Source organism: Mobula hypostoma, chromosome 6, assembly GCF_963921235.1.
Source record: "Mobula hypostoma chromosome 6, sMobHyp1.1, whole genome shotgun sequence".
In the NCBI taxonomy this organism is placed as follows: Eukaryota; Metazoa; Chordata; class Chondrichthyes; order Myliobatiformes; family Myliobatidae; genus Mobula; species Mobula hypostoma.
In genome coordinates this window covers 111,155,448-111,227,536 of record NC_086102.1, presented here as the reverse complement: position 1 = coordinate 111,227,536, position 72,089 = coordinate 111,155,448, and the positions used below count along the sequence as shown (strand labels likewise).

At 47.7% G+C, this 72,089-nt stretch overlaps 1 long non-coding RNA gene across 2 annotated transcripts; it reads left to right on the top strand.

The window, feature by feature from the left end:
• The first annotated feature begins 47,561 nt into the window (after positions 1-47,561).
• LOC134348303 (uncharacterized) lies at positions 47,562-68,162 on the top strand. Of its 2 annotated transcripts, none has more exons than XR_010018388.1 (3): positions 47,562-48,908; positions 59,373-59,728; positions 59,901-68,162. It is a non-coding gene; the product is annotated as an uncharacterized LOC134348303 (long non-coding RNA). The 2 variants fall into 2 exon arrangements; XR_010018389.1 differs by having other exon boundaries at positions 59,373-67,097; positions 67,230-68,162.
• The last annotated feature ends 3,927 nt before the right edge of the window (positions 68,163-72,089 follow it).

Sequence of the window (72,089 nt, the reverse complement as noted above, 5' to 3'; positions counted from 1 at the left end):
GTGACTGTACACCATCTCCTGTGACTATACACCATTCCATGTCCTGTACACCATCCCATGTGACGGTACACCATCTCCTGTGACTATACACCATCCCATGTCCTGTACACCATCCCATGTGTCTGTACACCGTCCCATGTGACTGTACACCATCCCCTGTGACTATACATCCCATATCCTGTACACCATCCCATGTGTCCTGTACACTATCCCGTGTTCTGTACACCATCCCATGTGACTGTACACCATCCCATGTGTCCTGTACACCATCCCATGTGACTGTACATGATCCCATGTGTCCTGTACACTATCCCATGTGACTGTACACCATCCCGCGTGTCCTGTACACCATCCCATGTGACTGTACACCATCCCCTGTGATTATACACCATCCCATGTCCTGTACACCATACCATGTGACTGTACACCATCCCCGTGTCCTGTACACCATCCCATGCAACTGTACACCATCCCATGTGTCCTGTACACCATCCCATGTCCAGTACACCATCATATGTGACTGTACACCATCCTATGTGACTGTACACCATCCCACGTGACTGTCCAGCATTTCCTGTGACTGTACACCATCCCATGTGACTGTACACCATCCCACGTGTCCTGTATACCATTCCATGTGACTGTACACCATCTCCTGTGACTATACACCATCCCATGTCCTGTACACCATCCCATGTGTCTGTACACCGTCCCATGTGACTATACGCCATCCCATGTAACTGTACACCATCCTCTGTGTCCTGTACACCATCCCATGTGACTGTACACCATCCCATGTGCTGTACACCATTGCTTGTGACTGTACACCATCCACTGTCCTGTACACCATCCCATGTGACTGTACACCATCCCCTGTCCTGTACACCATCCCATGTGACTGTACACCATCCCCTGTGACTATACACCATCCCATATCCTGTACACCATCCCATGTGTCCTATACACCATCCCATGTGACTGTACATGATCCCATGTGTCCTGTACAGCATCCCCTGTGACTATACACCATCCCGTGTCTTGTACACCATCCTATGTGACTGTACACCATCCCATGCGACTGTACAACATCCCATGTGACTGTACACCATCCCCTGTGACTATACACCATCCCGTGTCCTGTACACCATCCCATGTGACTGTATACCATCCCGAATCCTGTACACCATCCTATGTGACTGTACACCATCCCATGTGTCTGTACACCATCCCCTGTGTCCTGTACACCATCCTGTGTGACTGTACACCATCCCCTGTGTCCTGTACACCATCCCGTGTGACTGTACACCATCCCCTGTGTCCTGTACACCATTCCATGTGTCCCGTACACCATCCCACGTGCAGATGGTGTACAGATGGAGGGGATGGTGTGCAGTCGCAGGAGACGGTGTACAGGACACAGGGGATGGGGTCCTTAGTGTCCTGTATACTGTCTCCTGTGTCGGCACATCATCCCCTCCATCTGAACACCACCCCATGTCTATACACTGTCCCCTGCGCTCTGTGCACTGTGTCCTGTACTCTGTTCCTCTGTCCGGGGTGCCCAGTGCAGGGACTGCGATAACCGACCCGCTCTGGTAAAATTCGAGGCTGGTATAGACTTTTGGAAGTCTGACTGGCCTCGTGATGCCCAGTGACAGCTGGAAGGAGTCGAACGTTCTGGCCCCATTCCTGTGCAGTGGAGCGGAGGGGATGTTGTTCCATGTTATGGTGCTCAGGAGGAAATTTTGGAATGAGCTCTGCAACATGTACGAGCCCTACCTTGCCAAGAGCTGGGTGCGTGGACAGAGACCGAAATATAAACAACTGTTCCTCACTTTGCAGATAACTTTCCCACGGCTGTGCATCGTCAGGGAGGGTGGGGCCCCTGAGGTTTCTTCGCTGTACTTTTCCCAGCTAGAGGGTGACTTGCTGAGAGTTCAGCAGCCTGCCCAAGTCACAGGCCCTCAGCCATCACCCTGCCTCCCCTGAGACTCGGGACAGGAACCCGCCAAACCACAGCATTGTCCAGCAGGGTTCCTGCAAGCTTCCTACACCCCACTCAGCTCCTACCAACCCATCACCAAACCAGGAGAGAGAAAAGAGCTCTCCACTCTGACGCACTCTCTCACTCACATCAGATTTAATCTATTGCAACACTCAAAGCTGAACTCACCCAGAGTCAGACGCAGAGTGAAGCTCTATCTGCACCGTCCCGTCACCCACTCCCTGGTCAGGCACAGGGAGAATCCCCCTCTACACCATCCCATCACAGAATACCAGGGTCAGATACACGGAGAATCTCCCTCTACACCATCCCATCACACTCCCAGGGTCAAACACAGAATGAAGCTCCCTCTACACTGTCTCATCACACCTCCGGGGCCAGACATAGAGTGCAACTTCCTCTACACTGTCCCATCACACACTCCTGGGATCAGAAACAGAGAGAAACTCCCTCTGCACCATCCCATCACACACTCCCGGGTCAGATGTAGGGAGAATCTCCCTCTATACTCTCCCATCATACAATACCAGGGTCAGACACAGAGTGAAGTACCCTCTACAACATCCCATCACAGAATACCAGGGTCAGACACAGGGAGAATCTCCCTCTACACCATCCCATCACACAATACCAGTGTCAGATACAGGGATAATCTCTCTCTACACTGTCCCATCACATACTCCCGGGGTCAGACACAGGGAGAATCTCTCTCTACACTGTCCCATCACACAATACCAGGGTCAGATACAGGGATAATCACTCTCTACACTGTCCCATCACACACTCCCAGGGTCAGACACAGAGTGAAGCTCCCTCTACACTGTCCCATCACACACTCCTGGGGTCAGACACAGAGTGAAGCTCCCTCTACACTGTCCGATCACACACTCCCAGGGTCAGACACAGAGTGAAGCTCCCTCTACACTGTCTCATCAAACACTCCTGGGGTCAGACACAGAGTGAAGCTCCCTCTACACTGTCCCATCACACAATACCAGGGTCAGACACAGAGTGAATCTCCCTCTACACTGTCTCATCAAACACTCCTGGGGTCAGACACAGAGTGAAGCTCCCTCTACACTGTCCCATCACACAATACCAGGGTCAGACACAGAGTGAATCTCCCTCTACACTGTCCCATCACACACTGCCAGGATCAGATACAGGGAGAATCTCCCTCTACACTGTCCCATCCCACAGAATACCAGGGTCAGACACAGGGAGAATCGCCCTCTACACTGTCCCATCACACACTCCCAGGGTCAGACACAGAGTGAATCTCCCTCTGCACTTTCTCATCACACACTCCCAGGGTCAGACACAGAGTGAAGCTCCCTCTACACAGTCCCATCACCACTCCCAGGATCAGACACAGACTGAAGCTCCCTCTACACTGTCCCATCACACACTCCTGGGGTCAGATACAGAGTGAAGCTCCCTCTACACTGTCCCATCCCACAATACCAGGGTCAGACACAGAGTGAATCTCCCTCTACACTGTCCCATCACAGAATACCAGGGTCAGACACAGGGAGAATATTCCTCTACACCGTCCCATCACACACTCCCAGGATCAGACACAGACTGAAGCTCCCTCTACACTGTCCCATCACATACTCCTGGGGTCAGATACAGAGTGAAGCTCCCTCTACACTGTCCCATCACACACTCCCAGGGTCAGACACAGAGTGAATCTCCCTCTACACTGTCCCATCACACAATACCAGGGTCAGACACAGAGTGAATCTCCCTCTACACTGTCCCATCACACACTCCCAGGGTCAGACACAGGGAGAATCTCCCTCTACACTGTCCCATCACAGAATACCAGGGTCAGACACAGAGTGAAGCTCCCTCTACACTGTCCCATCACACACTCCCAGGATCAGACACAGACTGAAGCTCCCTCTACACTGTCCCATCACATACTCCTGGGGTCAGATACAGAGTGAAGCTCCCTCTACACTGTCCCATCACACACTCCCAGGGTCAGACACAGAGTGAATCTCCCTCTACACTGTCCCATCACACAATACCAGGGTCAGACACAGAGTGAATCTCCCTCTACACTGTCCCATCACACACTCCCAGGGTCAGACACAGGGAGAATCTCCCTCTACACTGTCCCATCACAGAATACCAGGGTCAGACACAGAGTGAAGCTCCCTCTACACTGTCCCATCACACACTCCCAGGGTCAGACACAGAGTGAATCTCCCTCTACACTGTCCCATCACACACTCCCAGGGTCAGACACAGGGAGAATCTCCCTCTACACTGTCCCATCACAGAATACCAGGGTCAGACACAGAGTGAAGCTCCCTCTACACTGTCCCATCACACACGCTCCCAGGGTCAGACACAGGGAGAATCTCCCTCTACACTGTCCCATCACAGAATACCAGGGTCAGACACAGGGAGAATCTCCCTCTGCACCGTCCCATCACAGAATACCAGGGTCAGACACAGGGAGAATATCCCTCTACACCGTCCCATCACACACTCCCAGGATCAGACACAGGGAGAATCTCCCTCTACACTGTCCCATCCCACAGAATACCAGGGTCAGACACAGGGAGAATCGCCCTCTACACTGTCCCATCACACACTCCCAGGGTGAGACACAGAGTGAATCTCCCTCTACACTGTCTCATTACACACTCCCAGGGTCAGACACAGAGTGAAGCTCCCTCTACACTGTCCCATCACCACTCCCAGGATCAGACACAGACTGAAGCTCCCTCTACACTGTCCCATCACACACTCCTGGGGTCAGATACAGAGTGAAGCTCCCTCTACACTGTCCCATCCCACAATACCAGGGTCAGACACAGAGTGAATCTCCCTCTACACTGTCCCATCACACACTCCCAGGGTCAGACACAGGGAGAATCTCCCTCTACACTGTCCCATCACAGAATACCAGGGTCAGACACAGAGTGAAGCTCCCTCTACACTGTCCCATCACACACGCTCCCAGGGTCAGACACAGGGAGAATCTCCCTCTACACTGTCCCATCACAGAATACCAGGGTCAGACACAGGGAGAATCTCCCTCTGCACCGTCCCATCACAGAATACCAGGGTCAGACACAGGGAGAATATCCCTCTACACCGTCCCATCACACACTCCCAGGATCAGACACAGGGAGAATCTCCCTCTGCACTGTCCCATCACACACTCCCAGGGTGAGACACAGAGTGAATTTCCCTCTACACTGTCTCATTACACACTCCCAGGGTCAGACACAGAGTGAAGCTCCCTCTACACTGTCCCATCACCACTCCCAGGATCAGACACAGACTGAAGCTCCCTCTACACTGTCCCATCACACACTCCTGGGGTCAGATACAGAGTGAAGCTCCCTATACACTGTCCCATCCCACAATACCAGGGTCAGACACAGAGTGAATCTCCCTCTACACTGTCCCATCACACACTCCCAGGGTCAGACACAGGGAGAATCTCCCTCTACACTGTCCCATCACAGAATACCAGGGTCAGACACAGGGAGAATATCCCTCTATACCGTCCCATCACACACTCCCAGGGTCAGACACAGGGAGAATATCCCTCTGCACCGTCCCATCACACACTCCCAGGGTCAGACACAGAGTGAATCTCCCTCTACACTGTCTCATTACACACTCCCAGGGTCAGACACAGAGTGAAGCTCCCTCTACACTGTCCCATCACCACTCCCAGGATCAGACACAGACTGAAGCTCCCTCTACACTGTCCCATCACACACTCCTGGGGTCAGATACAGAGTGAAGCTCCCTCTACACTGTCCCATCCCACAATACCAGGGTCAGACACAGAGTGAATCTCCCTCTACACTGTCCCATCACACACTCCCAGGGTCAGACACAGGGAGAATCTCCCTCTACACTGTCCCATCACAGAATACCAGGGTCAGACACAGGGAGAATATCCCTCTATACCGTCCCATCACACACTCCCAGGGTCAGACACAGGGAGAATATCCCTCTGCACCGTCCCATCACACACTCCCAGGGTCAGACACAGAGTGAAGCTCCCTCTACACTGTCCCATCACAGAATACCAGGGTCAGCCACAGGAAGAATCTCCCTCTACACTGTCCCATCACAGAATACCAGGGTCAGACACAGGGAGAATATCCCTCTGCACCGTCCCATCACACACTCCCAGGGTCAGACACAGAGTGAATCTCCCTCTACACTGTCCTATCACACAATACCAGGGTCAGACACAGAGTGAATCTCCCTCTGCACTGTCCCATCACACACTCCCAGGGTCAGACACAGGGAGAATCTCCCTCTACACTGTCCCATCACACAATACCAGGGTCAGACACAGAGTGAATCTCCCTCTACACTGTCCCATCACAGAATACCAGGGTCAGACACAGGGAGAATATTCCTCTACACCGTCCCATCACACACTCCCAGGATCAGACACAGACTGAAGCTCCCTCTACACTGTCCCATCACATACTCCTGGGGTCAGATACAGAGTGAAGCTCCCTCTACACTGTCCCATCACACACTCCCAGGGTCAGACACAGGGAGAATCTCCCTCTACACTGTCCCATCACACAATACCAGGGTCAGACACAGAGTGAATCTCCCTCTACACTGTCCCATCACAGAATACCAGGGTCAGACACAGGGAGAATCTCCCTCTACACCGTCCCATCACACACTCCCAGGGTCAGACACAGAGTGAAGCTCCCTCTACACAGTCCCATCACCACTCCCAGGATCAGACACAGACTGAAGCTCCCTCTACACTGTCCCATCACACACTCCTGGGGTCAGATACAGAGTGAAGCTCCCTCTACACTGTCCCATCCCACAATACCAGGGTCAGACACAGAGTGAATCTCCCTCTACACTGTCCCATCACACACTCCCAGGGTCAGACACAGGGAGAATCTCCCTCTACACTGTCCCATCACAGAATACCAGGGTCAGACACAGGGAGAATATTCCTCTACACCGTCCCATCACACACTCCCAGGATCAGACACAGACTGAAGCTCCCTCTACACTGTCCCATCACATACTCCTGGGGTCAGATACAGAGTGAAGCTCCCTCTACACTGTCCCATCACACACTCCCAGGGTCAGACACAGAGTGAATCTCCCTCTACACTGTCCCATCACACAATACCAGGGTCAGACACAGAGTGAATCTCCCTCTACACTGTCCCATCACACACTCCCAGGGTCAGACACAGGGAGAATCTCCCTCTACACTGTCCCATCACAGAATACCAGGGTCAGACACAGAGTGAAGCTCCCTCTACACTGTCCCATCACACACTCCCAGGGTCAGACACAGAGTGAATCTCCCTCTGCACTGTCCCATCACATACTCCCAGGGTCAGACACAGGGAGAATCTCCCTCTACACTGTCCCATCACAGAATACCAGGGTCAGACACAGAGTGAAGCTCCCTCTACACTGTCCCATCACACACGCTCCCAGGGTCAGACACAGGGAGAATCTCCTTCTACACTGTCCCATCACAGAATACCAGGGTCAGACACAGGGAGAATCTCCCTCTGCACCGTCCCATCACAGAATACCAGGGTCAGACACAGGGAGAATCGCCCTCTACACTGTCCCATCACACACTCCCAGGGTGAGACACAGAGTGAAGCTCCCTCTACACTGTCCCATCACCACTCCCAGGATCAGACACAGACTGAAGCTCCCTCTACACTGTCCCATCACACACTCCTGGGGTCAGATACAGAGTGAAGCTCCCTATACACTGTCCCATCCCACAATACCAGGGTCAGACACAGAGTGAATCTCCCTCTACACTGTCCCATCACACACTCCCAGGGTCAGACACAGGGAGAATCTCCCTCTACACTGTCCCATCACAGAATACCAGGGTCAGACACAGGGAGAATATCCCTCTATACCGTCCCATCACACACTCCCAGGGTCAGACACAGGGAGAATATCCCTCTGCACCGTCCCATCACACACTCCCAGGGTCAGACACAGAGTGAATCTCCCTCTACACTGTCTCATTACACACTCCCAGGGTCAGACACAGAGTGAAGCTCCCTCTACACTGTCCCATCACCACTCCCAGGATCAGACACAGACTGAAGCTCCCTCTACACTGTCCCATCCCACAATACCAGGATCAGACACAGAGTGAATCTCCCTCTACACTGTCCCATCACACACTCCCAGGGTCAGACACAGGGAGAATCTCCCTCTACACTGTCCCATCACAGAATACCAGGGTCAGACACAGGGAGAATATCCCTCTATACCGTCCCATCACACACTCCCAGGGTCAGACACAGGGAGAATATCCCTCTGCACCGTCCCATCACACACTCCCAGGGTCAGACACAGAGTGAAGCTCCCTCTACACTGTCCCATCACAGAATACCAGGGTCAGCCACAGGAAGAATCTCCCTCTACACTGTCCCATCACAGAATACCAGGGTCAGACACAGGGAGAATATCCCTCTGCACTGTCCCATCACACACTCCCAGGGTCAGACACAGAGTGAATCTCCCTCTACACTGTCCTATCACACAATACCAGGGTCAGACACAGAGTGAATCTCCCTCTGCACTGTCCCATCACACACTCCCAGGGTCAGACACAGGGAGAATCTCCCTCTACACTGTCCCATCACACAATACCAGGGTCAGACACAGAGTGAATCTCCCTCTACACTGTCCCATCACACACTCCCAGGGTCAGACACAGGGAGAATATTCCTCTACACCGTCCCATCACACACTCCCAGGATCAGACACAGACTGAAGCTCCCTCTACACTGTCCCATCACATACTCCTGGGGTCAGATACAGAGTGAAGCTCCCTCTACACTGTCCCATCACACACTCCCAGGGTCAGACACAGGGAGAATCTCCCTCTACACTGTCCCATCACACAATACCAGGGTCAGACACAGAGTGAATCTCCCTCTACACTGTCCCATCACAGAATACCAGGGTCAGACACAGGGAGAATCTCCCTCTACACCGTCCCATCACACACTCCCAGGGTCAGACACAGAGTGAAGCTCCCTCTACACCGTCCCATCACACACTCCCAGAGTCAGACACAGAGTGAATCTCCCTCTACACTGTCCTATCACACAATACCAGGGTCAGACACAGAGTGAATCTCCCTCTGCACTGTCCCATCACACACTCCCAGGGTCAGACACAGGGAGAATCTCCCTCTACACTGTCCTATCACAGAATACCAGGGTCAGACACAGAGGAAGCTCCCTATACACTGTCCCATCACCACTCCTGGTACTGGAGCAGGCAGGCTGGATTTCCTGTTGCCACAGCCCATTTAACCAGATTGTGATATTTGGCACTCACATCACTCTGTGTCTGACCCCAGGAACGCATGATCGCATGATAGGAACTGTGTGATGGAACGGTGTCGACCATGATACATGAGAGCAGAATAAGGCCATTTGGCCCATCAAGTTCAAATCTATGATGCACAGATTTATTGTGAGAAGCAAAGCTTTATCAGGTTCTTGAGAGGTAAGTATTTCACTCAGACAATGGTGAGAGTATGGAATGAGCTGTCAGAGGAAGTGGTTGAGGCTTTTACGATAGTAGTATTTAAGAGTAGCACACACAAAATGCCTGAGGAATCAGCAGGTCAGATAACATTCATGGAGAGAAGTAAAGAGTCTACATTTCGGGCTGGGACCCTTCATCGGGACTGGAAGGGAAGGTGGAAGACGCCATCATTTCATGCTCCTTACCTTACCTTTCCCCTCACTTTGTTTCACCCAACAATTCCTTCCCCTCACCCTGCCTTCTTCCCCAAATTAAATTTCATGCTTTTATATCATTGTACGTCCCTGCTTCCAGTCCTCTTAAAATGAATGCATTATATTTGTCTCCCTTGCCACATTGATTCAACAAACAAATTAACCTTTAGGAAATCCTGCACCGGATCTCTGAGTCTCTTTTTATTTCTGAGTTTTCTCCCCATTTAGCAAACAGTGTACACCTTTATTCCTTCGACCAGAGTACATGACCATACACTTCCCTGCACTGCATTCCATCTGCTGTTCTTTGCCCATTCTCATAATCTGTCCAAGTTCTTCTGCAGACTCCCTGCTTCCTCAGCTCTGTCTGCCGCACACCTGTCTTGTTATCACCCACAGACTTGGCCACAAAGCCGTCGTGGGCAGACAGGCTGAGGGTGCAAAATAGTACCTTCCTGTTCTCCTCTCTTCTTGCACTGTTTATTGATACATTTCATATATTCTTATTGTGATTTATAGTCATCTTTATGTCTTGCACTCTACTAAAGTCATGGAGTCACAGAGCAGTACAGCCCAGAAACAGACCTTTTGGCCCGTCTAGTCTGTGCAGAACTATTAAACTGCCTACTCCCACCAGCCTGCACCAGGAGCATAGCTCTCGATACCCCTACCGTCCACGTACAGTGCTATGCTGATGTCTTAGGCACCCAAGATTTTTCATATAAATGTTGATTTAGCTATTTTTTTGTGTTTTCTGCATTACTGTGTCAGTATAATAAAGCAGATTGTAGATTTCCAAACATTCATTTTTCAAAAAAATTACATTACAGAATTTTTTTTGTATTTCATTAAAGAAAGTAACATATTAAGTTATAGAGTATCTTTGAAATAAAAACTTGATCACTCTGTAGGTTATATAGCTCAGTGCATAACTTGTTTTAAAGTGTATGATTAAACAAAGTGCTAATGATCAATGAGATAATGGGTTGGATGAAGTCAGCTGATTAACTGAAACAGAAACAGGTAGAAGGAATCAAACTGGAAGGACAACCAAGCTAAAATGCGAGGATCTGGCTGATGTGACACTTTAACCTTTAAATCATCAATTTTTACACCACGGCAAGAGTGAGCAGGGCAACAAGACACACCGAGGTTATCCTGCATCAGCAACGTCTCTCCCAGGCAGAATTTCCTGGCAGACAGCAGTTTCAAGATGCTCTGTCCAAGACCTTCTGAAGAAGCACAAAGAAATACGCAAGGCTGAGGACCAGAAAAGCAGTGATTGGCCACAGAATCTGAGTGTAGCAGACAAGGAATATATCCTCTGATGTCCCTTCTAAATTGGAAGGAGTTCAGCACTTCTATCAGCTCTGAACTCACAGAAAACACTGGAACCCAAGTACAGCCCTCTACAGTCCAGAGAAGTCTTGTCAGAAGTTGTCTTCATGGAAGAGTTACTGCTAAAAAACATTCCTCGGAAGTGGAAGCAAAGCAGAGAGACTCGGCTATGCACAAAAGCACACAGACGGGCGTGCTGAGCAATGGCAGCAAGTACTTGGAACTGACAAATCCAAGTGTGTCCATAGATAAGCTTCAGAGCACTATATGATCGAGCGTCTGCAGCCAACAGTGAAGAACTGTGGAGGTTCCCCTGCAGGTTTGGGACTGCATTTCTTCAAATGGAGTTGGTGATCTGTCCAGAATTAATGGAAGCTTCAATACTGAGAAATACAAGCAGATTCTTGTCCATCACGCAATACCATCAGGGAGGCGCCTGATCGGTTCCAACTTCATGCTGCGGCAGGACGGTGACCCCAAACACACAGCCAAAGTCATGAAGAAATATCTTCAGTGAAATGTAGAACAAGGAGTTCTGCCTCCACAAAGCTCTGATTTCAACATCATCGAGCCCGTATGCGATTACCTGGAATGACAGAAGCACGCACGACAGCCAAAGTCTGCAGATCTATGGCAAGTTCTCCAAGATACTTGGAACAACCTACCAGAGATGATTTTCTAATAAAACTACACAACAGTGTACCTAAAAGGATTGATGCAGTTTTAAAGGCAAAGTGTGGTCACATCACACCAAATATTGATCTGATTTAGTTTTTTACTGGTTACTGCTCTTCATAGTCAATTTTTTTTTGATACTTAGAAACTTTTCATTTCATTATTTTTGGAAGCATCTTTGCTTTACAGAATTTTTTTTACATGTGCTTAAGACTTTTGCACAGTACCGCACATATCCAAACTTCTCTTAAATGTTGGAATCAAACCCAAATCCACCACGTTCAGTGCAAAGTGTACTGAACGTCGCAAAACAACAAAATTCAAGACATAAAAATAAAAGATTCTGCAAATGCTGGAAACCCAGAGCATCTGGCTTCACCTATCACCTGCCAGCTTATACTCTTTTCTCTCCCTCCACCTTCTCATTCTGGCTTCTGCCCTCTCTTCATCTTCAGTCCTGATGAAGGGTCTCAGCCCAAAACATCAACTGTTCATTCCTCTCCATAGATTTTGTGACATGATTAGCTGATTAGGGAGTTATATTAACAAGCAGGTGTACAGATGTACCTAATAAAGTGGCCACAGAGTGCAAGTTATGGATTTAAAGAGCTGTAGAGATTGGATCTTTCACATTTCTCTCAGAGTGATGATCATCTCCTGTATTCACACTCCAGATGATATTATCAGTGCGATGTAGTCGAGTGAGCCCGAGATGTTTTACCTTGTCCTGCTAGCTTCTGTCACCAGATAGGCTGGAAAGAAATGTTAAAAGTCTGCAGGATCCCAGACAGCGTGCCAAATTGGATCCCATCTTGTCTGGGTGAAAGTTCATTCCCTGAGGCAGTCCACCGGGATCTGGATGTGGTCACTTACTATGACTTAAATTGATGATGCAAGTTTCAGATGTTACAAAAATTGTAAGGAGGAGAGCTTTAGACCACAACGAGGTATTGATGGTTGTGTTAATGGGCAGGACAGGTAGTGAGTAGAGTTTAATTCAGTGAAAATAAGTTAAGAGGTAAGAGATGAAAGATTAAAAGGGAATTTTTCACACAGAGGGTGGTGAGTATATGGAATGAGGTGTCAAAGGAAGTGGTAGAGGTGGGCAAAATTAGATTTAAAAGACATTTAAGATCAACGATCAAGGATCATCTTAATTCACCACACACAATTACACGTATTGTATTAGGAATTTGCTGTGGTGCATTGGTCAGGACACAACATGCAACAAAAAACAACAGCATTCAACAATTATAAAGAGTTACATAAAATGTAAAGAATTGTAGATGATAAATGCTTATAAACTTAGACCCATACAATTAGGCATTCATGGATGGGATGGGTATGGAGAACTGTGGTACAGGTAGATGGAACTAGGCAGAAGATAAGGTTAGCACAGACTAGATGGGCCAAAGGGCCTTTTTCTTTCCTACAGGACTCTATGGCTCTATACATGGATAAGATTTAGCATCATAAAGTCATAGAGCACTATAGCTCAGAAAGAGGCCCTTCAGCCCATCTACTTGGTACTAAACTGTCATTTTGCCTCACAAACAGGAGTAAATCTGCAGATGCTGGACATTCAAAGAAACACAGACAAAGTGCTGGAGGAACTCGGCAGGCCAGGCAGCACCTGTGGAAAAGAGTAAACAGTTGACATTTTGAGTGGGACCCCTCACCAGGACTGGAGAAAAAAGATGAGAAGTCAGAGTAAGAAGGTGGGGGGAGAGGAGGAAGAAATACAAGGTGGTAGGTGATAGGTGAAACCAAGAGAAGTGGGGCGTGAAGTAAAGAGATGAGAAGTCGATTGGTGAAAGAAATAAAGGTCTGGAGAAGGAGGAATCTGATAGGAGAGGACAAAAGGCCATGGAAGAAAGGGAAGGAGGAGGAGCAACAGAGGGAAGTGATGGGCAGGTAAGTAGGTGAGGTGAGAGAGGAACATAGGAATGGGGAATGGCGAAAGAGGGGGTGGGGAGCCATTACTGGAAGTTTGAGAAATTGATGTTCATGCCAACAGGTCGGAGACTGCCCAGACAGAATACAAGGTGCTACTCCTCCAACCTGAGTGTGGCCTCATGGTGGCAGTAGAGGAGGCCGTGGACTGACATGTCGGAGTGGGAACGGGAAGTGGAATTGAAATGGGTGGCCTCTGGGTGATCCTGCTTCTTCTGGCAGACGGAGGAGAGGTGCTGGGCGAAGCCATCTTCCAATCTATTTCAGGTCTCACCAGTATACAGGAGGCCATACCAGGAGCACCGGCCACAGTATATGGCCCCAGCAGACTCACAGGTGAAGTGTCACCCTACTGGGAAGGACTAAATGGTAGTGAGGAGGGGGTAGAGGGGCAGGTGCAGCCCGTGTTCCGCTTGCAAGGGTAATACCGGGAGGGAGATCCGGGGAGGGATGAATGGACAAGGAAGTCATGCAGGGAGCGATCCCCACCGGAAGCTGAGAGGGGGGTGTGGGGGAGGAGGGAAGGACGTGCTTGGTGGTGGGCTCCCGTTGGAGCTGGTGGAAGTTACAGAGAATTATGTGCTGGACACAGAGGCTGGTGGGGTGGTAGATTATTCTACCTAGTCCCATCGACCGTCATCTAGAGCACAGTCCTCCACATGCTCCCATCCATTCCATCTTGCTTTAAATATTGCAACTGAGCCCATATCCGCCACTTCCTCTGGCAGCTTGTTGTGAGGGATATAGTGGAATGTGAATAACTTAATCAGTCAGCATGCTTGGGCTGGGCCGAAGAGCCTGTTTTCCTGCTGTATAACTGTTCTATAAACCTGGAAACTCTTGGTGGGTCAGGCAGCACTAGGGGTGTGGGGACCAGTGGATTAGGCAGCACCAGGGGGGTGGGGAACAGACTGATGAGCTTTCACACATAAAAGTTGCTGGTGAACGCAGCAGGCCAGGCAGCATCTCTAGGAAGAGGTACAGTCGACGTTTCAGGCCGAGACCCTTTGTCAGGACTAACTGAAGGAAGAGCTAGTAAGAGATTTGAAAGTGGGAGGGGGAGGGGGAGATCCAAAATGATAGGAGAAGACAGGAGGGGGAGGGATGGAGCCAAGAGCTGGACAGGTGATTGCTAGTAAGAGATTTGAAAGTGGGAAGGCTGACGAAGGGTCTTGGCCCAAAACGTCCTTTCAGTTAGTCCTGACGAAGGGTCTCGGCCTGAAATGTCGACTGTACCTCTTCCTAGAGATGCTGCCTGGCCTGCTGCATTCACCAGCAACTTTATGTGTGTTGCTTGAAATTCCAGCACCTGCAGATTTCCTCGTGATGAGCTTTCAGTTGGGTCATGATGCAGTGTGTTCAGCACAGAGGTGTAGCAGTTGCCGCAATGCCATCACAGAGCTGGCGTTCACGACATTGGGGCTCAATTCCTGCCACTGGCTGTACGGTCTCCCTGTGACCGCCTGGCTTTCCTCCGGGTGCTAAGGTTTCCTCCCACAGTCCAAAGATGTGCAGTTAGTGGCTCTCGTGGGTCTGATTGGATGGTGCGTGCTCATTGGGCCTGGAGAACCTGTTACTGTGCCGTATCTCTAAATCTAAAAGATGCGAATCTGAAGCAGCATTCTCTGGATGAATAAGATCTCCTTGCCAATCCTCTCCTGATGATAGATGAGCTCTTGGGGCAGAGACAGTCTCCAGCACCCCTCCCGATGTGTTGACTTGCTCAGAGCATCTCACACATCTGACAAGGCCCGGTCATTTCCTGCTGTCTGCATGTGACAAGTCCTGTTCGGCTGCTGTCCAAACCACGTCTGACAGGCAAAACAAACGCATCCTTTGTTTGTCCAGGGGTTTTTGACTAGATCGGAAAGTTGGTTAGAGCTCTGGGGTTTTTTTTTTTGTTTAAATTCCCAGTGTGAAAGTGAGCTCATGATACTGTGGCTTCTCAAAGGTCAGGGTTTGGGAGGGGCGAGACACAATCATGGGTCAAGGAACAGGGCATTCAGCCCCTCCTGCCTGATAGCCCATTAAGTGAGATATTGTCTGACTTCATGATAACCATAGTGGTCTTTCACCCTCTCTGCTTATCAAACATGTAAGACCATAATACACAGGAGCAGAATTCAGCCATTCAGCCCATCGAGTCTGTTCTGTCATTCAATCATGGCCGATTTATTTTTCCTCTCAATCTCATGCCCCTGTTTTCTCTCTTTGATGCCTTTACTAATCAAGGACCTATTATCCTTCTCTTTAAATAGAACATAGAACAGTGCAGCACGGCACAGGCCCTTTGGCCCATAATTTTGTGCTAACCTTTTAAACTACTCTTAAAATCAATCTAACCCTTACCTCTGACATAAACACTCCGTTTGTCTATCACACATGTGCCTATCTAAGAGTCTCTTAAATGTCTGTAATGTGTCTGCGTCCACTACAATCTCTGGCAGATCACTCCAGGCACCCACCACTCGCTGTGTAAAACAAGTTACCCCTCTCACTTTAAATGCATACCTTCTGGTTTTAGATATTCCAACCCTGGAGAAAAGATTCTGATGCCTCTAATAACCTTTATAAGCCTCACAGATCTCCCCTCCGTTTCCGTTGCTCCAGAGGAAGTATCCAAACTTGTCCAACCTCTCCCTGCAGTTCACGCCTTCCGATCCAGGCAGCTTCTGCACCCTGTCCAAAGCCCCCACACCCTTCCAGTAATGGGGCAAACAGACTTGCACACCGTACTCTTTTATGCGGCTGTAACATATGCCGGGGTTGTCGGGGGTCTCTGAATAGAGGTAGTACTGTACCTTTGATGCCTGACAGCCGGCACTCTACCTCGTAGGGTGGACGGGCATCGCTGGCCCTTGTCCAACTCCTAAATTGTCTCCCTTCTGGTGGCACACCCCGGTACACCACCTCAGCTGGCGGGCTAAACGACGTGACGGGGTGGTGTTAACACGGAACCACTGGGCGAAGGACCTCATCAGTGAAGTCACCGGCCGGGGCAGACAAGTTCCCCGAAGAACTACAATGGCCACATGTTCGAGACCAGGGTGGGCTGCCGAGGTGGAAGGCATCAGCTGCGGTCTGGCCTGGAGAGATATGGATGCCGCCAGGCCTCACCAACCCAAGAGTTTAGTAGAATGAGGTGGGCAATCAATATAACTGATCGAATATTGAAATGCCTAAGTAGGGTGGGTATGGGGAGGACTTTTTTCTATAGCGTGGTAGCCTAGGACCAGAGAGCACAGCCTCAGAATAGTACATCCCATTAGAACAGAGATGGGGAGGAATCTCTTTAGCCAGAGCATGGTGGCTCTGTGGAATTCATTGCCACAGGCAGCTGTGGAGGCCAAGCTATTGTGTGTATTTAAAATAGAGGAGGACTAGTAAGGGCGTCAAAGATTCTAGGAAGAAGGCGGGAGAATGGGGTTGAGAGGGATAATAAATCAGCCGTGATAGAATGATGGGGCCGGCTTGATGGCTGAATGGCCTAATTCTGCTCCTATGTACGATGTGGTGACTGGGATCGGCGCGACTGTGTGCTTCACTGCTATCTTACATATACCTTTGGGTCTTGTTCTGTGTGTGACAGTTGCTACTGTGTTTTGTACCCTGGCCCCAGAGGAACACTGTTTCGTTTGGCTGTATTCATGGGTATTCATGTATGGTTGAATGATAATTAAACCTGAACTTTAACGTGGAGAGATCAATATTGTCAGCAGGTTGACAAGCATCTACATCAAACTGTGCGTGTCAGAGGATAAAGGCTGTCCTCATTCTCTTCAGTTCACTTGACAGAGATTAGGTCTGCGTGTTGAGTGCTAACTTGCACACACAAAATCCATCAGAACTGCAGATAAGTACACCAAAGGGACAAGCCCAGAAAGGCAAGTGCACTCTAATAATTCCTGTTCATGTCAGGAAAATAAATGCATCACACGTACGATCGACACACTGAGATCTATAGCGCAGGGAGGGGCTCTAGTGACTTCACGCTAATCCCAGTTTTTCATCCTTAACACCGCAGGTCATGCCGAAACCTGGCACTCTGAGCCAAAGAGTCATAGGTCATAGGTCACCACAGTGCTGAAATACGCCCTTCGGCCCTTCCTTGGGAAACTGTTATTGTGCCTAGTCCTACTGACCTCACTCGGACCCACGTCCCTCCGTACCTGCACCCCCCCCCATAGATGCACTTATCCAAACTTCTCTTTCATTTTGAAATCGAATCCACAGCCACTTCTGCCGGCAGCTCGTCCCACCCTCTGAGTGAAGAAGTTCCCCCTCAGGTGACCATTACATGGAACATTTAACAAAGAACAGTATAGCAAAGGAACAGATCCCTCGGCCCACAATCTTGTGCCAAACCAATTAAATTAGTAATTATATGGCCAACTAAACTAATCTCTTCTGCCTACACAATGTCCATATCCTTCCATCTCCCTCACATTCATGTGCTTATTGTATCCAATCATCTCTTACAAGTCCCTAATGTTTCTGCCTCTTCCACCACCCCAGGCAGCTACCACTCTCTGTGTCAAAAAACTTGCCCCTCACATCTCCTCTGAAATTACCCCCTCTCACATAAATGCATGCCCTCTGGTACTGGACATTAAAACCATGGGGAAAAGATACTGTCTGTGCCTCTCATATTCTTATAAGCCTCTATCAGATTTCCCCTCAGCCTCCTCCCCTCCTGAGAAAACAACCCAAGTTTGTTCAACCTCTCATTATAGCACAACCTAGATAAATTCTTCTAAACCTCCCTGCACCCTCTCCAAAGTGTCGGTATCCTTCCTATAACGGGGTGGCCAGAAGTGTACTGTAGACAGATAGGTGAACAAATATTTAAACTTTCACCCTTAACCTCTGACCTCTAGTCCTAATCTCACCCATCCTCAGTGGAAAAAGTCTGCTTCCAATTACACTAACTATAACCTTCATAATTATGTATATCTCTATCAAATGTCCCCCTCATTCTCCTACGCTCCAGGGAATAAAGTTCCAACCTGTTCAATATTTCCCTATAATTCATGTCCTCAAATCCGATAACCTCCTTGTAAATTTTCTTTGCACTCCTTCAATCTTATTGACATCTTTCCTGTAGGTAGGTGACCAGGACTGCACACAGTACTCCAAATTTGACTTCACCAATGTCTAATACTTTATATTTCATACTTTATTGTCGCTAAACAATTGATACTAGAACGTACAATCATCACAGCGATATTTGATTCATAGTCATAGTCATACTTTATTGATCCCGGGGGAAATTGGTTTTCATTACAGTTGCACCATAAATAATAAATAGTAATAACACCATAAATAGTTAAATAGTAATATGTAAATTATGCCAGGATAATTATGTAAATTATTCTGCGCTTCCTGCTCCCTGGATTATAAATCGATAGTAAATATTAATAATTTAAATTATAAATCATAAATAGAAAATAGAAAAATGGAAAGTGAGGTAGCGCAAAAAAACTGAGAGGCAGGTCCGGATATTTGGAGGGTACAGCCCAGATCTGGGTCAGGATCCGTTCAGCAGTCTTATCACAGTGGGAAAGAAGCTGTTCCCAAATCTGGCCGTACGAGTCTTCAAGCTCCTGAGCCTTCTCCCGGGGGGAAGAGGGACGAAAAGTGTGTTGGCTGGGTGGGTCATGTCCTTGATTATCCTGGCAGCACTGCTCCGACAGCGTGCGGTGTAAAGTGAGTCCAAGGACGGAAGATTGGTTTGTGTGATGTGCTGCGCCGTGTTCACGATCTTCTGCAGCTTCTTCCGGTCTTGGACAGGACAACTTCCTTACCAGGTTGTGATGCACCCTAGAAGAATGCTTTCTATGGCGCATCTATAAAAATTAGGGAGGGTTTTAGGGGACAGGCCAAATTTCTTTAGTTTTCTCAGGAAGTAAAGGCGCTGGTGGGCCTTCTTGGCAGTGGACTCTGCTTGGTTGGACCAAGTCAGGTCATTTGTGATATTGACCCCGAGGAACTTAAAGCTTTTGACCTGTTCCACTTGTGCACCACCGATGTAAATTGGGTCGTGCGGTCCGCTACTCCTTCTGAAGTCAACAACCAATTCCTTTGTCTTGCTGACGTTGAGGGATATGTTATTGTCTTCGCACCATGCCACCAGGTTCTTAATTTCCTCTCTGTACTCAAACTCATCATTACCCGAGATACGGCCTACAATTGTTGTGTCATCAGCAAACTTATATATTGAGTTTGATGGAAACTTGGCTACACAATCATGGGTGTACAGTGAGTACAGCAGGGGGCTGAGTACACAGCCTTGTGGGGCACCGGTGCTCAGAATGATTGTAGAGGAGAGCTTGTCTCCTATTTTTACAGCCTGGGTCCTGTCTGTGAGGAAGTCGAAGATCCAGCTGCAGATCTGAGTGCTAAGGCCCAGGTTCCGGAGCGTAATACAACTTCAACATAACATCCCAACACCTGTACTCAATACTTTAATTTATGAAGGCCAATGTGCCAAAATCTCTCGTTATGCCCTACCTACCTGTGATGTCCCTTTCAAGGAATGACGGACCTGTATTCCCAGATCCCTCAGTCATACCACACTCCTCAGTGCCCTACCATTCACCGTGTAAGTCCTACACTGGTTGGTCTTCCCAAAGTGCAACACCTCGCACTTGTCTGCATTAAATTCCATCTATCATTTTTCAGCCCATTTTTCCAGCTGGTCCAGGTCCACTGCAAACATTGATATTCTCCATAGAAACTGCCTGACTTGCTGAGATTTTCCAGCAGTTTCTGGGTGTTACTCAGCTTTTCACTGTTCCTTGGTACTCATGACAGTAATAAACCAATTTATCAGTTTACTTCAGTTGATCCACCCTTCAGCTTCCTCTGTCCTAATGACACCTCAGCCGGAACAGTCTCCCCTCAGAATGAGAACTGTTGAGCCTGGGCAGCACCCTTGTAAATCGTCTCCACACCCTCGCTGGGCAGTCACATCCTTCCTGGAGACCAGATCCAGCCCTCATGACCGAAATTGTCCCTAACGAAAGGATCCACCCCAGCGACCTGGCCTGTCTCCAATGACCGAACCCATCCCCAGTGTGTAGAGATGTCCCCAATGGCCAGACCTGTCCCTGGTGACCAGATCCATCCCCAGTGGCCATACCCATTCCCGGTGTCCAGATCTGTCCCTGGTGACCAAGCCTACTCCTGGAGACCATGCCCATTTCCGGTGACCTCACTTATCCCTGGTGACTAGATTCATCCCTAGTGACCCGACCTGACCAGCACTGTCTCAAAGTTCTCGCTGGGGCCTCAGTGGTGTTGATGCAGATCCAGTCAGACTTCCTACTCTTGGCACAAGTCCTGTCCACCTCCCTCACCACTTCCTCTACCTGTCCTGCTGTCCTCAGGGATGCATCAAGGTCAAGGGCATCATTGGTGGCGCCAATGCACAGGGTCAGAAAAAGCTGCAGATGCTTGTAGACTCAGCCATCTTCATCAAGGGCATTTGTCTCCCAGTCATCAAGGACATCTTTGAAAGGTGTGATAATTCAAGAAGTTGGCACCATTGTGCAGGGCCCTCACCATCCAGGACATGCCCTCTTCTCATTGCTACCATCAGGGAAGAGGTACAGGAGCCTGAAGACACACACTCAACATTTTATGAAAAACTTCTTCCCTTCCACCATTATATTTCTGAATGGTCCAGGAACACTATCTCACTCTCTTTTTGCATTATTTTTTGAATTATTATATATTTCTTATTGTAATTTATAGTATATTTTATGTACTGCACTGTACTGCTGTCACAAAACAACAAATTTCACAATGTATGTCAGTGATAATGATCTCTATTTTGATTCTGATTCTGATCTGTAAATCAAGTCCTGTGCTGCAGTATTCCACTGTAAATCTTTTTGTTTTTACTGTTTTTGAGCCATTTTATGGCCAAATGTTATGTGGAGAAAGAAGGAGAGTGGGGTTGAGGGAGAAAATAAATCAGCCATGATGGAATGGTGGAGCAGACTCGATGGGCCAAATGGCTTAATTCTGCTGCACTGTCTTTTGGTCTTATGGTCTATGGACCTGCTCACTAATCTGCCTCTGCTCCCATCGCCACCCTCCCAACCACCACCCCTGCGCTTCTCTATAGCCCATCGTTCCCCTCGTATGACTTCACTTTAACTCTCCTCCCCAAACACATCACATCGCAAGTCCGTTCTGCATCCATTCTGTCACTTCCCCTCTGACCACACCCACCACCAGCTCCCTGCAGCCGAGTAGAACCGGTCTTCATGTCGTCCTCCCTGACAGACACACGGATAAATTTGAGATTATCAGCTGCTGCTTAATGTGGTTCTTGTGTTTGTCCACTGGTAGTAATTGAACTAGGTTATTGTCATGTACACTATGTTTGAATAAAGCCCACACTGTGCGTAGTGATAATGAATACAACAGTACACGGTGTAGAGAGCACGATGGGTCGAGACATTGTGTTGCCGTTGTATAGGGTTGCTGGTGAGGCCGCACGTCGAGTAATGTGTACAGTTCTGATCATCCTGTTACAGGACTGACATGGTTCAACTGGAAAGAGCGCAGAGAAGATTTGCAAGGATGTTGTCACGACTAGAGAGTCTAAGTTATAGGGAGAGATTGGCAGGCAGGGTCTTTATTCCTTGGAACGAAAGAAAATGAGGGGTGACCTTGTAGAAATGTTTAAAATTATGAGAGGTGTAGATCAGATTGGTGGTAACAGTCTTTTTCCCAGGGTAGGGGAGCCCAAAGCCATAGGTTGAGGGCAAGAGGGGAAAGATTTAACATGGACTTTTTCACCCAGAGTGGTGAATGTAAGGAACCAGCTGCCAGAGGAAGTGGTTGACGCAGGTACAATAATATAACTGGAGTTGGATTTGGATAGTACATGGAGGGGTGGGGCCTGCAGGGATATGAGCCAAGAGCAGGGAATTGGGCCTAGGTGAGTGGACACTGTGGTCAATAAGGACTGGTTAGGCCAAAGAGCCTGTATCTGTGCTGTATGGCTCTATGCTTCTGGGAGGTAGCGATAAAATTCACCCTATGGTTTGAGAGGGAGATACTTTGTTGATTGGAGTGGGAAACCGGCAGGAATGATGGTGGAACAGCAATGGCTGGAGTTTCCGGGTGCAATTCGGAAGATGCGGAATCAGATCATCCCAAAGATGGAGAAGTATTCTAAAGAGAGGATCAAGCAGCCTTGTCTGACAAGAGAAATCAAAGAGGGCATAAAAGCCAAAGGGAAGAAATACAGCAAAAGTTAAGTTGGAGGATTGGAAAGCTTTTAAAAACCAAGAGAAGGCAACTAAAAAAGCAATAAGGTTAAGATGAAATATGAATGTAAGCTAGCTGATAATATGAAAGAGGATACCAAAAATTCTTTTCATTTCAGTACCTTTCATTTTTGTAGCATTCATTTCAAAAGGACGAGAATATAAACACAAGGATGTAATTCTGAGGCTTCAGTACTACGCCCGCCTGCTCACTTTCTCCCTCACCTCCAGCCAAGGCCTCAGGCAGTTCTTCCCGGTGAGGCCTGCGAATCGGCTGGGACCATCTACTGTATCTGGTGCTCCTGTTGTGGCCTCCTCTACACTGGTGAGAAGCAACATAGACCGGGGGACTGCTTTGTTAAGCACCCTCAGTCCATGCCCAAAAAACAGGATTTCCTGGTGGCCAACCATTTTAATTCCAGTCCCTGTTCCCATTCTGACATGTTTTTCCATGGACTCCTCTTCTGCTATGATGAGGCCACTCTCAGGTTGGAGGAGCAACACCTCATGTTCCGTCTGGGTAGCCTCCAACCTGATGGCATGAAGATTGATTTCTCCAACTTCTGATCATTTTCCCTGCTCCCCCTTCCCTCTTCTTCAATTCCCCATTCTGGTTCCCCCTTTTACCCCTTCTCGTCACTTGTCTATCACTTCCCATTGGTGCCCTTTCTCCCACGGTCCACTTTCCTCTCCTATCAGAATCCTTTACCTTTTCAGCCGATCACCTCAAGCTTTTTACTTCATCTCCCTCCCCCTCCTATCACCTTCTAACGTACTCTTTTCCCTCTCCCCATCATCTTATTCTGGATTGTTCCCCCTTCCTTTCCAGGCCTGATGAAGGGTCTCGGCCTGAAGCATCCACTGTTTGTTCATCTCCATGGATGCTGCCTGACCTGCTGAGTTCCTCCAGTGTTTTGTGTGTCTTTCTCTGGATTTCCAGCATCTGCAGAAGCTCTTGTGTTTATGAATTGGCTGAGGTTTTATAAGGCATTGGTCAGACTGCACCTCATTCAACATTCTTTAATGCCATTTCCAGTAAACAAGTGTAAAGGAGAACTAACGAATTGTTACTCTGGATTTCATGCAACACAAAAACACACACTAAGATAAAGAACACAATTCTAAAAAAGCACAATAAATGTAAATACAAAATGGTTGATATGCATAGACTGATGCTAGGCACAGGATTGTCTGTACATAAGATGACTGACAGGAAATGATAAAGTAGCGGTGTTTGAGGGTGGGTTAGTGGGTGGAGACGTTGACCAGCCTTACTGCTTGGGGAAGGTAACTGTTTTTGGGTCTGGTGACCCTGGTGTGGATGCTATGTAGCCTCCTCCCTGACGGGAGTGGGACAACCAGTCCACAAGCAGGGTGGGTGGCATCCTTTATGATATTGCTGGCCTTTTCCTGGCACCTTTCTGTATATATGCCCTTGCTGGCAGGTAGGCTGGTGCCAGTGATGCATTGGACAGCACTGTAGAGCCCTTCTATCTGCTGCAGTGCAGTGTCCTTACCAAGCAGTGATGCAGCTTGTTAGGACGCTCTCTACTGCACGTCTGTGGCAGGTCGTGAGTATTGATGTGCATAGCACGGCTCTCTCCAGCCTCCTCAGAAAGTAGAGGCAATGGTGACACTCACAACACGCTGGAGGAACTCAGCAGGTCGGGCAGCATCCATGGAAATGATCAGTCGACGTTTCGGGCCGGAACCCTTCGTCAGGACTGTAGAGGGAAGGGGCAGAGACCCTATAAAAAAGGTGGGGAGAGGGTGGGAAGGAGAAGGCTGGTAGGTTCCAGGTGAAAAACCAGTCAGGGGAAAGATAAAGGGGTGGGGGAGGGGAAGCAGGGAGGTGATAGGCAGGAAAGGTGAAGAAGGAATAGGGGAAAACACAATGGGTAGTAGAAGGAGGCCTGGAACCTGGCTTTTCACCTGGAACCTACCAGCCTTCTCCTTCCCACCATCCTCCCACCTTCTTTCTAGAGTCTCTGCCCCTTCCCTCTACAGTCCTGATGAAGGGTTCCAGCCCAAAACGTTGACTCATCATTTCCACGGATGCTGCCCGACCTGCTGAGTTCCTCCAGCGTGTTGTGAGTGTTGCTTTGACCCCAGCATCTGCAGATTATTTTGTGTTGCAATGGTGAGCTTTCCTGATTGAGTAGAGAGCATTCTGGGACCATGAGAGGTTGTGTAAGATATGCACTCCCAGGAGGTTGAAACTACTCAGTTTCCACTGGCTGATGTAACGAAGGGTGTGAGTAATGTGAATTCTTCTGAAGTTGATAACCATCACCTTTGTCTTGTACAGGGAGGTAGTCATCCCTAGGTTGCACGAGATAGGCAACTGGATGACTGTCAGAATGAAGGGAAATGATCCTGAACTGTTCCAGAGGGAGCCACAGTGAGCGGGTCTCTGGCAGGAGTCTGCTGCTGTGGCTCAGAAGAGGACAGAGGTGAGGAGGACTGCAGTGTTGATAGGAGATTCCTCAGTCAGAGGAACGGAGATGAGATTCTGAGGAAGGGCACAATAGAGACAACCAGGTGCCAGGGTCAGGGATGCCTTGGATCGAGTCCACAACATTCTAAAAGAGTGAGGGTGAGCAGCCAGAAGTCTTGGTACATACTGGCACCAATACCAGGTAAAAAAGGTGGCAAAGTCCTGAAGAGAGTTTATAGGGAGCCAGGTAGAAAGCTGAAAAACAGGACCTGCAGGGTAGTAATCTCAGGATTGCTGTCTGTGCCACGTGCCAGTGAGGGTAATAATAGGATGACTTGGCAGGTGAATGCTGTGGAACTAGTGCAAGGGGCAGGAGTTTAGATTTACATATCATTGGGATCTCTTCTGGGGAAGGTAAAACCCATACAAAACAGATGGGTTACGCCTGAACCCGAGGAGGACCAATATCCTTGCGGGCAGGTTTGGTAGAGTTTCTCGGTAAGTTTTAAGCTAACTCGGCAAGGTGATGGGAACTGGAGTGATGGTGGTGAGAATGAGGTAATTGGTTGACAAACAGAGGCAGTGTAGTGAGACTGCTAACAAGGAGAGGGTGATGACAGGAAAATATTCCAGTCAAAAGGATGAGTTTCAATGTAAAAAGCAGACAAAATCAAAAAGAGTGAATATAGGACTGAACATGCACACAGTGTACAGAATAAGGTAGGTAAACTTGTAGCACAGTTACAGACTGGCATGTATGGTGCTGTGGGCATCACTGAATCGTGGCTGAAAGAAGATTATGGCTAGGAGCTTAGTGTCCAGGGATACATATTGTATTGAAAGGACAGTCAGGAAGGCAGAGTGGGTAGGGTGACTCTGTTGGTAAAAAAAAATGAAATCAAATCATCAGAAAGAAGTCACTTAGGGTCAGAAGCTGCTGAATCATTGTGGGTAGAGCTAAGGAACTGCAAAGGTAAAAAGACCCCCAAGCAATAGTAAGAATATGATCTACAAATTACAATGGGAGATAGAAGATGGCGATGCGATGCAGCACGCGCAGCTCTCCGGTGAAATGATATCGTATTTGTAAGTAGGATGCTGTGCACAATTCTGATTTGATGGAGACAGACGTGAGAAGCAGAGGAACATCTGGAGAAATTTCTGAAATTCCCGGTTCGCTGCTGCTGCTACTGTAGGATCGAAAATCTCTGGAGGGAAGGCCCCAAAATCCCCAGCTTTGCCTGCTGTTGGCAACCGAGGCTGAGATCGAAAGCATTCAGCAGAGATGGTGCTCGGTACTCGGTGTCGGAGGGCTGATCAGAGTTTGAAGTTTTCGGACGACTCAGAGTCGGACTGTGGTCGGGCATGGCAGGGAGAGTTTTCTTCCTTCTCCCGTCTGCGTGAGATGCGGGACATTCGAGAGACTTTGAACTTTTTTACTGTGCCATGGCCTGTTCTTCATCAAGTGATGGTATTGTTGCACTGTTGTAACTATATGTAATAATTATGTGGTTTTGTTAGTTTTTTCAGTCTTGGTCTGTCCTGTTTTGTGATATCACACCGGAGGAATATTGTATCATTTCTTAATGCATGTGTTACTAAATGACAATAAAAGAGGACTGCGTGTCGTCATAATCGAATCTAAAAAAAAGTGCATGCTATAATGGCAATGTAACAATAGTCATGGGGCATTTCAATATGCAGGTGGATTGAGACAGTCGGGTTGGTGCTGTATCCCAAGAGGGGGTATTTCTAGAATACCTACGAGATGGCTATTTAGAGCAGCTCATGGTTGAGCCAGCCCATGAGGAGATCTGCTATTCTGGATTGGGCGTTGTACTATGAGCTTAAGGTAAAGGAACCCTTAGGACCCAGTGATCATAATATGATCAAGTTCACCCTACAATTCGAGAAGAAGAAGCTAAAGTCAGATGAATTAGTACTACAGTGGAATAAAGGGAATTACAGAAGCATGAGAGAGGAGCTAGCCAAAACTGATTGGAAAAGAACACTAACAGGGATGACAGCAAGCAGCAATGGCTGGAATTCTTGCAAGCAATTTGGAAAGCGCAGGATACATAAATTCCAAAGAGGAAAAAGTATTCGAAAAGCAAGATGACACAATCATAGCTAACAAGAGAAATCAAAGAGAGATAAAAGCCAAAGAGAAGGCATATAATAGAGCAAAAATTAGTGGGAAAGAGGATTGGAAAGTTTTTAAAAACCAACAAAAGTCAACAAAAAAGTCATTAAGAAGAAAAAGATGGAATACAATGGTAAACTAGCCAATAATATTAAAGGGGATACCAAAAGTTTCTTCAGATACAGAAAGTGTAAAGGAAAGCCAAGACTGGATGTCAGAATGCTGAAAAATAGAAACATGGAAACATAGAAAAACTACAGCACAATACAGGCCTTCAGCCAACAATGCTGTGCCAAACGTGTACTTATTTTAGAAATTACCTAGTGTTACCCAAAGCCCTCTATTTTTCTAAGCTCCATGCACCTATCCAGGAGTCTCTTAAAAGACCCTATCTTATCCGCCTCCATCACTATCGCTGGAAGCCCATTCCACGCACTCACAACTCTCTGCGTAAAAAACTTACCCCTGACATCTCCTCTCTACCTGCTTCCAAGCATCTTAAAACTGTGCCCTCTCATGATAGCCATTTCAGCCCTGGGAAAAAGCCTCTGACTATCCACACGATCAATGCCTCTCATCATCTTATACACCTCTATCAGGTCACCGCTCATCCTCTGTCGCTCCAAGGAGAAAAGGCCAAGTTCACTCAACCTATTCTCATAAGGCATGCTCCCCAATCCAGGCAACATCCTTGTAAATCTCCTCTGCACCCTTTCTATGGTTTCCACATCCTTCCTGTAGTGAGGCGAACAGAACTGAGCACAGTAGTCCAAGTGGGGTTTGACCAGGGTCCTATATAGCTGCAACATTACCTCTCAACTCTTAAACTCAATCCCACGGTTGATGAAGGCCAATGCACCATATGCCTTCTTAACTGCAGAGTCAACCTGCGCAGCAGCTTTGAGTGTCCTATGGACTCGAACCCCAAGATCCCTCTGATCCTCTACACTGCCAAGAGTCTTACCATTAATACTATATTCTGCCATTATATTTTAAGTACCAAAATGAATCACCTCACACTTATCTGGGTTGAACTGCATCTGCCACTTCTCAGCCCAGTTTTGCATCCTATCAATGTCCCATTGTAACCTCTGACAGCTCTCCACACTATCCACAACACCCCCAACCTTTGTATCATCGGCAAATTTATTAATCCATCCCTCCACTTCCTCATCCAGGTCATTTATAAAAATCAAGAAGGGGTCCCAGAACAGATCCCTGAGACACAGCACTGGTCACTTTCTCAATAAGCCTTGCGTGGGGTACCTTATCAAATGCCTTGCTGAAATCCATGTGTATGCCAGGAATTCAAGTATGCCAAAGGATACTAGCATGGATGAAGCAGTGGCTGATTGTCAGGAGGCAAAGAATGGGAGTAAAGGGAGCCTTTTCTGGTTGGCTGCTGGTGACTAGTGGTGTTCCACAGGAGTCTGTGTTGGGACCAATTCTTTTTACATTATATGTCAATGATTTGGATGATGGAATTGATGGCTAGGTAGTTTTGAGAAAGAAGAGAGGCTACAGAAGAACCCAGACAGATTAGGAGAATGGCCAAAGAAGTGTTGGGAAGTGTATGGTCGTGCACTTTTGTAGAAGATATAAAAGGGTAGACTATTTTCTAAACGGAGAGAAAATTCAAAAATCTGAGGTGAAAAGGGACTTGAGAGTCCTTGTGCAGGATTCTCTAGAAGTTAATTTGCCAGTTGAGTCTGTGGTGAGGAAGGCAAATGCAATGTCAGCATTCATTTCAAGAGGACCAGAATATTAAATCAAGGATGTAATGTTGAGGCTTTCTAAAGCACTGACGAGGCCCCACTTGAAGTATTGTGAGCAATTTTGGGCTCCTTATCTAAGAAATAATATGCTGACATTGGAGAGGATTCAAAGGAGGTTCACAAAAATGAGTTCAGGATTGAAGGGCTTGTCATACGAAGAGCATTTGATGGCGCTGGGCCTGTAGTCACTGGAATTCAGAAGAATGAATGGTGACCTAATTGAAAGCTATTTTTTAGCCAGAGAGTGGAATTCTTTGCCACAGGAAGCAGTGGAGGTCAAGTTTTTATGTATATTTAAGGCAGAGGTTGATAGGTTCTTGATTGGTCAGGGCATAAAGGGATACAGGGAGAAGGCAGGAAATTGGGGCTGAGAGGGAAAATAGATCAGCTATGATGAAATGGTGGAGCAGACTTGATGGACCAAATGGCCTACTTCTGCTCCTATATCTTATGCTCTTATGGTATTATGGACATTGAGGAAGAGTTTACTTGCCTGGCACCAGGCCTCGAGCTCTTCCAGTTTCTCTCTGTAGGCTGTCTCATCATTGTTGCTGATGAGCCTCTCCACTGTCATGGCATCAGCAAACTTGACAATGTGATTACTCAGATACTTGGCCGTGCAGTAATGTGTGAGCAAAGTGCACTCACCACAGAGCCCTGGGTGGGGGTGGGGCACCAACATTCCCTCTAATATGTTTTCCAGCTACACAGATCAACCGTCGATCTGAGCAGGAAGTTTTTTTACACAGTCTGAAAACTACATGGTTCTTTGTATTTACATTATGTAAAAGGAAATCCTAGCTGCGTGGCAACGAAGGCTACGTGCACGGGAGCATTTCGGCTACTGCAGGGCTGCGCACCTTTGTAGCTTAGGGGGAAGGGGGGGCACTCATGATGAAGTCGGGGGAGGAGCAGTTGTGCATTTGATCCATCTGATATCTCTTGGTTAGGAAGTCCAATGCCTAGTTGCACTGTGGTGTATTTAAACCGAGGAGTAGGAGGTTGTTCATCGCGGCCTGTGGGACAATAGTACTGAATGCTGAACTGGAATTAAGAAACGCCATTCTGACATGTGCCCTTGTTTTCTATGTGTGTCCGGCCTGGTGCTGCAGCATCAGTCACAGAGTGGTTCTGTTGGTCAGCGTATTGGTGAGTGTGCCACATGACAGGAATGTGTTCCATTAACAGCCGTTCAAAGCACTCCATCGTAATTGGCATTAGTGTTACCAGGCAGTAACTGTTTGGTCTAAAGATGTAGATTCCTTTGGTCCGGGGATGATGGTAGCGATTTGAAGCATGAGGGAACAGAGATCAGGAGGTATTCTCCTCCCGTGCCACATAGAGTGGATTACCCAGTCAATAAGTCTCAATATGGTAGCCCAGCTGGAACTGTGTAGAACAGTACTCCACAGGAACAGGCCTTTTCGCCACAACCAATGACAACAAATCCCTTCTGCACATTTAGCACACGTTCTCTAATCCAGACAGCATCCTGGTGAACCACTTCTGCGCCCTCTCCAAAGCCTCCACCGCCCTCCTGAACTGAATTCAGGACTCCAGATGCACCCTGCCCAGAGTTTCGATAAAGCTACAACATGACTTCACGAATTCAGTGCCCCACTCTTTAGTGTGCCAGCAATCTCCGATCGAGGTTCGATTCCCGCCACTGTCTGTACGTTCTTCCCTTGACTGCGTGGGTTTCCTCCGGGTGCTCCAGTTTCCTCCCACATACCAAAGGCGTACAGGTTAGGGTTAGTGAGCCATGGGCATGCCCTGTTGGTGCCAGAAGTGTGGTGACACAATCTTCATTGATGTGACTTGCCGCAAATAACTTACTTCACTTTATGTTTTGATGAAGATGTGACAATCTCTTCTTATACGCCTTCTTTACCTCCCTAAGTACTCGTGCAGCTACATTCAGGGAGCAGTGGACATTAACTCCAAGATCCATCTGTAGGTCAACACTGTTAAGGGTCCTGCCATTCAAAGTGTACTGTCCCTCTGCATTCAATCTCCCAAAGTGTAACACTTGCCCAGGTTAAACTCCACCTGCCATGCCTCTACCCTTATCTACAATGTACATCACCTCCCTCTGATTGCCATCCGCCTTCCCTTTCTTCCATGGTCCACTCTCCTCTCCCATCAAATCCCATCTCCTTCAGCCCTTTACCTTTTCTACCTATCACCTCCCAGCTCCTCACTTCCTTCCGCCTTCCCCACCCACCCACCTTCTCCCTGTCCTGGCCTCACCAGTCACCGGTCAACTTGTACTCCTTCCACGCCCCCCACAAACCGCCTTCTTATAGAAACACAGAAACATAGAAATCTGCAGCACATTACAGTCCACAACGTTGTGTCGACCATGTAACCCACTCTAGAAACTGCCTAGAGTTTCCCTACCACATTGCCCTCTTTTCTCTAAGCTCCACGTATCTATCTAAGAGGCTCTTAAAAGACCCAATTGTATCCACCTCCACCACCGCCACCAACAGTGCATTCCACACGCCCCACATTCTGTGTGGAAAACTTACTTCTGTCATCCCCCTTGTACCTACTAACATAGATCTTAAAACTGTGCCCCTTCGTGTTAGCCATTTCAGCCCTGGGAAAAAGCCTCTGGCTATCCGCATGATCAATGGCTCTCCTCATCTTATGCACCTTTATCAGGTCACCTCTCATCCTCCGTCGCTCCAAGGAGAAAAGACTGAGTTCACTCAACCTATTCTTACATATTGTCTTTTTTCACCCTTCCTCGCCAGTCCCGATGAAGGGTCTCCGCCCGAAACATTGGGTGTTTATTACTCTCCATAGACGCTGCCTGACCTGCTGAGTACCCCAGCATTCTATGTGCGTTGCTCTGGATTTCCAGCGTCTGCAGAATCTCTTCTGTTTATAATCTACATACCTCTGGCAGCCTTCTACACAATCCACAATGCCTCTAACCTCTATTATTTACAAACTTACTAATGCACCCAGTGTGAATAGTTGATGGAGCGTGCAGGCTGCAATGTTGTACACACAGGGAGATCCACAAGGAGCCACAAAAGGATCAGCACGAGTCGTCAATTCACCCCGTGTGTGGTCACCCAACCTACAAACACCTTCGGTTAAAAATAGTTTCCATCTTTAAACCGGTTCCTTTAAAAACAAAATATTCTCTGAATTGAGGGAGTTGCCAGAAGATTATTGTGGAATTGGTGTAATTATCTCTAACAAGCTACAATTTAGGAGTCATGGGGCCGAGTGCATAAGCCAGGAGTGCGGAGAACTCGTTGACTAAAACCTTTCGGCCGCAGGCAGAGCCCACAACCTCACCCTAGATGTCAAACACGACGTGAAGCGGACGCCAAAACAGGTGAGTCACCAGTGGAGCATGAGACACCTGAAAACCGAGTGGCACTTTAGATCCTGTCACACACGCTACACACTGTGCTGTTTCTAAACTGAGACACACAGCTGCCAAAACTCTGCTTTTAACATGACCTCTCATGCAGCCATGAGGCAGGGACAGAACGAGTCAGACACAGATTGAACATAGTTCATAGAACATAGAATATAAAACAGTGCACCACAGTAGAGGCCCACTCCCAGGGTCAGACACAGAGTGAAGCTCCCTCTACACCGTCCCATCACACACTCCTGGGGTCAGACACAGAGTGCAGCTCCCTCTACACCATCCCATCACACACTCCCAGGGTCAGACACAGAGTGAAGCTCCCTCTACACCGTCCCATCACACACTCCCAGGGTCAGACACAGAGTGAAGCTCCCTCTACACTGTCCCGTCACACACTCCCAGGGTCAGACACAGAGTGAAGCTCCCTCCACACTGTCCCATCACACACTCCCAGGGTCAGACACAGAGTGAAGCTCCCTCTACACTGTCCCGTCACACACTCCCAGGGTCAGACACAGAGTGAAGCTCCCTCCACACTGTCCCATTACACACTCCCAGGGTCAGACACAGAGTGAAGCTCCCTCTACACTGTCCCATCACACACTCCCAGGGTCAGACACAGAGTGAAGCTCCCTCCACACTGTCCCATCACACACTCCCAGGGTCAGACACAGAGTGAAGCTCCCTCTACACTGTCCCGTCACACACTCCCAGGGTCAGACACCTGGAGGTGAGGGGGATCCCCAATGGAAGTCCCTTTACAAGGGAGTCCTCCCCATGCACCTTGGGGATCTCGGCTGGAGGGTGCTGCATAAAGCGGTGCCCTGCAATAAGTTCTTCAGTCTGTACACGGATCTCCCAGCCGCGTGTCACTTCTGCGGGCTGGAGGAGACCGTGTACCACATGTACGTGGAGTGTGTGAGGCTGCAGCCCCTTTTCGCGTTTTTGCGTGGGCTGCTTCTCGCCTTCTGGTTGCATTTCAGTCCCACCCTATTTATATATGGTCATCCAGTAAGGAGGGGGGCACAGAGGGATGAGGATGTCCTTGTCAACTTGCTCCTGGGGCTGGCGAAAATTGCCATCCGTGGCTCCTGGAAAAGGGTGGCAGGAGGTTCTCCCCGGGCGGACTGCCTGGCTATGTTTAGGGGGTATGTTCGTGCCCGGGTGAACATTGAAAAGGAATACGCACAGTCCACGGCGACCGTAGAGGTGTTCCGGGACCGTTGGGCTCCGCGGGGTGTAAATGCCATCATTGATGAGGATGGCAATATATTGGTTTAAGATGTATTGTCTGTTTGTAGTGTAGTAAATATGTTAGTCACTGGGTTTGTAAATATTGTATAGCACCGACATTTGTAATAAAGAATTTTGTAAAAAAAAAAGGGTCAGACACAGAGTGAAGCTCCCTCCACACTGTCCCATTACACACTCCCAGGGTCAGACACAGAGTGAAGCTCCCTCTACACTGTCCCATCACACACTCCCAGGGTCAGACACAGAGTGAAGCTCCCTCCACACTGTCCCATCACACACTCCCAGGGTCAGACACAGAGTGAAGCTCCCTCTACACTGTCCCGTCACACACTCCCAGGGTCAGACACCTGGAGGTGAGGGGGATCCCCAATGGAAGTCCCTTTACAAGGGAGTCCTCCCCATGCACCTTGGGGATCTCGGCTGGAGGGTGCTGCATAAAGCGGTGCCCTGCAATAAGTTCTTCAGTCTGTACACGGATCTCCCAGCCGCGTGTCACTTCTGCGGGCTGGAGGAGACCGTGTACCATATGTACGTGGAGTGTGTGAGGCTGCAGCCCCTTTTCGCGTTTTTGCGTGGGCTGCTTCTCGCCTTCTGGTTGCATTTCAGTCCCACCCTATTTATATATGGTCATCCAGTAAGGAGGGGGGCACAGAGGGATGAGGATGTCCTTGTCAACTTGCTCCTGGGGCTGGCGAAAATTGCCATCCGTGGCTCCTGGAAAAGGGTGGCAGGAGGTTCTCCCCGGGCGGACTGCCTGGCTATGTTTAGGGGGTATGTTCGTGCCCGGGTGAACATTGAAAAGGAATACGCACAGTCCACGGCGACCGTAGAGGTGTTCCGGGACCGTTGGGCTCCGCGGGGTGTAAATGCCATCATTGATGAGGATGGCAATATATTGGTTTAAGATGTATTGTCTGTTTGTAGTGTAGTAAATATGTTAGTCACTGGGTTTGTAAATATTGTATAGCACCGACATTTGTAATAAAGAATTTTGTAAAAAAAAAGGGTCAGACACAGAGTGAAGCTCCCTCCACACTGTCCCATTACACACTCCCAGGGTCAGACACAGAGTGATGCTCCCTTTGCACTGTCCCATTACACACTCCCAGGGTCAGACACAGAGTGAAGCTCCCTCCACACTGTCCCATCACACACTCTCAGGGTCAGACACAGAGTGAAGCTCCCTCTATACTGCCTCATTACAAACTGATAGGGCATAGCTTAGACACCAGATACATTTTCTGAATGTGCAACTTTAACAGGTTAGGTGGGATGGGAAGTTGTGGAGGAGGCAGAAGAAATTCTGTACAGTTTGTCATATACTTGTAAATAAAATGGATTAAATTAGAAGAACATTTATTTAATTAAGTAAACCCATATTGCTGCCAAGTATTAAATAGAGAATTGACACAGTTGGCAATTTGAGGCATGCCAGGGATTCTCAGCTCCATTCTGTGCCAATCTGTACTGGGATCTCAGATCTTGAGTGACTGTTGGCATCATGACAATATGATCAAGGGGCTAGGATTCTGTATGTTCCAGGCAGTTGGCACTGCATGGCTTGACCATAAAATTATAAAACACAGGAGCAGAATTATGCCATTCGGCCCATTATCCCAATCTACTCCCCCATTCCACCGTTGATAACTTATTATCCCTCTCAACACCATTCTCTTGCCTACTTCCTTAATCTTTGATGCCCTTACTAATCAAGAACCTATGAACTGCTGTTTTAAATACACTGTGAGTAGGCAGAGAGGGAGTGAGTCACCAAAAGGCGGAGTCTGCAGTTTGAGGCCTGGATTTCAGTGTCCTGTTGTTGCATGACCCGGTGTCAAAACTATAGATCAAAGCCCAAAGTCAATGAGCCTGGATGTCAAGACCTGTAGGTCAAAGCGCCGGGCTGGAGTACCTGAAAGTCAGGGGCCCAATGTCTGCAAGTCAATTCCACAGGTCCACTGTTAAAACATTACTGCTGAAACCCTCCCAACCCTTGAGCACACCTAGGTGAAACATTGCCATAGAAAAGCAGCATCCAACATCAACCACCCTCACCACCCAGGCCATGCTCTTTTCTCACTGCTGCCATCAGGTAGAAGGTACAAGAGCCTCAGGACCCTTGCCACCAGGTTCAAGAAGTTACTACCCCTCAACCATCAGGCTTTTGAACAAAAGAGAATAACTGCACTCTTTTAAGGACTCTTTTATCTTGTTATTTTATGCCTGTTATTTATTGCTATTTATTTGTATCTGTATTTGCACAGTTTGTTGTTCATTGAGCCTGTTTACAGTTACTGTTCTATAGATTTGCTGAGTGTGCCCACAGAAAAGAATCTCAGGGTTGTATGTGGTGACATGCATCTGTGCTCTGATCATAAATTTCACTTTGAACTTTGAGTTATAGGGAAAGGTTAATTAGGTTAGAACTTTATTCCCTGGAGCACAGGAGAATGAGGAGAGATTTGATAGAGGTATATACAATTATGAAGGGTTTAGATAGGGTAAGTGCAAATGGGCTTTTGGTGAGACTAGACCTGGAGGTCATGAGTTAAGGGTGAAAGGTGAAGTGTTTAAGGGGAACCTGAGGGGGGACTTCTTCTCTCAGAGGTTAGTGAGATGCTGGTGGAAGTGGTAGGTATGGGCTCAATTTCAATATTTAAGGGAAATTTGGATAGGTACATGGATGGGAGGGGTATGGAGGGCTATGGTCAATGGGACTAGGCAGATTCATAGGACAGCATGGACTAGATGGGCTGAATGGCCTGTTTATGTGCTGTAGTGCTGTATCAATCTATGACCCTACAAGGCCATAAGACATACTGTAGGAGAATTAGGCCATTCAGCCCATCAAGCCTCCCCTGCCATTCCATCATAACTGAGTAATTATCCCTCTCTGCCACCATTCCCCATGATCTGATGCCTTCTGACACCATCCCCTCCTGGTCCCTCAAAGATGAGCAGTGGATACATGGTTGTGAATGGTTGCCACTCGCTGGAGGGAGTCAGCAGGCCAGGCAGCCCTGGAGGGGAGCTGGCTGAGATCCTCCATTGGGACTTGGGGCGGGAAACCCTGGATCCGATGAAGAATCTTGGCCCGGACTATCAACAGTTTGCTCCCCCTCCACTGATGTTACCCGACCTTATTTATTTATCTATTGTACTATAACGTGGCCCTTCCGGCCCTTTGAGCCACACCACCCAGCAATCTCTGATTTAACCCTAACCTAATCATGGGACAATCTACAATGATCGATTAGTCTACCAATCAGTATGTCTTTGGGGCTGTGGGAGGAAACAGGAGCACCCGGAGGAAACCTACGCAGTCACAGAAAGAATGTAAAAGCTCCTTACAGGCAGCAGTGGAAATTGAACCTGAGTCGCTGGTACCGTAGTATATAGGCATCCGTTAGTCTCATGAGACTATGGCTTTGCACCTTGGAAGGTCTCCAGGGCGCAGGCCTGGGCATGGTTGTATGGAAGACCGGCAGTTGCCCATGCTGCAAGTCTCCCCTCTCCACGCCACCGATGTTGTCCAAGGGAAAGGCATTAGGACCCATACAGCTTGGCGCCGGTGTCATCGCAGAACAATGTGTGATTAAGTGCCTTGCTCAGGGACAGAACACGCTGCCTCGGCCAAGGCTCAAACTAGCGACCTTCAGATCACTAGACGAACGCCTTAACCACTTGGCCACTACAGTACTGTGACCTGCCGAGTTTCTCCAGCATTTCTTGTGTGTTACTCTATAATCCACCATGTAGTGTAGTGGTGTGGTCTGAACCGAACGCAATACCCCAAGACAGCAGGCCGTTACCTTCTTGTCCTCGGTTCCGCTTTATTCCCTATCCGTTTACTGGGCTAGTGTTACACCAGAGCTTGGGGCTGTTTGGCCAGTTAGATCCACAATGGTGTTCACTGATCTTGAGTGAAAGAACCTCACTGAATTCTCCCCAGAGCCCTCCGCTGCGGACCTAATCAAAGCCAGCATAAACCTTGCCCACAAGAAACGTCAAACACTTGCCCTGAAACTTAAACATCCGTGGCTGTTGGAATGACCCTGAAACAGGGAATGGTTCCAGGAAAAAGTGCTCCAGATATTCCGTTAGTGAGACCGCACTTGGAATACTGTGTACAGTTGTGGTCGCGCTGTTATAGGAAAGATGTTATTAAACGAGAAAGAGTGTAGAAAAGACTTGTGAGAATACTGCCAGGACTTGAGGCCTGAGCTACAGGGAGAGGTTGGCCCGGCTAGGTCTCTATTCCTTGGTGTGGAGGAGAATGAGCGATGAAATTGTCGAGGTGTTTAAAATCATGGGAGGCAGAGATAGGCTGAATACACTCAGGGGAAGGGAATGAAAAAGCAGAGGGCAGAGTCTACCTCACTGTTTACCATCAGTGTCTTTTCTCTCTTTTTGCACTACTTACTTCATTTATTTTTTATATATATACTTCTTATTGTAATTTATAGTACTGTTTATTACGTATTGCAATGGTGAGGCCCTCCATAGGTCAGAGTCGACCATGGGTGCTGCATCGCGGCTGTCTCCGCAGTCTATACGCAAGACGGGGCAGAACAAGATGGAGAGCGAGCTGTTGCCCATGCAGCAGCCTCACCTTCTCCACCCCGCTGATAAACCCAAAGGAACGGCAGAGACCGATACAGCTTGGCACAAGTGGTGGGTGTCGCAGGAGCTGCCAGTCAGCTTTGAACTCAGCGTAGGACTGACTGACAGGATACAGTCGGAAGCCCTGGATGAACACAGAGGTGTACTCCCTACTAAAAGCCCAGACAGCTCTCAGAGAAGCCAGGAGGAATACCGTCCTAGGCAGGAAGAGAGCAAAGAATGCCTACACACAAAATATTCAGGAGCACCCGTTGGATAATTATTGCTGGCGAATAAGGCTGGTTATCACAGGCATTTCTGACGAAGCAGGGAAAAACAGCATCAGCTGTACCAGTGACACCTCCCTGCCTAATGCTCGAAGCAAACTTTATGCACATTTCAAGGCGTGCAACACAACGGCAGTCATCAGAGCTACCCACCACCATCCCGAGCTGAACAGCCACTGTCTGTTACAGCAGCAGACGTGCGGAGAACTCTGTGGGGAGTGTATTCCCGTAAGGCAGCTGGAGCCAGACAACATCCCAAGCCAAGTATTCAGGGAGAGTGTGCACACCAGCTCACTGACATCTTTAATGGATGTCTTTAACACTTCATTCACCCAGGCTGCTGTCCCCATATGCTTCAAATCAGCCACCATCATCCCTGGACTGGAGAACTCGACACCTTCAGAACTAAATGACCACTGTCTGGTGGCACTGACACCGATCATCATGAAGTGCTTTGAATGGCTGGTAATGGCACAGATCACAAACTCCATTCCTGCCACATAGACACTCACCAAATAGTGACAGAACCACTCTACAACAAACGCCATACATCTGTCGTTCAACTATTAAATATGCACATGCCACACCGAGAAAACAAGGACACATGTCAGAATGTTGTCTCTGGATATCAGTTCAGCATTCAACACCTTTGTCCCACAGACCTTGGTTGACAAACCCCTTCTGCTCGGCCTAAGTAAACCATTGTGCAAGTGGCTGTTGGACTTCCTAACGAACAGACCTCCGATGGTCAGAATGCACAGACACTCCTCCCTCACCATCATACTCAACAGGGCTATTGTGTCCAGTTCTGATCGTCTCATCGTAGGAAGGATGTGGAAGTTTTGGAGAGAGTGCAGGGGAAATTTACCAGGCATGCTGCCTGGATTAGAGAGCATGTCTGATGAGGACAGGCTGAGTGAGTTAGGGCTTTTCTCTTTTGGAACGAAGGCAGACGAGAGCTGACTTGACAGAAATGTACAAGGTGATAAGACACATAGTTAAAGTGGACAGCCAGAGACCTTTTCCCAGGGTGGAAATGGCTGGTTCGGGGTTTGGGGGTGAGAACGGAGGGGATAATTTCAAAGAAGAAAGTATGGGGGGGGGGTGGGATGTCAGAGGTAGGTTTTTTACATGGAGTGTGTGAAATGGCCTGCCAGGGCTGGTGGTAGAGGGAGATACATTGTGTAGGCATAAGGTTTTTAAGAGATTCTTAGATAGGCACATGGATGATAGAAAAATGGAGGGTTGTGTGTGTGGAGGGGGAGGGTTGGATTGGTCTTAGAGTAAGTTAAAAGGTCAATACAACATTATAGGGCAATATTACATTGGCTGTAATGTTTTATGTTCTATGTTTAAACCTCTCTCCATAACTCAATCCCTCGAGTCCCAGCACTCCTCTGCACTCTTTCCAGCTAAGTTGTATTTTCCCTACGTCAGGGTGACCAAAACGGAACACAATATTCCAAATGTCTGTTAAGCCCCGACTCCAAGATTCAGTGCCCTGGCTGACGAAGGCCAGCGCGCCAGATGCCTTCTTCGCCACCCTGTCTAACTGCGACACCACTTTCAGGGGGAACTGTTCGGGTTTCCCTATTATAGGAAGAATGTCGAGGCTTTGGACAGGGTCCTGGAGCAGTATGCTGCCTGGATTAGGGGGCACGTGCTCCAACAAGAGGCTGGACAAAGTTGGGTTGTTTACTCGGGAGCAGTGGAGGCTGAGGGGGGATTGGATCGAGGTCTGTAAGAGAGGCGTATATCGGGTAGACAGTCAGTATCGCTTTCCCAGGGTATAAACGCCTAATACCAGAGGGCATGCACCTAAGGTGAGAGGGGGGGTAATTTCAGAGGAGATGTGAGGGGCAAGTTTTTTACACAGAGAGTGGTAGGTGCCTGGAATGAGCTACCTGGGGTGGTGGTAGATGCAGATACATTGAGACATTTAGATAGACACATGAATGTGAGGGAAATGGAAGGATAGGGACATTGTGGAGCCTAAGGGATTAGTTGATTATTAATTTATTCAGTTCGGCACAACATTGTGGACCGAAGGGCCTGTTCCCGTTCTACGTTCTATGCTTTATGTACAACCAAGGCTGAGGGGCCGAATGTCCTTGTCCTTTTGCCGTTTACCAGACTGCAAGTGAGGTTTGAACCGGGCCCTGCTGCTGTCTCATCAGCTGGAGGGGTCGAGCAGATACTAAGGGGTAAGGCTAAGCTGGCGTGGAGAGTTGCGGGGGTGGGGGTTTATATAAATCAACAGACCCTGGAGAATGTTACAGGCTGGAATCCAATGTGTTGTCCTGTGCACTGGGAAGTTGGCTGTACGCTACTACGTTTACAACCACAGCTGCACGAAACAGGGCCTTTCCTGAACGCTTTACTGAAAACCCCTGTCAGGAACTCACAACAGCCAGAGGGGTGGGTGTTCTCTGCTCTCCAAGTTTGAGATTCAACACGGCCGTCAGGCAGTGTGTGGGAGGGCCGGCCCAGCCTTCCCTGGGGGCAGGCAACAGCACCGTTTGTAAAGTGATCACGCAGACCATGTCTCCTTCCAGCTCACCTTTCCAAACCTGTTCCCCTCCCCGCACAGCGACGCATTCCCTGCCCGCTGCTACATTAGCAGTTCGCTGGCTAGCTTCCCAGTCCTCCCCTGTGTGGGGGCGAGCGTTTGATAGGCAGCAGTCAGGCCCTGCGAAGAGATGAGTGATTGTGCAAGAGTGCTAGAGAACACACTGACAATGCAGGCAGCAGACCTGTGCACATAGTCAGAAACTTAGCACAGACCTGTGAACCTACAGTCAGAGCCTCACAGCAAACCTGTACACGTACATTCAGAAACTTAGCACAGACCTGTGAACCTACAGTCAGAGCCTCACAGCAAACCTGTACACGTACATTCAGAAACTTAGCACAGACCTGTGAACCTACATTCAGAAACTTAGCACAGACCTGTGAACCTACTGTCAGAGCCTCACAGCAAACCTGTACACGTACATTCAGAAACTTAGCACAGACCTGTGAACCTACATTCAGAAACTTAGCACAGACCTGTGAACCTACAGTCAGAGCCTCACAGCAAACCTGTACACGTACATTCAGAAACTTAGCACAAACCTGTGAACCTACATTCAGAAACTTAGCACAGACCTGTGAACCTACTGTCAGAGCCTCACAACAAACCTGTACACATACAGTCACAAACTTTCCACAGACCTGTGTACCTACAGTCAGAAAGTTACCACAGACCTGTGTACATACAGTCAGAAACTTACCATGGACCTGTGTACCTACAGTCAGAGCCTCACATCAAACCTGTGCACATGCAGTCAGAATATCACCACAGACATGTGCATGTACTGTCAGAATGTTACCGTAAACCTGTTCATACACAGTCAGAACCTCACAATTGACCTGTACGCATAGAGTCAGAGCATCACAGCAAAGTTGTGCACAGTTATCACAGACCTGTGCACATACCGTCAGAACCTCATAGCAGACTTATGGGTGTACAAACAAACCTCACATTAACGGTGTGTGCACGTACAGGCGGTAACTCGCCACAAGATATGCAACCTCACAACAACACTACGAATTAGTTGTTTCTACCAAGAGAGTAGTAAAATACAAGAACATGTAATACATGTAATATCTTCCCCCAACACCAAATACAAGGGACCCTCACTGGGAGACACACACACTGACCCTCACTGGGGGAAGGTCCCAGACACACTGACCCTCACTGGGGGACGGCCCCACACACACACTGACCCTCACTGGGGGACGGTCACACACCCACACTGACGCTCACTGGGGGACAGTCCCACACACACACTGACCCTCACTGGGGGACGGTCCCACACACACACACTGACCCTCACTGGGGGACAGTTCCACACACAAAAACACTGACCCTCACTGAGGGACGGTCACGCACCCACACTGACCCTCACTGGGGGATGGTCCCACACACACACACTGACCCTCAATGGGGGACAGTCCCACACACAAAAACACAGACCCTCACTGGGGGACGGTCACGCACCCACACTGACCCTCACTGGGGGATGGTCCCACACACAAAAACACTGACCCTCACTGGGGGACAGTCCCACACACACACTGACCCTCACTGAGGGACGGTCCCACACACACACAGTGACCCTCACTGGGGACCGTCCCACACACACACACACCCTCACTGGTGGAAGGTCCCACACCCACACTGACCCTCGCTGAGGAACGGTCCCACACACACACTGACCCTCACTGAGGGACGGTCACACACCCACACTGACCCTCACTGGGGGATGGTCCCACACACACGGACCCTCACTGGGGGACAGACCCACACACACACTGACCCTCATTGGGGGACAGACCCACACACACACTGACCCTCGCTGAGGGACGGTCCCACACACACGGACCCTCACTGGGGGACGGTCCCACACACACACTGACCCTCACTGGGGGACATTCTCACACCCACACTGACCCTCACTGGGGGACGGTCCCACACACGCACTGACCCTCACTGTGGGACGGTCCCACACACACACTGACCCTCACTGGGGGACAGTTCCACACACAAAAACACTGACCCTCACTGAGGGACGGTCACGCACCCACACTGACCCTCACTGGGGGACATTCTCACACCCACACTGACGCTCACTGGGGGACGGTCCCACACACACGGACCCTCACTGGGGGACAGTCCCACACACACACTGACCCTCACTGTGGGACGGTCCCACACACACACTGACCCTCACTGGGGGACAGTTCCACACACAAAAACACTGACCCTCACTGTGGGACGGTCCCACACACACACTGACCCTCACTGTGGGACGGTCCCACACACACACACTGACCCTCACTGGGGGACAGTTCCACACACAAAAACACTGACCCTCACTGAGGGACGGTCACGCACCCACACTGACCCTCACTGGGGGATGGTCCCACACACAAAAACACTGACCCTCACTGGGGGACAGTCCCACACACACACTGACCCTCACTGAGGGACGGTCCCACACACACACAGTGACCCTCACTGGGGACGGTCCCACACACACACACACCCTCACTGGTGGAAGGTCCCACACCCACACTGACCCTCGCTGAGGAACGGTCCCACACACACACTGACCCTCACTGAGGGACGGTCACACACCCACACTGACCCTCACTGGGGGATGGTCCCACACACACGGACCCTCACTGGGGGACAGACCCACACACACACTGACCCTCATTGGGGGACAGTCCCACACACAAAAACACTGACCCTCACTGGGGGACAGTCCCACACACACACGGACCCTCACTGGCAGATGATATTTTAAACTAAATCTCTTCTGCTGGAACATGACCCATATCCATCCATTCCCTGCAGTGTCTAACAGCCTCTTAAACACCTCTATTGTATCTGCTTCCATCATCATCTTTGGCACCCCATTCCAGGCACCCACATATAGAGTCACCGAGTAGTTGAACAGTACTGCACAGAAACAGGCACTTTGGCCCATCTAGTCCATGCTTACTTGGTCTTCTCCTCAGTCCATTAATCCACACCCAGACCACAGCCCTCCACGCTCCTCCCATCATGGTACCTACCCAAACTTCTCTTAAATATTGAAATCCAACTCACGTCCACCAGTTCCACTGGCAGCTCGTTCCACACTCTCACCCCATCTGAGAGAAGAAACTCCACTTCATGTTCTCCTTAAATACCAAACACGAAAAAATCTGCAGATACTGCAAATCCAAAGCAACACACACAAAATGCTGGAGGAACTGAGCAGGCCAGGCAGCATCTACGGAAAAGAGTAAACAGCTGACTTTTTGGGCCAAGACCCATCATCAGGACTCTTCTCCTTACATATTTCACCTTTCACCCTTAACCATCCTCCAAGAGGACCACAGCCTTGTCAATGGGTTTGGAGGCTAGTGTGCCTGAATGATCTGGAGAGCTATGTTGGCTGGAATCAGGGCTTTATGGCTTTGGCTCTTGGTAAGGTCACCCATGTCAGTCAGCTCAAAGGGTAGAGGCCAGACTAAGAGTGGTCCACCGGTCCTCCAGGTTCGATGGCTCAGCTCAGGGTTGACAAACCGGACTGGTAAAATGAAATTGTTACAGGAACAGCAATGAAGGTTCCTGAGTCTCCACCCCAGACCTGCACGATGGACAGTGGTGAAAACCCAGAGGAAGCTATTGACACGATGCAGGAAGCCCTGAACTCTGCCAGAGGTGGAGGACTTTCACTGCTGCCCTAAATGCCAGTGGTGTAATGGGCAAAAGTAAGTATCCTTAACCCATGCTTGAATTTCCAGCATCTGCAGAATTCCTGTTGTTCACCCTTAACCCATGACCTCTAGTTCTAGTCTCATCCAACCTCAGGAAAAAGCCTTTTGAATTTCCTTTAAACTTATCCCCTCTCCCCTTAAATGTATGCCCTCAAGTACTTGACATTTCTACCCCAGGAAAAAGACTCTGAATGTCCACTGTATTTATTCTTCTCATAACTTTATAAATGCATCTTCAAGTTCAAGTTTAATTGTCATTCAACCATACATAAATACCTATGAATACAGCCAAATGAAACAGCATTCTTCTGGGAGCCAAGGTACAAAACACAGTACCGACAGTCATACATAGCACAAAGAATATATAAGAAAGCAGTAAACATCCAGTCACACTAAAATTATAACGTAGCCCAAGCCCGAGTCCATGGATGTTATCAGCAAGAACAAGCCCACAGCAGTCTACAGACGAACGCAATCCAGTTTGTCTTTCACTGAGCGAACAGTAGAGGGCAGCACCGATGCCCGCATTGATGCCACACCAACCTGCCCCCATTGTCACCTCTCCCGTGCGGCTGAAACAAGCGATACTGTGGCATGAGGCCTGTTGCGCGCTACAACCGCAGCCACACCGCTTTCCCGCTGTTGGTCCCACCAATAAACCAACGAACCGCTTTGCAGCATTCTTAATTGTAATATTGTCTGTGTCCTCCAGCTCGTCAGGCAGCATGATCCAAACGTTCACCACATCTTCAGGAGGACGTCAGTGGGTCCCGGGAATGGAGGTCAGTGTGGGAAGAAGGCAGGAAGGATAGTGACCAAGCAACCACTGGTCAGCTTGTCCTGGGGTCAAAAGTCTGTGCGAGTTCAGAGTTTAAGGCCTGGAGTTCGAGATCCGACCTCTGACACAGGTAACAATAGGCAAGCTTTATTTTATTGTCTAGAAATCTTTAGTCCTTAATTCAGTGCAGGCAGGATGGTACTTAAAGTAGTGGAATGCTCCTCCTGTAAGATGTGGGATTCCAGGATACCTAGCAGTCTCCCTGATGACTAACGTTTGTGAGAAATGGCATCCGACTCCAGCTCCTCACTGACCAGGTCAAGGACCTGGAGCTGGAACTGGATATACTCAGGATCATCCAGGAGTCTGAAAACCTTATGGGTGAACGCTTCACTGAGGCGGTCACACCCAGAGTGCAGTCTTCTGATTGTGGATGGGTGGCCATGGGGAGAAGAAATAGGATTAAAAAGGCAGCGCAGGGTTTCCCTGTGGCTATTCTCAACAACAAATATACCCCTTCAGATACTGCTGGGGGCGGTGGGGTGGTGATCTATGAGGACACAGCAGCTGCAGCCAGGCCCTTGGCACGGTGGCCAATTCTGAGGCTCAGCAGGGAAGGGTAAACTTAGGTAGAGCAATGACAATAGAAGACTCAATAGTTAAGGGGGTGGGTAGGAGGTTCTGTGGCCGCGAAAGAGATGCCAGGATGGTGTATTGCCTCCCAGATGCTGGGGTCCAGAACGTCTCAGAGCGGCTGTAGAATATTCTTAAGGGAGAGGGTGGGCAGCCAGAGGTTGTGGTATACATTGGCACCAATGATATAAGTAGAAAGGGGGGAGAGTACTAGTCAGAGCAGGGTGATAGCACAGATGAATGAGTAGCTAAGCAACTGGTGCTTGGGGCAGGGTTTCAGATTCTTGGATTATTGGAACCTCTTCTGGAGCAGGGGTGACCTGCACAAGAGGGGCATTTTGCACCTAAGCTGCAGCCTTTCAACATTCAATAGGTTTCATTCTCCTAAACTCTAGCGAGTGCAAGCCCAGAGCCATCAAAAGCTCCTCATACGTTAATCCTTTCTGTCCCGTGATCATTCTGGTGAACCTCCTCTGGACTCTCTCCGACACATCTCGGATCGAGTCCTGAGCATTCTGAAGTGGGAGGGTGAACAGCCAGAGATCATGGTCCATGGGGGGGTGGGGGGGCTGGTGGTGGGATCAGTGACATAGGTAGGAAGAGTGACGAGCTTCTGTAAAGTGGGTTCAGGGAGTTAGGTGCCAAGTTAAAAGACAGGGCCTCCAGGGTTGTGACCTCAGGGTTGCTACCGGTGTCACATGCCAGTGAGGCCAGAAATAAGATGATCATACAGTTTAACACATGGAGAAGGAGCTCATATAAGAGGGAGGGCATCAGATTTTTGGATCATTGGGCTCTCCTCCAGGGAAGGTGGGACCTGTACAGAAGAGATGGTTTGCAGCTGAACTGGAGAGGGAGTTCCAGGAGGTTTGCTAATGCTGAATGGGGGAGGGCATTTAAACTAGGGTTGCAGAGGGAGTGTCAGAACAGATAGTGGAGAGTTTGTAGAGACAGATCTTATTAAGACCTCAAAGTCAAGACTCAAAAGGTTGAGCATGGTGCAGCTAATGTCCTGAGCTGAAGATATTTCAAAGTAAGGAGCATTGCTGGAGAGGCAGGTGAGCGCAGGGCATGCATCAGCGTGTGGAATTATATCGTAGCCATTAGTGAGACTTGGTTGCAGGAGGAGCAGGACTGGCAGCTCAGTGTTCCGGGGTTCTGTTGCTCCAGACATGACGGAGCAGGAGGGATTAAGGGATTAGTTTTACTTGTCGTGGAAAATGTCATGGCAGTGTTCCGTCAGGACAGACTGAAGAGGCATTATGGGTGGAGATGAGGAATAAAAAAGATACTGACTACATTAATGGGACGATACTATAGACCGCCCTACAGTCGGCAGGATTTAGAGGAACAAATATTTATAGAGATCGGAGACTGTTGCAAAAAACATAAGGTTGATATAGTAGGTGATTTTAACTTTCCATGTACTAACTGGGAATCCCATACTGTAAAAGGACTAGATGGGATAGAGTTTGTCAAATACGTTCTGGTCTCCTCACTACAGGAAGGATGTGGAAACCATAGAAAGAGTGCAGAGGAGATTTACGAGGATGTTGCCTGGATTGGGGAGCATGCCTTATGAGAATAGTTGGCCTTTTCTCCTTGGAGCGACAGAGGATGAGAGGTGACCTGATAGAGGTGTATAAGATGATGAGAGGCATTGATCGTGTGGATAGTCAGAGGCTTTTTCACAGGGCTGAAATGGCTGCCACAAGAGGTTTAAGGTGCTGGGGAGTAGGTACAGAGGAGATGTCAGGGGTAAGTTTTTTACGCAGAGAGTGGTGAGTGCGTGGAATGGGCTATCGGCAATGGTGGTAGAGGCAGATACGATAGGGTTTTTTAAGAGATTTTTGGATAGGTACGTGGAGCTTAGAAAAATAGAGGGCTGTGGGTAAGGCTAGTAATTTCTAAGGTAGGGACACGTTCAGCACAACTTTGTGGGCCAAAGGGCCTGTATTGTGCTGTATGTTTTCTATGTCTCGATGAGAGTTTCCTTAACCAGTACATAGAAGTTCCAACAAGAGAGCGAGCAATACTTGATCTGCTATTAGGGAATGAGACAGGGCAGCTGACAGTGGTTTGTGTAGGGGAACACTATGCATCTAGTGATCATAATGCCATTAGTTTCAAAGCAAGTATGGAATAAAAAAGGTCAAGTCCGCAGGTTGAATTCTAAATTGGAGAAAGGCCAATTTTGATGGTATCAGAAGGGATCTGGCAAGTGTGGATTGCGACAGGCTACTTTCTGGCAAAGATGTACTTGGTAAGTGGAATGCCTTCAAAAGTGAAATTTTGTGAGTACAAAGCTCCTATGTGCCTGTAGAATTAAAGATAACAGGTTTAGGGAACATTGATTTTCAAGAGATATTGAGGGTTTGGTTAAGCAAAAACGGAGATGCATGGCAGGTATAGACAGGTAGGAATAAATGAGGCACTGACAGAGTCTGATAAATGCTACCAAACACTTAAGAAAGAAATCAGGGTTGTTAAAAGAAGAAATGAAGTTGCTCTAGCAGACAAGGCAAAAGAGAATCCTAAAGGATTCTACAGATATGTTAAGAGCAAAATGATTGCAAGGGACAAAACTGGTCCTCTGGAAGATCAGTTTGGTAATCTGTGCCTGGACCCAAATGAGATGGAAGAGATATCACGTGGGTTATTTGCATCTGTATTTACTTGGGAAACAGACACGGAGACTATGCAACTGAGGCAAAGCAGAAGCGAGGTCATGGACTCTATACAGATTACAGAGGAGGGGGTATTTGTTGTCCTGAGGCAAATTAGGGTGGACAAATCTCCGGAGCCTGCCAATGTGTTCCCTCAGTTCTTGTGGAAGGCAAGTGCAGAAATTGCAGGGGCCTTAGCAGAGATATTTAAATCATCTTTAGTGACAGGTGAGGTACCGGAGGATTGGAGGATAGCTAAACTTGTTCCACTGTTTAAGAAAGGCACTGAAAACAAACCAGGAAATTATGGGAAAGTTATTGAAAGGTGTTCTAAGGGACCTGATATATACGTATAGACATGGACTGATTAGAGATTGTCAGCATGGCTTTGTGCATGGTAGGTCATGTCTAACCAATCTTATAGAGTTTTTTGAGGAAGTTACCAGGAAAGTTGATGAAGGCAAGGTAGTGGATGTTGTCTACTTGGACTTCAGCAAGGCCTTTGACAAGGTCCCACGTGGGAAGTTGGTCAAGAAGATTCAGCTGCTCAGCATTCAAGATGAGGTAATACATTGGATTAGACACTGGCTTTGTGGAAGAAGTCAGAGAGTGATAGTAGATGATTGTCTCTCAGACTGGAGGCCTGTGACTATGGAGTGCCACAGAGATCGGTGCTGGGTCCATTGTTATTTGTTATCTATATCAATGATTTGGATGATAATTTGCTTAACTGGATCAGCAAATTTGCAGATGACACCAAGATTGGGAGTGTAGTGAATAGTGAGGAAGATTATCAGAGCCTGCAGTGGGATCTGGGCCAGCTGGAAAAGAGGGCTGAAAAATGGCAGATGGAATTTAATGCAGGCAAGAATGAGGTGTTGCACATTGGTAGGACCAGCCAGGGTACGTAACACACAGTGAATGGTAGGGTACTGAGCAGAGCAGTAGAACAAAGGGATGTAGGTCCATAACTCATTGAAAGTGGTGTCACAACAGTTGTAAACAACACTTTTGGCACAAGTGCCTTCATAGATTAAAGTACTGAGTTCAGGAGACGGGGTATTTTATTGAAGTTGTACAAGATGATAGTGAGGCCTAATTTGGAGTTGGTGTGCAGTTTTGGTCACCTACCTACAGGAAAAATGTAAATAAGGTTGAAAGAGTACAGAGGAAGCTAACAAGGATGTTGCCGAGAGCGGAGGACTTAAGTTATAAGGAAAGATTGAATAGGTTAGGACCTTATTCCTTGGAATGTAGAAGATTGAGGGGAGAATTGATAGAGGTATTCAAAATGATGACGGTTACAGCCAGGGTAAATGCAAGCAGGCCTTTTCCACTGAGGCTGGATGGGATTACAACTAGAGGTCATGGCGAAAGGTGAGAAGTTTAAGGGGAACATGAAAGGAGACTTCTTCACTTAGAGGGTTGTGAGAGTGTGGAATGAGCTGTCAGCACAAAGTGGTGTGTAGAAGCTCGATTTCAATATTTAAGAGAAGTTTGGGTAGGTGCATGGAGGTCTACGGTCCTGGTGCAGGTCGATGGGATTGGGTAGTTTAGATGGATGACGGGGACTGAATGGGCTGAAGGGCCTATTTCTGTACTGCACTTTCCTAGGATTCTATGACTGTATGACCAACACTTCTTAGAAATGGTACCCAAAACTGCTTACAATATTCCAAATGCAGCCTGACCAATGCCTTATAAAGCCTCAGCATTACATCCTTGCTGTTATATTCTAGTCATCTCAAAATGAACACCAACATTGCCTTGCCTTTGGACTGCTGATGGTTTCACTTTCTGATGGAGTCCATGTCTGGAATTAAGATCAATGTCTGCTGAGCATAATGAACCAGCTGTTGAAACATAAGACAATAAGACACAAGAGCAGAATTAGGCCATTCAGCCCATCGAGTCTGCTCCATCATTCAATCATGGCTGATTTATTATCCTTCTTAACCCCATTCTTCTGCATTTCTGTTCGAAATGCAGAAGAACAGTAGGGGGGAGGAGAGAGGAGAAGATGGTGGCGTGACGCAGCTCGCAGCAGACACTCTGGTGGTGATGGCTGTTATTTGTCAAGTAGGGTGCCGTGCACAATCCTGATTTGATGGAGACAGACGTGAGAGCACGAAGGAACATCTGGTGAAACTTCTGAAATGTCTGCTTCGCTGCTGCTGCTACTGTGTGGTCCAGAATCTCCGGAGGGGAAGGCCCCGAGTCCTCGGCTTTGCTTGTTGCTCAGCGGCCGGGGCGGGGTCGAAGCGCTCGGCAGAGGATCGTGCCGATGGTGCTCGGTGTCAGAGGGCTGGTCGGAGGCTCGAAGTTTTCGGACGGACTCAGAGTCTGCTGCGGTCGGGTGCTTCCAGGGTGCTGCATTGGCAAGTTTGCGACGTTTGGAGGTTCATGGCAGGGAGAGTTTCTCCCTTCTACCGTCTGCGTGAGGTGATGGGGCTATCGGGACTTGAGACTTTTTTTTACTGTGCCCATGGTCTGCTCTTTATCAAATGATGGTATTGCTTTGCACTGTTGTAACTATATGTTATAATTATGTGGTTTTGTCAGTTTTAGTCTTGGTTTTCCTGTGTTTCTGTGATATCATTCTGGAGGAACATTGCATCATTTCTTAATGCATGCATTTCTAAATGACAATAAACGAGGACTGAATGTCCTCATAATCTAAAAAAAAGGATGTCCTTCTATTCTGAGGCTGGGCCCTTTGGTCCTAGACTCACCCATTGTAGAAAACATTCTCTCCACATCCACCCGGTCAAGGCCTTTCAGTATTAAATAGGTTTCAATGAGGTCTCCCTTCATTCTTATAAACTCCAATGAGTATGAGCCTAGAGTCGTCAAATGCGCCTCATATATTAACCCTTTCATTGCTGGAATCATTCTCAAGAACTTCCTCTGTACCTTCTCCAATGCCAGCTTATTTTGTATTATATAAAGGGTCCAGGACTATTTATAATATTCCAAGTGGACATCGTAGTGGATTGTGATACCCACAATGCTCCAACTGGATGTCCACTTCCACACTATCTAGACCATTCAATATTTGATTGGTTTCAGTGAGAACCCCCTGGTGAATACAGGCAGTGATATGAAGCAAATCATTCAGGCAAGATCCAACTCAAACATGATCTGAGGGTACACCTGAACTAATACAATGCTGAGCCTGGCTGGAACTGCGGGACCAGACCCAACTCAAAAATGTTCAGAGGGTACATCTGACCAATGTTTCCCCTAATTTTTTTTTTACAGCTGCATAGACCAACCATTGTTCTGAGCAGGATATCTTTACACCACCTGAAAACTGTGTGGCACTTTATATTAACATTATATAAAAGAAAATTCCAGCTGCATGGCAACGAAGGCTATGTGCGTGGGAGCATTTCAGCTACTGTGTGGCCACGCACCCACACAGCTAGGAGGGAACAGTGCATCTGACTCAATAAAATGCTGGGCCTGATAGGATCCAACCTAAACACAATCAGAAGGTACATCTGACACAATAAGCCACATTGCTGGTTCCTGTCAGGTTAGTATGGAGAGCCAGGCTCCATCCCCTGAACTCTGAGCAACAGGTTACTGCAAGCATAAACAAGCTTCCAACACAACATCTGGAATGGCTCACCCACTGCTCAGCTGCTGAGCCTGTTTAGCCGGCCCTCGCACCCTCGCACTCCACCCTCACACCTGTGTAATTGCCCATCTGTAAGCTGAGGTCACTGCTCTGGACCCGGGTGTTCGCCTCAAGCTTTACAATCCTGAGATCACTACTCACCACCGATCCTTCATCATAACATCTTTTATTAATCCCATCTGTCCCACTGCTCAATGTGACCACAGCTGATCTACACTGCCCTCACTCTCTCTCTCTCTCCCTCTCTCCCTCTCTCTCTCCCTCTCTCTCTCTCTCTCTCTCTCTCTCTCTCTCTGCCAGATCGCCGGGACCCTCAATCCCTCAGTCCTGAGGCAAAGTTTTGACCTGAATCATCGACACTTCCTTTTCCCCTACAGATTCTGCTCGACTACTGAATTCCTCCAGCAGATTGTTTGTTACCCTCAGTTCCTCGAACTTTCAAAACATTTATCTATCTGCACCCTAAATATACCCAGTCCCCACCTCAGTGGTAGAGAGCTCCTGGGATTGACTCCCTCTGAGAGAAGACAGTTCCACACACCACACACCTCAATCTTAAATGACGGGGTTTTGTTCTGTAAATATGTCTCACGGTGATTCACGCTATTCAGTACATACCAATATCTACCCTGCCTAGAGCCTTTAGGATCTTGTATATTTAAATGTGGTCACCCCTCATTCTCGTAAACTCAAGCATACATGCCAGTGACTTGAACTACTGTTTGTGCTCATTTCTGGTTGCCTCATTAAAGGAAGAACATGGAAGCTTTAGAAAGGGTGCAGAGGAGACTTGCACCGATACTGTCTGGATTAGACAGCACGTCATAAGGAAAGTCTGAGCGAGCTAGGAATTTTCTATTTGGTGCAAAGGAGAATGAGAGGTGGCTTGATAGTGGTGTACAAGATGATAAGAGGCATGAACAGATGGAGATATTTTTTCAGGGCAGAAATGGCTAACAAAATGGGACATAAATTTAAGGGGAATGAAATAAAATATAGAGGGAGATGTCAGCGGTAGGTATTTTGCACAGAGAGTGGTGGGTGCTGCCAGGGGTGGTGGTAAAGACAGATACATTAGGAATATTTAAGAAAGAGAAGGGTTTGATTGATCTTGCAGGAGGTTAAAGGGTTGGCACAACATTGTGGGCTGAAGGGCCTGTACTATTTACAATCTTTGCAACAAAAGAACACAATGAAAGTAAAAGAAAGTAAAATAAATCCATTTTAGAGCAAAGTGACCAAAGTGGTCACAGTGTTGCTAAACTGTAGTGATTAGGGTTGTGTCAGTTGGTTCAAGAACCAAATGATTGAAGTGAAGCTTCAGTTCTTATGGGACTTTGGGCTTCTGTACCTCCAGGAACGTGGAACACGGCACAGGACAGGCCCTTCGGCCCGCACTGTTGTGCTGAATTCATTAAAAGAGTAATCAGATGCACTTCTTCCTGCATATCCATATGCCCAAGTAAGAGCTTCGTAAACAGCCCTATCATAATTGCCTCCCCTTAGCGGTACATATCACCAAAAATCTATCCTGGTCCAACATACTGATGTCAGGGTCAGGGAGTAACACCAGGGCTTCTACTTGCTCAGGAGGCTATACAAATTCAGCATGTCCCTGTGGACCCTTACCAATGTTTATTGATGCACAATAAAAAGCATCCTCTGTAGACGCATCACAGCTTGGTTTGGCAACTGCTCAGGCTGTAACCACAAGAAACCGCAGAGAGTTGTGGACACATCACAGAAACCAATTTCCCCTCCACAGACTCTGTCTACACTTCCCACTGCCTCAGTGAAGCAACCAGCAGAATCAAAGACCCCAAACACCCCTGACATTCTCTCTTCTCCCCTCTCCCACCAGGCAGAAGATACAAAAGCTTGAAAGCACATGGCATTAGGCCTATGGGCAGCTTCCACCCCACTGTTATAGAACATTCCCCAGTCCGATAAGAAAGGCTCTTGATCTCCTAGTCTACCTCATTGTGATCGTGCTCCTTGTCGTTTGCCTGCACTTTCTCTGTAGTTGTCACATTCTTTTCTGCATTGTTAAAGATAAATAGATAGAGTGGATAGCCAGCGCCTCTTCCCCAGGGCACCACTGCTCAGTACAAGAGGACATGGCTTTCAGGTAAGGGGTGGGAAGTTCAAGGGGAATATTAGAGGAAGATTTTTTACTCAGAGAGTGGTTGGTGAGTGGAATTCACTGCCTGAGTCAGTGGTGGAGGCAAATACACTAGTGAAATTTAAGAGACTACTAGACAGGTATATGGAGGAACTTAAGGGGTGGGTTATATGGGAGGCAAGGTTTAAGGGTTGGCACAACATTGTGGGCTGAAGGGCCTGTACTGTGCTATACTATTCTATGTTCTATGTTATTATTTCACTTTATCCTACCCCAATGCACTGCGTAATGATCTATCTGTAATCACAATTGCAAGGCAAGATTTTTACTGTATATGACAATAATAAACCAATACCAATATTGATAGCCCCATTCATTCTGGCAAAAAATGTGTTCCACACATCTCCATTGAACTATCTCCTCTCATCTTAAATTCATGCCCTCTAGTATTAGACATTTCAACCCTGGGATAAAGATACTGGCTGTCAATCTATGCCCCCCATAATCTTATGAACCCCTCAGCCTACGCCACTCCAGAGAAAACAATCCAAGTTTGTTCAACCTGTCCTTGTCGCCCATGCCATCTAATCCAGGCAGCATCCTGGTGAACCTCTCCTGCACCCTCTCCAGACCATCCACATCCTTCCTATAGTGGGGCAGCCAGAAATGAAAGCAATACTCCAGATGCAGTCTAAGCTGCCATATAACTTCCCTACACTTGAACTCAATTCCTCAGAACACCACTGGTCACAGACCTCCAGTCAGAATAAGCCCCATCAACTAATATTCCTTGTCTTCTATGGACAAGTCAATGCTGAATTCAAATGGTCCAGTCACCATGGATACTATGCATCTGAATCTTCTGGATAAGCCTACCATAAGGAATCTTATCAAACACCTTACTACGTACCATGAGAACATCATCCACAGCTCTATCTTCATCATCAATTCATTGTTTAGGAGAACAAACATGGGGTTCTGTGGACGAAAATGAGATTCCTGGATGGTAGGTTGCCTTCGAGTTGCTAGGGTCAGTGTTCAACAACAGTCTAAAGTGGGAGGGTGAACAGTGGAAGTCATGGTGCATGTTGGTGCCAATGATTTGGGTAAGAAAAAGAAGGGGGTCCTCAAGTTGGGTAGAAAACAGAAAAACAGGACCTCAAGGGTAGTAATCTCTGGATTGCTCTCCGTGCCACATGCCAGTGAGGGTAGGAATAGGGTGATCTGGCAGTTGAATCAGTGGCTGTGGATTTGGTGCAGGAAGCAGTGTTTCAGATTTCTGGATCACTGGGATCTCTTCTGGAGAAGGTTATGACCTGTACACAAAGGACGGGTATTCCTGAACCCGATGGGGACCGATGCCCTCGTGGGCATATTTGCTGGAACTGTTGGGGAGAGTTTAAACTACGTTAACAGGTGATGGGAGCCAGCGAGGTCAGAGGACGGTTCACTTGGTGTGATGCTAGATGCAAAGTGTAGAGAGTGTGTGAGGAAGGATAGGCAAATGTGCACCTTGTAAGCCCAGGTGTATATATATATATGCTCTGCCCTGCCTCGAACCACAGGTACATCCACCTGTGTACCTTGTCTAACTACAGGTAATTGCGTCCATGTAATCACAGGTGCAGCCAGCTGTGGAGTACATGTTACAACATGTGTTGTAACATACATAACATGACTTGCTGTGCGTGCAGAGTGCAGACACCTCTGACGATCCTGTTTTTCCTGCCCTGTGGTTTACTGTGGTATGAATCTGGTAGGGGGGGAGCTCCCCTCAGCAAACCCACACCCGTGGAAGGACATTTTCCCATGAACAGCCTGTCAGCCCATCTCCGAGCTTAAAGCGGCCTCGCACGGGGCAGAATGATCTCCTGAGACCTACAGGCATTCCTGACTTCAGAACCGGGGTTACTTTCACTGACAGATCGTGAGATTTGTCGTTTTGCTACAAGAGTACAGTGCAAAATATACCATAAATTACACTGGGAAATAAGTAGACGGAGCAAAATGAGAGCAAAAATAGTGATGTACATGGGGTCGTTCACCGTCCGTCCATAAATCTGACTGTGGATGTGAAGAAGCTGTCCCTGAAACGTTGAGTGTGTATCCTCAGGCTCCGGTACCTCCTCACTGATGGTAGGAATGAGAAGAGGTCCTGTCCTGGGTGTTGTGTCTCCTTAATGATGGATGCCACTTCCTGAGACGTCGCACCTTGAAGATGTCCTCGATGCTGGGGGAGGCGAGTGCCCGTGATGAAGCTGGCAGAGTTTATAGCACCCGGCAGCTTTTTCCAATCCCGTGTAGTGGCCCCTCCAACAAGTTAGTGATGCAATCAGTCAGGATGCTCTCAGTACATCTGTAGAAATTTGTTCGAGTCTTTGGTAACATACCAAAGCTCCTCCGACTCCTAATGCGCCCAGGATAGATCTTTAGAGATGTTGACACCCAGGCACTTTGAACTGCTCATCCTTTCCACTGCCAATCCCTTGATGAGAACTGGTGTGTGTTTCTTTGACTTCCTCTTCCTGAAGTCCACAATCAATTCCTTGGTCCTACTAATATAGAGTACAAGGTTGTTGTTGGGACACCACTCAACTAGTTGATTTAACTCAGTCCTGTACGCCTCCTTGTCACCATCTGAAATTCAGCCAACAGTAGTTGTATCATTGCTGAATTTATGGGTGGGATTTACACTGGACCTAGCTACACAGTCATGGGAGTACAGAGGGTACAGCAGTGGGCATCCTTGATGTGCAGTAGCGTTGATTGTCTGTGAGAAAGAGATATTATTTCCAATCCACACTGATTGAAGTCTCCCGATTAGTAAGTCAAGGATGCAGATGCAATCTAAAACAGCTCCCAGTGCCTGTGGTCAGGAGGGACTCCAGCTCCACATGAGATGAAACCTTTCACCACGGCATCAAGCAGAGGGGCTCGGAGAGGCTGGATCTCAAGATCACCCAGACCTCAGGATGGGCTCCTGGTTCCAGGAATGGTGTGGGATTGGTCTTGCCCTTATAGAGTCGGACAGCACGGAATCAACTCCTTCCACCAACACAGCTAAGAAATTCTGTACATACCAAGAGGGGAACCCAGAGCTGGCCAAAGTTGATTGAAAGGGGGCACTGTCGAGGATGATGGCAGAACGGCAATGGCTGGAGATTCTGGGGGTAACTCGGAAGGCTCTGGATAGGAAGCATACATCCTGAAGATGAAGAATTATTCTAAAGGGAGGATGAGACAATCGTGCCTGACAAGCGAAGTCAAAGACAGCATAAAAGCAGAAGAGAGGGCATACAATATAATAAAAATTAGTGGGAAGTTAGAGGATTGGGAAGATTTTAAAAACCAACAAGAAGCAACTAAAAAGCTATGAGGAGAGAAAAGATAAAATATTATTTCAGCCAATAATATAAAAGAGGATACCAGAAGTTTTTTATGGATATATAAAGAGTAGAAGAGAGGCAAGAGTGGATATCAGACAACTGGAAAATAATGCTCGAGAGGTAGTAATGGGGAACAAAGAAATGGCAGGAGAATTTAATCAGTAATTTGCATCAGGCTTCACTGTGGAAGACACTAGCAGTACGCCAGGAGTTCGAAAGTGTCGAAAGCAAAAGTGAGTGTACTTGCTGTTATGAAAGGAGAAGGTGCTTGAGAAGCTAGAGGTCTGAAGGCCAGATGGTCTACACCCCAAGGTTCTGAGAAAGGTAGCTGAAGAGATTGTGAAGGCATTAGTAATGATCTTTCAAGAATGACCAGATTCTGGAATGGCAGACGGAATACAGAGCAGGGAAGCTTATGCTCATGCACTTTGGCAGAGGAAATAAAGTCACATTCTATTGTCGCTCGCTCATCCTGAGTACCGAGTGACTGAATGTTCCAAATCTGCCTCCCATGCAGGACTTTCAAAAGCCTTGTTAAATTCCATGTAGACAACATCCACGGCCTTTCCTTCATCAACTCTACTGGTGATCTCCTTGGAAAACTCTATAAGATTGGTTCGACATGACCTACCACACACAAAGCTATGTTGAATATCTCTAATTGAGCCCGGTCCATGCAAATATTTGCATGCTCTGCATAGTCCAGCGGAGGGGAGGCTGGTTTCTGCGATGTGCTGAGCTGTGTGCACAACTCTCTGCAGGTCCTTTACACCATACCAAGCCATGATGCATCGGGATAAGATGCTTTCTATACAATGCATTGATAAAAACAGGTGAGGGTCATCCTGAGGAATCAGGTTCACGGATTTGCAGAGTGGTAAGTAGGTTAACTGTTTGTATTTATTTACAGGACAAGACGGACACTAAGCATGCACACTGTGGCAGATATTTATCTAAAATGCGTGCCCGGGCCCTCTTTACTGCAGCACACCTCCACAACTTACTGTTCTCACGCCCATGATGACCCGGAGAGTGAAAAGAGGTCGCGCTGTTACCGCGCGCTAAATTTAAATTCCATTGGGGCCATGTTGTCACCAGCTGAACCTCGGGAGGTGGAAGGAGTTGCAATGGTCCTTACACAGGCTAATCCCCGCTTACCACAAAGGAAGTAGCTTTCAACGAGTGAGGAAGTTAGACACGTACTCCGACAAGGATCATAGGAGACATCCTGAATTTGCTTACCCTCCCAAGGAAGCAGAGTCACTGGTGAGCTTTCGTGATCTGTGGGCTTTAGGCCTGATGTTTTAATACTTTCCAAAAAATTTTATTATTTTAAAATGAATTTTGTTTCCCTCGTTATAAAATTAAAAGCATATTGTTATTAAGTGTAAATATTTAAACAGGTTCCAAATGTAACTGATGCTTGTCTTTATTGCAGTGACTCAGTGTCCCTGACCCCCCCCCGAGGATGATTCACGTGTAGTTCCCTTACAGTTCGAACCCCACACAGCACCAATGCTTCTTTTCTCATCTGGTCCCCAGGCTGTCTACAGTCCAAATCCAAGGTTAACTCTGTGACTCTGTATGTCATCATTTTTCTTAACACTTGTTTCAAACTGTGATGATCTGATTTTGATATGTGAGGCAGGTTTTTTGTTATTGGATGGGCAACTATGTAGAAGAATGGCTTCAATTACCTTGCCATGATTCCGGTCCAAAGAAAAAGAATGTTTCAAATTACATTATAACCAAAGGATTGACGTTTACGGAAAGGATGAGAAATTGGATTGAAATTTGTCAACTGTTCTGCAGGACGGCCCATTTGGAGAAGAGCTCAGTAATCCGTAAGGCCTAATTTATTTGTGTGATGGTGAGTGGCGATATAAAGGCAGGAGATGATAATGGGAATCACCTTTGATGGAAATAATGCCCGGAGAGGGAAAGAAGACACAGGTATGAGTGCTTTACAAGCTCCCGAGTGCTGGACAAAGTGGTGAAATGATAAAGCCAGGTGATAAGGGAACTAACGTAGAACAGCAAATTGTAAACGCAAGAGATTCTGCAGATGCTGGAAATCCGGGGTAAAACACACCAGATGCAGGAGGAGCTCAGCAGGTCAGACTGCATCTGTGGAAAGCAATAAACAGTCAGTGTTTTGGCTAGAGATCCTTCATCAGCACTGTTCAGTAACATAGAACAGTAGAGGCCCTTCAGCCAACAATTTTGTGCTAACCAAAATTAACCTACTCCATAATCAATCAATCCTTTTCCTCCTACATAGCCTATAGCCCTCCATTTTTCTTTCATCCACGTACCTATCTAAGAGTCTCTCAAGAACATAGGACATTTGGCCCACGATGTTGTACCAGACTTTTAACCTACCTCATGATCAATCAATGCCTCCCCTCATATGGAACCTATAGCCATCAATTTTACGATCATCCATTTAGTTTTTTTACTAAAGCTCATTTAAAATGTCGCTAATGTATCTGCCTCTACCACCACTCCCAGCAGAGTGCTCCAGGCACTATTTTCATGGTCATGAGAGATTTTCATCTAACATATTGATTGGATAAGCGGGAATTAAAGATTAAAGGTTAGCTTGATTTGTCATGTATACATTGAAGCTTCAAAACATACAGCGAAATGTGTTGTTTTATATCAATCAACAACATAGTCCAAGGGTGTGACAGGGGCAGCCCGCAAGTGTTGCCATTCTTCACAATTTACTACCCTCACTAAACTATACATCTTTGGAAAGTGAAGGAAACACATGTGGTCACAAGGAGAAGCTATAAACTCCTTACACAGTGGCAGGAATCGAACCCCGATCACTAGCACCGTAAAGCATTGTATTGTACTAACTGTAATGCTATGGAATGGGTGAAGAACTAACTTGTGGAGTGTATCAGGGAGTGTTTCCGAGAGATGCAGTTTCCTAGACCTAACTAGCAGCAGGCTATTTAAACTTGCTCGTAGGTAATGAGATGGATGAATAAAAGATGTTATGATGAAGGGTCGGTGGTGAGTAGTGATCTCAGTATTGTAAAACTTCACATAAAGCTCGAGGCAAACAGCCGGGTCCGGAGCAGTGACCTCAGCCTACAGACGGGCAATTACACGGGTGTGAGGGTGGAGTTGTCTGAGGTGGAAAGGCTGAGCAGGCTCAGGGGCAGCTCAGTCGATGAGCCGTGCCAGATATTTCGACAGCTGGTTCATTCTGTTCAGTAGACATTGATCACAGTTATAGGCATGGATTCCATCAGAACGTGGAACGATCCATGGTCCAAAGGCAAATGCAATGTTTATTTTAATTTGTATTGATTTATTTAGTGATCCAGCGCATCCAGCCCTTTGAGTCTTCTTACCCAGTGAGCCCTGACAACCCCGATTATCCTTAAGCTAAACACAGGACACTACACAGTGAACAATTAACCTTGCTGGTACGTCGTTGGACTGTGGGAGGAAACTGGAGCACCCAAAGCAACACCTTGGTCCCATCGGGAGGACTACAGACAGCTCCGGAAATGGAATCTGAGCTCCGATACCCTGAGCTGTAACAGGGTCACGTCAACCACCACACCACCGCGGCGTCCTATGCTAGCATTCGATTCTGGAGGACGAAGAAATAAAAGCAAGGGTGTAATGCTGGGGCTTTAAAAGGCATTGGTCAGACCACACTTGGAGTATTGCGAGCAGTTTTAAGACTATATCTAAGAAAGGATGTGCTGGCATTGGCGAGGATCCAGAGGAGGTTCATGAGAATGATCCCAGGAATGAAGGGGTTAACACAGGAGGAGCATTTGATGGCTCGGGGTATGTTCTTTAGAACACAGAGTGGTAATCTCATTGAAACCTGAACACTATTGAAAACCCTAGACAGAGTGGATGAGGAGAGGATGTTTCCAGTACTGGGGCAGTCTGTGTTAGTCATGTTTTATTTTCTATTTTTACCCACTGCTGCCGCAAGGACAACAAATTTCACAACATATGCCAGAGATATTAAACCTGATTCCGATTCTTAGTAATACAGCTGACATAGTCAAAGACCCATGTCGCTGCCAGGATATTCTCCATCTACGACCACAAAGCAATTCTGAATCCAGGGAGCCATTTCTCATGGATCCTACGCTTCATGACATCCTGGATGAGTCTAACATTGTCAGACACCTTACTAAATCCATATGCACCATACTGCTATTGCATTGTACCTGAATTATAGAAGAGCCCTGATGGAATTAGATTAGATTAGATTAGATTACGAGGACACGCAGTCCTCTTTTATTGTCATTTAGTAATGCATGCATTAAGAACTGATACAATGTTCCTCCAGAATGATATCAAAGAAACACAAGACAAACCAAGACTGAAAAAACTGACAAAAACCACATAATTATAACATATAGTTACAACAGTGCAAAACAATACCGTAATTTGATGAAGAACAGACCATGAGCATGGTAAAAAAAAAGTCTCAAAGTCTCTCAGAAGTCCCATCATCTCACTCAGACGGTTGAAGGGAGAAACTCCCTTTCATGAGCTTCCAGCACAGCAAACTTGCCGATGCAGCATCCTGGAAGCACCCGACCACAGTCCGTCTCTGAGTCCGTCTGAAAACTTCGAGCCTCCGACCAGCTCTCTGACACCGAGCACCGAGCACCATCTCTGCCGAGCACTTCGACCCCGGCCCCAGCAACAGGCAATAGGCAAAGCCGAGGATCTGGGGCCTTCCCCTCCAGAGATTCTCGATTGCACAGTAGCAGCGGCAGTGAAGCAGGCATTTCAGAAGTTACTCCAGATGTTCCTCTGTGCTTCTCACGTCCGTCTCCATCAAATCAGGATTGTGCACGGCATCCTACTTCACAAATATGTATCATTCGGAGCGACCGCGTGCACGGCGTCGCGTCGCCATCTTCTCCTCCCCCCTTTTATACATTACCATGAGATCTCCTCTCACTGTCCACTGACAACAAATCTAGAGTCCTCCTGGTGTCTCCCTATAGAGAAGGATGGGACTGGTCCTTGGGTTAAGACTCTAAGGTAGAGAAGGTCAGTTTTGCTGACATCAGAAGGGATCTGGTAGGCGAGAAAGGATATCAAGGCTTGCAGCAGGATGGGGACCTGCTGGAAAAATGGGCTGATAAATGGCAAAGGGAATTCAATGCAGGCAAGTGTGAGGTATTGCACTTTGGGAGGACAAACCAGGGTAGGATTTACACAGTAAATGGTAGGGCAGTGAGGAGTGTGGCAGAACAAAAGGACCTGGTAATACAGATGCATAATTCCTTGAAACAGATGAACAAATAATTCCTTGAAAATGGCTTTGCAGGTAGTTAGGATTGTAAAGAGAACTTTGGCGCATTGGCCTCATAAATCAAGGCATTACACACAGGAGTTGGGATGTTATGTTGAATTTATATTAGACATTTTTGAGGACAAATTTGGAGTATTGTGTGCAGTTCTGGTCACCTACCTACAGGAAAGATATCAATAAGCCTGAAAGAGTACAGAGAAAACTTTCAAAGACGTTTCTGGGACTTGAGGACCTAAGTTGTGGGGAAAGGTTTGGACTTCATTCCCTGGAGTGTTGGAGAATGAGAGGAGATTTGATAGAGACATTCAAAATTATGGGGGTATAGGTAGGGTAAATGCAAACAGGCTTTTTCCACTGAGGTTAAGTGAGATTAGAACTAGAGGTCATGGGTTAAGGGTGAAAGGTGAAATGTTTCAGGGGAACATGAGGTGGAACTTCTTCACGAGGAGGAGGGAAGTGGAGCAAGCTGCCAACAGAAGTGGTGGGCTGTGGATTTGATCGTACCGAAGAGAAGTTTGGATGAGTACAAGGCTGGGAGGGATATGGAAGGCTATGGTCAATGGGACTGGGCAGAAGCCCAAGCCAGCACTGATTCGCCGGCCTGAAGAGCCTGTGTCTGTACTGTAGTGCTTCATGACTTTATGATTCCTTATTCAACAGTCCTGCCCTCCCAGGACATAGTTTGGTGAACCCTTCCCTGCACCATCACTTTTGCAACCATGTCTAGTCAGGCCAAACCTGAACCTGGCACCTCATCTGTGGTCTCAACCAAACCCCATGCCATTGCACACTCAGATCCTCCCAGGACTACTGTGGCACACATCATTAAAGACCCTCGCCAACCAGGACATGCCTCTTCTCATCACTACTATGAGGAGGAGGCACAGGAGCCGGAAGGCACACACCCAATGTTTTAGGAACAGTTTAATACTATCGATACTATGAATTACAAAACTAAATTGTGCGTAGAAAAGGGAGTAACCAGATGGTATAATTGATAATGCTGGCTGCTTTACTGAAGCAGCAAGAAATGTAAACACAGCCCATAGGGGAGAGGCCGAGTTTCCGTGACATGATGAGTTGTACCCACAACAATGAAGTTCCTTGCAGTCACGGGTAGAATAGGTGCCATACCAAAATGCCGGAGACTCGACAGGTCAGGTAGCATCTATGGAGGGAAATAAACAGTTGATTTTTCAGGTCCACCATTTTGTGTGCGTTGCTCTGGATTTCCAGCCCCTGCAGAGTCTCTTGTGTCCATGAGATAGTTCTCATGGATTCATGGACCATTTGGCAATCTGATAACGGAGGGGAAGAAGCTGAAGGTCATGGTTAAGGGGAACCTGAGGGGCAACCTTTTCACTCGGAGGGTGGCGGGGAGAGTGGAACGAGCTGCCAGCGGAAGTGGCGGATGTGGGTTCGATTTAGGAGAGGTACATGGATGGAAGGGGTGTGGAAGGCTGTGATTCAAATGCTGGTGAATGAAACTAGCCAGAATAACAGCTCAGCCTGAACTAGGTGGGCCTCAGGGCCTCTTTCTGTGCTGCAGTGCTCTATCATTCTATCACTCTATAAGAGAATAAACACATTATTAGGCCATTCAGCCCATTGATTCTGCTCTGTACTTCCACCACAGCTAAGTTGTTATCCCTCTCAACCCATTCTCCTGCCTTCTCTCCATAACCTTTCACAGCCTTGTTAATCAAGAACCTATTGACCTCTGTTTTACATACACTCAATTACTTTGCCTCCACAACTGTCTATGGCAATAAATTCCACAGATTTAAAACCTTCTGGCTAAAGAAATTCCTCCTCTTCTCTGTTCTAAAAGGACAGACTGAGGCTGCATCCTCTGGTCCTAGGCTCCCCCGCTATAGGAAACGTCCTTTCCACACCCACTCTGTCGAGTCCTTTCAATATTCAGTAGGCTTCAATGAGAACCCCTCCCCCTTTCTTCTAATTTCCAGCAAGTACAGACCCAAAGCCATCAAATGTTCCTCGTATTTCATTGCCTTTCATTCCCTGGATCATTTTTGTGAACCTGTTCTGGACCCTCTCCAAAGGCAGCATATCGTTTCTTCAATAGAGGCTGAAAATGGCTCACAATACCCCAAGTGTGGTCTGACCAATGACTTATAACGCCTCAGGTTTATATCCTTGCTTTTATATTCTAGGCCTCCTGAAATGAATGCTAACATTGAATTTGCCTTCCTTACCACTGACTCAACCTGCAAGCTAACATTTTGGAAATCCCGCACGAGGACTCCAAGTTCCCTTGCACCTCTGATTTTTGAATTTCTTTGGAATTTCTTCTACCGAAGTGCATGACCAAACATTTTCCTACACAATATTCCATCTGCCACTTCTTTGTCCATTCTCCTAATCTGCCTCAGTCCTTCTGTCGATGATTCCCTGCTTCCTCAACACTACCAGCCCCTCCACCTATCTTCATTATCACCCACAAACTTGGCCAGGAAGCCGGCAAGAATGGAGAGCCATGGACACTGTATAAACAGAAGAGACTTGTGTGGTTAGGCTTTCAACTACTAATTTAATGTGTTCACACAGAGCCATTTCAATGAAATGGGATTATGCAGGATGAGCCTAATTAGGTTTCTGATGGTTGTTACAGTCTCAGGTATCAGTGCACTCACTTGTATATTACGTTTCCCAGACTCTCGCCGTTTCAGTAACACATTGCTTTCCTGTGGAGCTGCGTCAGGGTGTAGTTTTTTTTTAGTATTTTCTTTGTACTTTAACTCTCCTCTGCTCCCTTTTATTTTTTATATATGCGTAATTGTTCAGTAAATCGTCATGTAACTGTAGTATAGTTTATTCTGTATTTTTAGAAACCTCTCGGTTTTTCAGTAGCAGGTGTCATGCTGGTGGAATCTGGCTATCTCATAGGTTAATTGTTATCCTTTGAATGTTGTTTCTCTCTAGTCTGAATGTGAGAAAACCACAACTGTCTTCTCCTTTGTCTTCTTTTCTTTGTTAATTATTTGCTCTTGTAACACTGTCATCGTGTTACACTAACCGCTATGCCACTGACACGATTAGCATAAGGCTATTGCAGTGCCAGCGGCCCAGGTTCGATTCCTGCTGCGGCACGTTCTTCCACGAGCCGCGTCAATTTCCTCCGGGTGCTCTGGTTTCCTCCCACATTCCAACGATGTACAGGTTAGTCCTGACGAAGGGTCTCGGCCTGAAACGTCGACTGCACCTCTTCCTACAGATGCTGCTTGGCCTGCTGCGTTCACCAGCAACTTCGATGAGCGTTGCTTGAATTTCCAGCATCTGCAGAATTCCTGTTGTTTACAGGTTAGTAGGTTAATTGGTCATTTGCATATAATAGGTTGGGGTGGGTTCATTGGGCCAGAGGGCCTGTTACTGTGCTGTATTGCTAAATAAAATAAATTACATCAGCCATAACCACCAAGTTTTATGCCTCAGAAGAACCTCTCGATCAATATCACTGGATCCGGCAGAGAGCAGCACCCCATCGCCCTGCAGGTGATACCAAAGTCCTCAGAACAGTGGCTTGGAGGGGCAGTGAGATCTGGTGAAACAAGAGCTGAGCATGCGGTGGTGACTCCAGGAATGGCTTCTCCTCGTGGGACTGCTGGTTACATATGACAAATCCGTGCGGAGTTTAATGATCCAGCGATTCGGGAATTCAACTCTTGGGAAAACGTTGCCATCTCGCTCGATAAGATGCTGTTGCCTCCCAGTGGATGAATCCAGTATTGCAAGTGGAATCGTCACCCGGCAAGTGACTGGAGGACAGATTCTACCAAACTTTTAAAACTATTTATCTCACTTTTTAAAAAGTTTAAAATCTGTTTGAGTTCTCTGCCTACTTTCTGTAAGTCTGCTCCCGGAGCTTCGGTAGCTCAGAGAAACTCGTACGTGGCTTCAGAGTACTTTGCCAATGAGCAGGAGATCACGGCAAGCATTTGTAACGTCTCAGTAACTTGTCAGCTGTTTCTGGGAATTATCCACTGACAGAAGCTGCTAGCTTCTGAATGGTGAACGTGGAAAGAGAGCTGGGAAAGCTGAGAGACAGACAGGGGAGAGTGAGAGTGAGTTATTACTCTGCCATCATGAGCCAGTGTGGGTAACGTTACTCACTCCAACTCCAAACTGATTCCACAACCCGGGACTCTACAACTCGTGTTCCCAGTATTAGTTACTTAGTTATTTGTTTAATTATTTATTTACTTGTTTATTTATTTTTTATTTGCACGATTTGCCTTCATTTGGACATTGGTCGTTTGTCAGTCTTTGTGTGTAGTTCTTCATTGACTCGAATGTATTTCTTTGTTGTACTGTGAATGCCTGCAAGAAAATGAATGTCAGGGTGGTATATGGTGAATATATAGGTACTTTGAGAATAAATTTATGTTCGATTTTTCTGACTTTTGACTTTCGCTTGACTTTTTGATATCATCAAAAGGAGGGAAAGAGATTTAACGAGACAGAGAGAAAAGTGGAGAAGTGTGTGGAAGTGTTTACTGGGGTGGGGTGGTCGTGGAGGCAGGCAGTTTGAGAGGATTATTTTCACAGACGGTGACAGTTGCCTGGAGTGGGTTACCGGGGCTAGTGGGTGGATCAGGCAGTCTGGTAGAGTCTAAGAGGATTTTAGATAGATACATGAATATGAAGGCAATGGAGGGGTGTCAGATGATACACGGAAGGAGGACATTTAATACAAATTGGCATCAGAGGTGCAGTTCTGTATTCTATGTTCTATAAAGCAGCGTGCAGTGAACTGACAGACACAACGTAGCAGGGACAATGGGACAGAACATAGAACTGTACAGCCCCTTCGGCCCACAATGTTATGCTGATCCTTTAACCTACTCTAAGATCAGTCTAATGCTTCACTCCCACATAGCCCTCCATTTTTCTATCACCCATACAGCTATCCAAGAGTTTCTTAAATGCTCCTAATGTATCTGCCTGCACCGCCACCCTGGTAGGATATTCCATGCACAGAGGAGAAAGAACACACACGGTCACAAGGCAATGTGAGCAGGAATAGGCCACTCAGCCCTTCAAGCCCATTCCTCCTTACAATACGACCAGGGATTATCTATGCTCCATATTGGTCTCAGTGTTCTGATCACCAAAAAGTTGTCTGCCTTTAAAAGACTCGGGTCAGCAGGAGAGCTACAGTGGGAAAAGAGACAAGAGGTACATAGTCATAGAGTACTACAGCACTGAAGTATTCCCTTCGGCCCATCTACCTGGTGACTAACTCTTGTCCTGCCTAGTTCCATCCAACCACATCCTGACCATAGCCCTCCATACTCCCCCATCCCTGTACTTGTAGAGATAGTCGGTGAGATTGATGAGGAAGGAGGGAAGCAGACAGAGCAGGGTGATATAGGAGGGCAGGGTGGGGTAGAGGGGGAGGGGGAGGCAAAGGAAGAGAGAGGCAAGCATTGGGAGAGGGTAAGTGGGTGGGAGAGAGGGAGGGATGGGAAGAGGGAGAGAGGTTGAGATGGGGAGAGGGATGGTGAGAGTCAGTGACAAGAACTGGGAGGGTGAAGAAGGGGAGGGACAGAGAGGGGAAGATACCTGAAAGAGCAGAAGGAAATGGGACAGGCAGGGATAGAGGGTGGCGGTGAAGGAGGGAGAGAGAGAAAGATGGGAGACATGGAGAGATGAGATTTGACTGGGGATGGCCAGTAAGTCTGCTGGAAGATGAACATACAGGAACAGGTGGATTGTAAATTGTGGCTTTGTTACACAGCAGCAAATGGGACCTGACCTGACACCAATCTATCATTGAACACCAGGGCCTCAGGATTAATCACCACCCAAACAAACGACAGATATGATCAGCAGAGTGAAGGGCTGTCCCCTCGGGGCAGAAAATGCCCACTCTGCGAGCAGAGTCAGAGACAGTGACCCAGAAGTACCAGTCCAATTCCGGTTGGTGGAGGTTCCTCAAATTTTTTTTTATTAGGGGCCGATTGACAAAGGATTTGGACAGATATGAGTCAGTCAGAGAGTGTGGCATGAATGTGTTCAATGAATGTGCATGAAGGTTCAAGTCCAACTAGACTTTAAGAGGGTGGGTCAGAGTGCCTACAGATGTTAACTGTCGGTGTTTCATCGGACAGCGCAGGAAAGTGCACAGAACTAGAGGCCAGCTATTTCCATGGGTGGACAGGACTCAGGGTCGGTCACGAGGGCTGGTGTGAATGAGGAGATTGTCTGAAGGTGAGACCGGTGTTGCTTGGGGTCTGGGCTGATCCCAGACATGTTTGCCTTTATTAGTCGGAGTACTGAGTTCAAAGGTCATGAAGTAATGTTGCAGCTTTATAAAGGATAGTTAGGCCATGTCTGGAATACAGGGACTGCGTTCAGTTCTGGTTCCTGTTCACAGGAAGGGTGTTGAGGCCCGAAGGGCCTGTTCTTGTGCTGTACCGTTCTCTGTCCTATCCTTCGTGTATCCCAGAGCGCACGAGTGACGGGACACAGGTTGGGTGGGAATCGGATCCAGTGACTCTGAAGCAGGTGCAGGGAGTAGGGCGTTGAGAGGTCACGTGAGGAGGGAATCTGTGTGGGAAAAGCAGGGTCACAGACAGCTCGGTCAGAGTTTTTGCAAGTGGTGAGAAGGAGAAGGAGAAGGGGAAAAAGGTGGAGGCTGTGGAGAGCATAGGGGATCCCGTGAGGAGGGGCAATGATGGGTGGGAGCCAAGTACAATAACACGCACAAGGGCCTTGGAATATTGGCATTTTCCCCAAGGCCTTGGGAACAAGAAGCAGGAATCCCTACTCGGGTGGTTAGGGATTTTTGGAATTCTTTGTCCCAGGGAGCTGTTGGTGTTGTCCTACATAATTCATTCAGGGCCGAGACTACAGAGTAATCCAGTGCCGGAGACACCAGGTCAGAGGGTGCAGCAGAGGGCAAAGATATGGCACCATTCTACTCAGCAGCAAGTGGCTCGAGGCAATGCAGCCAGCATAGTCAAAGAACCCCACCCAGCCCGGATATTCTCTCTTCTCCCCTCTCCCATCAGACAGAAGATACAAAAGCCTAACAGTACGTACCACCAGTCCCACCCCAATATTATAAAACTCTTTAGTGGTGGACCCTTGACCTCATAATCTACCTCACTGTGATCTTCACCAGTATTGTCTACCTGCACCATTCTCTCTGTAATCGGAACACTTTAATTCTGCATTCTGTAATTGCTTTACCTTATACAAAATAAAAACTATTTCTTTAACCTTACTTTCAACAAACATCTTTTTAGTCTTTTATTTTCATGTTTGTTAAAAATTTATTTTCACGTTTGTATTTTATCCCATTGTCAAGCACTTTAAACTACATTGTCTGTATGAAAAGCACTCTATAATAAGTTGTGATTGTTATTCCTACATCAATGGATTGTTCTGTATGAGTGGTATGCAAGACAGCTTGGTTGATAGACCATTGTCACAGCACCTGAAACCCAGGTTCAATTCCCACCACTGTCTTTAAGGAGTTTGTACGCTCTCCTCGTGACTGCATGGACTTCCTCCGGGTGCTGTGGTTTCCTCCCACAGTCCAAAGACGTACAGGTTAGTATGTTAATAGGTCACAAGAGTGTAATTAGGGCAGTGCAGGCTCCCTGGGCTGGAGCAGCCTGTTACAGAGCTGTATCTCCTAAAAACAATACAGATTTCTCACTGTGATCTGCTACATGGAGGATGTGGAGGATGCTGTGGTCGGCGTGGACCAGTTGGGACAAGGGGCCTGTTTCAATGCTGTAGGACTCTATAACTCAATAACTTTCATAAACCAATTCACCAGCCTCCTCCTGGTTCATCTTCTTAAGTGACTCCCCACTGCCCCGTGTCGACCCCAAGCCTCAGGAGGGGACGATCACCCACAGAGATGAAGAATTCACTGGAATGATACTGAGCTGAACCTGTCCATGGATTGTCACCTTGTCGCGGTGGAGAAGCTTGTGTGGTCCTGTGGTCCCGAGAGCAATGCCGTCTGGAGCTATGCTCCTGGTAGGGTCACCCATGGCGGTAAGGTTGAGGGTGAGGTTCCTGACAAAGAACAATCCAACCAAGACCTCAACTGTGGAACAGGCGGATGAAGTTACTTCGAACTCAGCGGCTGTGAAGGCGGATGAAGGCTGCAACAAATCCATCAGCTCCAATCGTCGTGGTTTCCATGCCATTGGAATCAGCTGGTTGATTTGTGAAGTATTGTGTGCTTCTTGGAGTGCAACATCAAGTACACGTTAAACAAATACACGCACAGGCGTCTTCGCTCTGTGGGCCTCTTCTTCAGAACGAAGACCA